The sequence below is a fragment of the Leptodactylus fuscus genome, chromosome 5 (assembly GCF_031893055.1).
Source record: "Leptodactylus fuscus isolate aLepFus1 chromosome 5, aLepFus1.hap2, whole genome shotgun sequence".
Lineage (NCBI taxonomy): Eukaryota > Metazoa > Chordata > Amphibia > Anura > Leptodactylidae > Leptodactylus > Leptodactylus fuscus.
The window spans coordinates 131,407,092-131,479,180 of NC_134269.1; the positions used below are offsets into that span (position 1 = coordinate 131,407,092).

Sequence of the window (72,089 nt, forward strand, 5' to 3'; positions counted from 1 at the left end):
GGTACTGTGTGCTCACACACGTATCTAATCCTCCCCTGTGTGGTATTGTGTGAAGAGGCGCGTATCTAATCCTTCGGCGTGTGGAACTATGTGTAGACGCTCATATCTAATCCTACTGCATGTGGCACTGTGTGCAGACGCGTGTATCTAATCCTATGGCGTGTACAACTGTGTGCAGACGCGCGTATCTAATCCTCTGGAGTGTGGAACTGTGTGTAGACGCATGTATCTAATCCTACGGCATGTGGTACTCTGTGCAGACGCGTGTATCTAATCCTATGGCTTGTACAAATGTGTGCAGACGCGCGTATCTAATCCTCTGGAGTGTGGAACTGTGTGCAGAAGTGCGTATTTAATCCTCTGGTGTGTGGGACTGTGTGCAGACCCGTGTATCTAATCCTCTGGCGTGTGATACTGTGTGCTGATCTGTGTATCTAATCCTCTGATACATGTATCTCAGTTTGGATATGTGTCGTATTGTGCATGTGGAGTGACCGTGTGTATTGCAGTTGGAATATGAGTGAAAGTCTTGCAGGTTTGTATTGGCTAAGGGGGGGGGGGGGGCGCTGTGTTTGGAATGCTGTATCTCAGCAACGGTATGACCGAGCGAGTTAGAGTCTCGTCTTAAACCTTCCCGGATATCTGAACTATCTCTGTACCAAATTTGGTGAAGATCGGTCCAGTCGTTTGGTTCGCATTAGAGAACAGACAGACAGACGGACAGACAGACAGACAAGAATTCATTTTTATAATATAAAGAGATAGGTAACAGAGTTACATTATGGGAAACTGGTATTTGTCAAGTGAAATATAATCCACCAGAGGAAAAAAAAAGTTTCCCCATGGCAAACTAAAAAGAGCACTACTGAGGAATTATATGTGATAGGTAGCCGTATAATAGCTTTGATGAAGTGTCCATAACGGGGTCCAGGATGTACATTGGTGCTTAAAAGTTTGTGAACCATTCAAAATTGTATATATATTTCTGCGTAAAAATTATGTAAAATTACATCAGATTTTCCCATGAGTCTTAATAGTAAACAAAAATAAAATCAAACAAATGAGTCAAATATTATTTATAGGATAAAGTGATCCAATATCACATATCACAGATAAGCAGATAACGTGAAGGTGAAGTTAGAATGAGGAGACACTGGGAGAGTTAATGTGTGATGGGTCATTATATGCGATTATACTTTTAGCAGCTACGTTTAAAGACCTGATGACATCTGCCCAAATAATATGAAATATCATATCCACCGGCTAATATGGTAATACATTGAAAGCATAGGGAAAAAAAGCCTCCCATTGATTTCAATAGGGAGCGCACGTATACCGGCTCCCATTCAAGTCAATGGGAGCTGCTTTTTACGCGCTCATTCTGAACGTGTTTTTACGATCAGAATGAGCGCAGCGTTACATTGTGTGAAGGCTCCCTTAATGATATTAAAGGGGCTCTATCATTTGGAAATCGTTGTTTTAAATATTGACATGCCTGAATAGCCTTTAACCCTTTGCCTGCCAAGTACGTAGTTTTACGTCCTCCCAGGTTGTCACTTGCCTAGCTTCTCATCTTTAAAATGAATCTAAAATTATCTTTATAGACCAAATGGGTCCTGAGATACAGGACTTTAAAGTGCCCCCCTTCTGTCTCGGGAAGCATTAGTGAAACAGGAAGGGGGGAGGAGGAGCAGCCTGCAGCTTACACAGACACAGACAGAGAAGCATTTTCTCTGTCCCTGTGCACGACCTGTATGTGACCCCAGGAAGGGGGGGTGGGGTGTAAAATGGATTCAGTCCCGATTTCCCCCCTCCTGTCAATCAGAGGCATACTGTACTTTTGCAGTCTGATTGTTGCATACAGGTATAATATAATTCCCCCCTGAGCTTTACTAGTGGGGTATTCTTATGTTATACCCCTGAACATGACCAGGAAGTTTATTGACGTTGTGACCCAGACATTTACCATTGTCCAGGTCGCAGCGCAAAAAAAAAAAAAAAAAAAGTCGCACCAAACACAACATATACACAAAATCATGAATAACGTTTACATTTCACCCAATCCCTGTCCTGTCCATACCTGAGTTTTCTAAAATAAAATGTCTCTATCGATATCCGTTACACGTTAAAACAATAGTAATAACGATTATCACTAGAGATGAACGTATAGATTGCTAAAATTTTTATAGGGGGATGGAAAATAATATTTTTATGTAAAGTCCTATTTAATTTGCATGCACAAAATGGGTTGGCTCATTTCTGTGATTTTGGCGTTTAACACCCGCCCCTGTAAATATATACATGTGTGGTATGTATAAACTCCTCATATCTTGCAGGTTTTTTTAGAAAGTACATTTTGTTTTCAGAAAGGGAATGCTTGAGCTGCACTTTAGTGGCAAATTTGAATTTTTGTGCAATTTTTGCTGGCAATCTCTGCTGCAACGTTGCATGAAGGTGATTGTATATATGAAACATTAAGTTGTGTTTTTATATACGGTATGCTGTGCAATCTCAAACAAGTTAGATTTTGGTATCACAGTCACAGTTTACTAGGTGCAGTATAGCTTTTTAAAATATTAGTGAATAACAGCCAAATCCTACTTGTCTTCTGTATTAGTGTTTTTGAGAGTCCGAGCTCTTGTTGTAGTTGATGTTTGCAGTACATATAGTATATATACACATTGTATACACCATAAGCTATTACGGTATTTTAAATGTATTTTGTATATGAATGTGAAATTGAACATGAGTTTTAGGTGCAAATATGTGTTTTAGTGCATTTTTTCAAAAAATGTTTTGAGTTTGTCACAAAGTTGCATGAAGGTGGATGTGGCTATTGAAGACCCATTGAGACATATGTAATCTTCAGGTTGTCTACTTTAAAAAAAAAAAAAAATAATAATAATATAGGGTTTAGGGGTTCACTTGCTTTTTACGGTGTGTAATCCCTACATGTTATAGGATGATACTTTTGTAACATTTCCAGCTTCAAAGCAGATTTTTGTTCCTTCCAGTTCTAGCGATTTTCTGGACACGTGCATGCGGGTATAGACCATAGTGATATGAATGAACTCTGCACATGTTGAACTCTTATTTTTAGGAGGTTTTGTGCATATCATTTATTGTTTGGTTTCCACTTTTAACAACATTTATTTGTGTTATTTCATATTTCATAAAACATTCACTTTGAATCAAAATTGCATGAAGGTTCCTGTTTGTATACAGTACCAAGTGGCATTGAGACAATGCTGCAGGTGTCTACTGTAAGAAAATATATAGGTATGGGGGGGTTAGATGCTTTTTTAATGTTGCAATTTAGCTTTGATTTATCCACCTCAAAATTGTGAAAATTGCTCTGGCTACTGGAGGTGCAACATTTCTAGAGACCCTTGGCAGTGAAAGGGTTAAAAGGGCTATTCACGTGCTGCTATTAGATTTTGAAAAGACCCCCCCCCAGTTTTTACATAGCATGCAAATGAACCTCTCTGTACACCCTGGGCATTCCCGAAGCCATCGTGCACCCCCTGCGTCATACCTTTATAACGCCCCCTCCTTTCCTTGTGCTCCAGTGATGCCCTCCTCCTCCGTAGGTGTAACCGCCTCCATTCTCTGTAGTCTTGATCCTGCGCTTTGAAATCTCGGGTATGTGCAGTAACACTCCATTCTGAGCGCTACCGCACATGTCTGAGCGCCATTTTCTTGTGCGCTTTCTTTCATTGTCCACAAGAAAATGGTGCCAGTAAGACTGTCCTAATTTTTACATTTGTTTGATATTTATGGAGATAGCTTAGGACTTATTTCTTGTCATTAATAGGCCTGATTTTTAACATTTAAAATTAAAAGTTAGGTTTCAACTTGTCTATATGGGTGCATTTTTTTTGAATGAATGTCAAATGAATGTACACGATGCTAAACTCACATTGGAAGCAGGATTATTACGATGTCTGATGCACACACCTTTGACAAAGTACCAGCACAGAATGAAGATGACCTATTTTAACCCCTTCCCGACATGCGCCGTAATAGTACGGCGCGTGTCGGGTCTGTAACTATGGCGACCGCCCGGGAGCCAGGCGGCCGTCATAGCCGCCGGGTGTCTACTGCTTCAAGCAGTAGACAACCGGCTCTAATGCCTCCGATCGGTCCCCGGACCGATCGGAGGCATTAACCCCTCCGGCGCTGCTGTCAAAGGCGCCGGAGGCGCTATCTTCCCGGCGGCGCATGGGCGCCGCCATTTTGGCAAGGATCGCCGGCTCCTGGAGCATGCTCCAGGGCCGACCCCCCGTTGCCATGACAGCCGGGAGCCTTGTTAAGGGCTCCCAGCCAGTCTGCAAATTCTCTCTTTTGCAGGCTGGTGTATACAGCCTGCAAAAGAGATGATGCTTTTTTGCAATGCATTGCAATGCATTAGCATTGTAATGCATTGCATTAGTGATCAGACCCCCTGGGGTTCAACACCCCTAGGGGGTCTAATAAATGCAAAAAAAAAATTAAAAAAAGTAAAAAAAAAAAATATAAAAAAAATATAAAAAGTATTAAAAGTTCAAATCACCCCCCTTTCCCTAGAACAGATATAAAAGTAGTTAAAAACTGTGAAACATATACATGTTGGGTATCCCCGCGTCCAAAATCGCCCGCTCTACAAATCTATACAAATATTTTTCCTGTTCGGTAAACGCCGTAGCAGGAAAAATAGTCAAAAGTGCCAGACCGCCGTTTTTTCACTGTTTTAATTCTGCTAAAAATTTGAATAAAAAGTGATCAAAGCAATAACATTTCCCGAAAATGGTAGAACTAAAAAGTACACCCGGCCCCGCAAAAAAAGACGCCCTATGCATCCCCGTACACCTATGTATAAAAAAGTTACGGCCGTCGGAATATGGCGACTTTTAGAAAAAAAATTTTTTAACACCGTTTTGGAATTTTTTTTAGGGGTCAAAATGTAAATAAAACCATATAAATTTGGTATCCCTGGAACCGTACCGAAACACAGAATACAGGGGACATGTCATTTTGGCTGCACAGTGAACGCCGTAAAACCAAAGCCCGTAAGAAAGTCGCAGAAATGCATTTTTTCTTCAAATCCACCCCATTCTGAATTTTTTTTCCTGCTTCCCAGTACATTATATAGAATAATTACTGGTGGCATCATGAAGAAAAAATTGTCCCGCAAAAATTAAGACCTCATATGACTCTGGGAGCGGAGAAATAAAAAAGTTATGGGGTTTAGAAGGAGGGGAGTCAAAAACGAAAAACGAAAATCAAAAAATGCCATCGGCGGGAAGGGGTTAAAGGGTATTCATTTTAATTTACAAAGCAATGGTAGAAGCGTGGCTTTGATTTGAAGACGCTCAATACTCATGTATCTTTACATATGTTTCGATGCTAGAATATCTTTGCATATAATACATACTATTCAGAAGAATACAAAGAATTCTTTGATGTGATCTCCCTCTGCAGGATCTTTGGAAAAATCAAGTCAGAAAAATGTATTATGACATCTAACGGAGATACACAAATCTAGGTTATCAAAAGTATCTTTTTATTATTTGTCAAAAGAAGTGCATTAACATTACAGTTTTAAGGCTACAGATAAGTTTGCATAGTTACAACTGGTAAACAGCATGCAAATAAAGACAGTGAGGCTGTATGACTTACATAGCCATACAATGGTTTAGACACCAGCAGGAAACATGCTGTTTCCTTTAAACTACAAAAGAAACCTGGAGGACTTATAGAGCTTATTAACTCCTTGCTTTTCAAGTTGCATTGCTTCTTACCATTTCCCATTTTGATTCTTGATTAGGTATTGTAGAATCTGAAACTTTACATTTTTTTATGTAATTTATGAAAAAAGAGAAATCAATTTATGTCCAATGAATAATATCGTATTAAAGGGTTTTTCAGAGACTTATTCATTTAGGACCTCTCCTGAGGATAGATCTCCAATTATAAGACTAATAGGGGTAAGTCACTTGGTCCCCCAGCCAAGCAGCCGCAGCCTCTTTACTGCTCCATTGCAGCTGACATCAAATGGCCTGTGAAGCAAAAGCAGCTCTTCTGCTGCTTTAACCAGCTGATCAGTGGGAGTCCTGGGTTTTGGATCTCACGGATCTTCAGCTTATGACCCACCCACTATAATGACGATAAAATCTCCTTTTTCAGTTTTCCATATTCAACTGTTTACCAGAAATCTGAAGGGGGGGGGGGGGTTACTTCAGTTGCACCAGTATCAGGTTTGTATACATTACTGGAACTCCCATTCTCAACTTTCTAACAGCTCTGTGTCCGCAGCCTAATGGCGTTTTAGAGCAACTTCAAAACACCACAACTAGGTTTCTAGGTACTGCAGGTCCCAATCTAATAACAGCAAGACCTATTTCCCCAGAAAACAGGCCAGTGTGACTCTTCACCTCAGAAGTCTGTGTGCAAATTAGCTGAGATTTTTACAGGTAAACGGAAAGGCGAAAAAAGATACTTTATACTCTACCCGACAGCTCTGTTTAGTGGGGAATATCCTGCTTATGGGCTCCCTTTAAAGGGGTTATCCAGGTTCAGACAAATATTGAAATAAAAGGGTTTGTATAATGACAAATTATACAATTTTCCAATAGGATTTTTGTATCAATTTCTCACAGTTTTCTTAATCTCTGCTTGTGCTCATTCATCTTGCAGATGATAATCAGTCTATGGTCATGTGATGGACACACAGGTGCACAGCTCGTTACAGTCACAGCCAGTAATCAGACATCTGCCTGGTGACGAGCTGTGCACCTGTGTGTCCATCACATGACCATGGACTGATTTTTATCCACTGGAAGTAAACAGAAGGGATGACAGCAAGCAGAGCTCTAGATACCCATGAGTAATTGATACAGAAAGTATATGGGAAGATTATATACAGTATATACTCGAGTATAAGCTGACTCGAATATAAGCCAAGGCCCCTAATTTTACCACAAAAAACTGGGAAAGCTTATTGACTCGAGTAGAAGCCTAGTCACAAGTTTCAGCTCTTCAATTTGGCCCAGACACACGGCCGCAAAAGCAACGACTTCAATGTGTATGGGCCCTTTGAAATATAATATAATAGTCCATAATTTTATCCACCAATGCAGATAAAAAGTCTGGTCATGTGCATTACAGCTCAGTAACTCCATGGGGATCATAGTAATAGCAGTTAACCCCATCATGTCCCTCACATTAACCCACTGTGTGCATCACATAACAGTGACTGATATGTGGGACATATGGAGGTAATAATTAGGTATCTTCATAATTAAGGTCCTTTATTAGTACCCCCATGTGTCTCACATATTAGTAACCCTTATATGGAGCACATAAGGGTTCATATGAGGAACATGATGGGGTTAACTGCTATTAATGTGAGGCATATGGAGTTACTGAAACTAAATGAATAACCCCAAATATGTGACATTACTAGGCATAGTAACTCCAGCAGGTACCTGTGTGTTTTACTTACACTTTATTCTATCTTCCTCTCCTCGATGCAGGGCAGCAGCAGGGGCCTCCCGGGCTTTCATCTCTCTTGCTAGAGAAGGGGGAGTGTCCTATATCATTACTGTAGCACTAAAGGACCTCCCCCTTCATTTAATTTATGCAGATCCTGCGCTCCGTGACTCATTTTGCCAATGCAAATGCATTGGTTAAGGAACCTATCAGGGCCCCTGACCAATGCATTTGTATGAACAAAATGAGGATTAATAGTTGGGGCCCGGGGCTCATCGGGGGATTCACCGGTTCCCCGGTGGGCCAGTCTGACCCGGAGTTGGATCCTGACTTCAGTATAAACCGAGGGGGTATTTTTTCAGCATAAAAACTGTGCTGAAAAAGTCAGCTTATACTCGAGTATATACGGTAATTCTTCTTTATACAAACAACATTTGTCTCAATATTTGTCTGAAACTGGACAATTCCTTTAATCATTAGGAGTGGAGGAATATTATTATCTTAGGAGCAGGTGTCTCTTTTGTAATAATTGTAGTTGTTTAAAAGTGTATTCACTATAAAATGATATTCTGCATTTTCCTAATTTTTATGTATTAGCTGAATATACAATACCCCTTCTTCAAATTGTCAAAATTCTTCTTTACAGTTTCCAAGTAGCTGGGTTAATAATGGTTGCATTGAAATTTGAATGGTAAGTTGTTAACAGGTTTTTAAGGACTAAAAAACAGTAGGCAGTTATCAATACTTGTATGCTTAAAAAAGGCTCCAATTTTGGTGCACATCTCTTGCTCAGCAAAAATTGTCTGAAAGATTTAAGCACAGCTTGGAATCGTCACCAGATCTAGGTGGTGAGAAAATGGACTTTACATCAGTTAAGATGTTCCAACTTAATTAAAAGGCATACACCACTTCAAGTTGACCTAAATTACTGCATGTCAGTCTTTAAGGGGCTGTCCTGCCCCCCACAGTTAGTAAACCAATAGAGATCTTACATATATTACACAAAGACCTTGTTGAGTACATAGCTCTATAAATCCTAAATAAAATGAAAATTAACCTTAAAAGCAAAACAATGTAATTTCAACTATCCTTGGAATGATGTTTTCTCTTGACAATAACAAATTCACCATAAAGTGCTGCGAACAGATGCCAGGGTAATCTATAAGATGATGCGGTTGATATGAGGACATGGACTTTAGACAGTGAAGTTGTGTTGATTTTTAAAGCAAGCAAAGTAGCATGTTCACTTTTGAGAAGTTTTCCCTTGACAGGACTAGAGCAGTAGCCATATACGATCATTGCTTCTTAACAGTATTCTCATTTCTATAACACAATTGAGACCTCATGGAGATTTATTCTATATCTACTGGGATAATCCTGTTCAGAAAGTCCCACCTGATTTTGAAATGTAAAATATTGCATTATTGTCTTCTCTAGGAAGTCATTTTCTTCTTGCAATCCACAGAACAGAAGACCATCCCCTCAATTGGCATGAACTTCTGGCCAATCAGACACTTGCTGCAGCACGAGCATACAAAGCACTCGGGGGAGGCATGCCAGTGGAACCCACTGTAGCTCACACGTTGCATCTCTGGATCAATGGCATTGTGACAGCCTTGGCATGTCTAAAAGGATGCAAAATGAACACAACCTGTTAAATTACAATGTAAATCAATTCTTTAGAGCACAACATTGCAGTTTTCTCCATACTGAGACTGACCACAGACTACATTGATGTGGGCAGTCCATTGTCTTTTCAAGCCATTGCAGACGGAAGATGGCTTGGGCCAATGTATAGTAAGTTTATGAACAAAACAGGGTTTTTTGGCCCGGATTTGGATGTGGAATCTGCCTCAAAATATGCCTACCATTGAATTCCATGGGCTCCTTTTTCCGCGAGCGGCTTGTTCCTGCTTGCGGAAAAAAGAAGCGACCTTCCCTTTCTTGACGCGGATTCAGCCGTGGAATCCGCAGCGTGAGACTCCCTCCTGACTAGGCCCATTCATTTGGGCCTAATCCAGAGCGGTATGCTGCAAGTGGATGCCGGAAAACTCTATGTGCACTGCACCAGCATCCAGTCGCGGCTAGCCGGGGAAGAGGTCTTTTGGAATGGATTTTGTGCGTCAAAATCCGATCCAAAAAACCCCGTGTGAACCCAGCCTTAGACATCAGGAGGGAAACAAAGTACAGATGTGTCCACTATTAAGTTGGCTAATGTAGCTAGATTGTGCTTTAGGACTACAGATTCTAGTGATGCTAATTGGCACATCATAACATGCTAGCAAAACCTTTGACAAGCGGTCATACACAACCACTAGGTGGGTTTTGTGGAATAAGTTTATCTTATAAAGCGGGTCATCTCTATACAGACATATCTGCAACTAAGAAAAGACACATTAGCACTGAATGTAGTAAGAGATAGAAAGATATCAGACATTAGTAAGCTATAAAACACTGAATAAAACATCAGTTGCAGGGACATGAATCGAACATAAAGATATTAAGTGGATGGTGATAGAATATGGCTTCCATAGTAAGTAAAAGGACTAGTGGAACAGATACAAGTAACTGCATAAGATTAGCAGTGAGGTAGTGTATAGGGTTAGAGGATAAACATTCAGTCAGAGACTATCATCTCCATGGCAAGTAAATCACAATGCTAGGCTTGCACCACGATGCATTAGTAGTATATTATATATGATGCAGTACAGTAAAATCAGAGACTGATATCACATTTATCCAGTTGAGTGTCTTTATTGTCTGTCTATATTTTTAATGCAAATAACAGAATAAAAAATAAAAAAAAAGTATTCCATAAAAGTACAATTTTTAGAGTGCAACAAATTTAAAGATATTTCTAAGGACACAAATGGACAACATAAAACTACAGTAGACTTTAGCAGATGCTAGAAAAAGTCGTCAATGTAACTTAGAAATGTAATAAAAGAATGACTTGATCTTACCACAGCATGATTTTTCACATAGCATGGCTTGCATACTGGCTTGTCGTTCACCATCACATAAATTTCCCCAGCCAGGACACAGTCACAGTCAAAGCAACAGAAGTGTTTCAGATGCCAGTTTAGACCTTCAGCTTGTGTATATTCATTGCTGAAAATCAACTACAAAAAGAGAGATGGCTATAATATAGTTTACGATGCTTTATTACATAGTTCTGTATTCTGTACTATTAATTGAAAGTCAGACCACTAGATGTCACCAGATCCTTACTTTTTAATTGTCAATTTGTGCCACCTAGTGTACATTTAGGAAATATACACCCATAAATGCTCAGCTGCTCTCCACTGAAGATTCAACATCCTTTCTTTACAAAGTATGTTAGCCGAACACTGCAAATCATTTATATTACTGTAGTGCAGTGCACGCTCTTAAACTTGTGGCTTCTTACACCTATATATCTGAAAGAAAACTCCCTCTTCTACCCGCATGGTGTTTGCAACTACCTGCCAAGAGAATATGGCAGTAAACATTCTGTATACACACGCGCACGCACACACATAAACCCACACGATGTGACACTAATTAATTCCATCCCTGTAGAGAACAACATGGCTGATGACTCAAGGGAGATTGTTTTTCATTAACAGGAATACAACGGCAGAAATTCTTCTCATCTTACAGAAGTTCTATTTGTATCTCTATGCTACGGTTGGTTCTGCTTCCTACCTGATATACAGTATATACACATTGACTTCCCAATTAAAATTCTACCAATATTCTTTTCCTTGCCTAGATGGATAGTAAACTACACTGTGGCAATAAGTACATGAGTAAAGCTGCCAATGCACACAGAATGCTGTTTTATTCAGTCTGGACGCCTCCAAGCTCTTTCCTGACAGCAGATATGTAGAAAAAGGAGGTAGTCATGATAGACTACAACATACCTGAACTGAGAGCTTATTCTTCGCTCCACATTGGTAACACATGCATGCTTGGGAAATGAACAGCCCAACAGAAATTGGAGGTGTTTTATTATTAATTAAGGTGTTAAATTATTATTGCCTCCTTAAAATTTGTTAAATTTTCTAAATATCTTCATAATTGCATTTTTTTTAAAATAAATAATAATAATAATAATAATAATAATAATTCCACACTACATGAAATCATGAAATAGACCTGCAAGTGCCATAATAATGCCATTACAGCTACATTAATATATAGTAGAATAAATATGCAGTATAGGAATCAAGGTATTCATGTCTGTACAATGTTTTGTAGGCGAGATTATTATAGAGGTAGGCCTATATAGGTAGAAGAGTTACCTGCCATAATCATTCTTGTAAATTTGTAGAGAACTAACAGGTTTTTATCAGAAACTCAAAGCAGCTTGGATCACTTCAAATTCCTCCAGCAAGCTACTACAGTGCGACTTGCATGGGAAGGTGATAGATAGTTGTTAGAGATGAGCGAACACTGTTCGGATCAGCCGATCCGAACAGCACGCTCCCATAGAAATGAATGGAAGCACCTGTGATGCTGACTCTGCCGGTGGCCGGCCAGTGTCACAGGTGCTTCCATTCATTTCTATGGGAGGGTGCGGTTTGGATCGGCTGATCTGAACAGTGTTTGCTCATCTCTAATAGCTGTATGATGACAGAAGAAGCTTCCAAGAGCATTGCCATTAATATTGCAATATTTAAAGGGTTATTCCCATCTTCTGATACTTATGGCATAAAATTACTTGTTTACTTTCGGAACACCCATAGAGAAGAATGGAGAGAACACTGGCCCTTTCACAATGGGGTCATGGACTACCATTCTTATTATAGGTGCAAGTCCCAGAGGATGGAACTGTACATATTAGATATATCTTGAGAATATGCTATACATCTCCAAAATGGGAAGATCTCTTTAAGGAACTGCAGTTTAAGTAGTTTTTCGCTGTGTAATATAGTATGTTGGATTAACTCAAGATAATGTTACCTCATCACAACCTGCGCAACGTGGCTTCTCACTGTCACAGTAATGCCTGCCACAGTACAGCTTTCCTTTCTTCCAGAAGTAGATCATGTCAACTAGAAGTTCATTGCAGGTGTTGCAGACAAAGCAAGAAGGATGCCACAACTTGTCATAGCCGGCCCGTTCTGCATATACTGCAGGGTCACCCTCCTTCATGTTCTCCTTGCACCGGAAGCAGTACTGTGGATAAAATGAAAAGTTTATGTAATGTCTCATACAACAAACCACAGGTAGATATTGTTTAATAAAAAAAACAGAACAATGGGGAGGAAGCTGCAAGCAAAATAAAAGGACCGTCAGTGCTGCAAATGAGAGAGCATGTCTAAAACGGTGCCAACAGAAACACATGTTGTCCTGAAACCTACATGCATCCCAGCTCCATAATGCCATGTATACAGTGACATGGACCATCTATTAGCGATGCAAGGAGGCTTTCTAATCCCGCTGTGACAGTGAAAAATTGGGCTGAGAAGTGGAATTGAGCAGGCATGCCACAGCTACTTCCACAGTGATTCTTAATGTCTCAACACTCCCTCTCTACGCAACGATAAATGCTAATTAACAATCCAATTGTGAGCCGGGTCACAGTGCATTCTTCGCCCTCTCAATCTTTTAACCCTTCCCTGCAGTCACAAACATCCCATTGTCTGCAGAAAGGAACGCCTCGGATGGAAAAATTGCCTCAGTCGTGGCAGTTGCTCACAACACAAGATATTCCCATAACTGGAGATCTGCTTCTGATGGAGTTTTGTGAGTAATGAGAATGTTTTATGACACATAGGATTCACATCCAACCACGGCGGAGATCTGGAGCAGTCAGAGTAAATAAATAACAGCAACGTGGGCTGTTCTGGACAGATAACAGCCTATAAACACAGGACAAGAGGAACCAGCTCAGCTTTTCCATTTACATAAACCTTTGCTTTTTAAAACTTTTTACAGATCTGATAGGAGACAACTAAGAATTCCTGCGTATGCAGCATAAATTAGGTGACAAGGATTTGGAGTCCGTGCTGAGAGCTAAGCTTCAGAATAGCAGACTTTCTGGCACACAGACTCAAACAGAGAGCGGAGATGTCTGTATCTAAGGACAACTAACAATACCACCTTTCTACTCATATACTATATGGCACAGAATTTGCAGTAGGTCACATTTTACATTTTCAGTGCACAAAAGTAGCCAAGAGCAAATGTGTATTCTGACATTAAACTTTTTTTTTTTTTTTTTTTAAATATAAACAGATTTTAAAACTGCACATGTAAATTATCCCGAAAACTCACTGAACCCCCCTGAACAGGCAGCCTGGCTGGATGCTGTCTGATATAACTGACATCTCTCTGGCTGGGATTCATGAAGCTGGAGCCAGTACACCTCTCTTCACAGTGCATGTGCTGAAGCTGGCATGGAATGAAAAATCCTGGCCACAGGGATATAAAGCCAGAAGAGAAGTGGCATCACCTTCATGACTCTTCAGGGTACTGTGCGCCATGTTTATGCTTACTTTGTTGGATCACACAGGTATACAAATATATATTGGAGACACAATTAAACATTGTCCCATGCAATGGTGGCAGTTTAGGAGTGTGAGGGGGATCTGCTTATACATAGAAGTACCTAAAAATCTGACTTGAGGAGTTGTACGGGATAACTATAGATTAGTGTAGCGTTTTAAACACCCTCTGCCTTGTCTACTATCTATCTATCTATCTATAACTCAAAATCTGTAGTAGTCCGCTCTATGCAAATCCACAGTTCTTGCCCGATTTGGGTGAAATTTGGCAAGCCCCCTCTCCACCCACAGGAGCAGAATACTGCGCACGTTCCATCTCGCCAGTGCATGAGATTGGGGCCCCAAAAGTTAGGCCCTATACATTTAATGGGGAAAAGTGAAAGTGGTGAGGGCTAAACAGTTGTGACTGACAGGGACAGATTATAGCGACAGCGCCAAACAGTCACACTTAAAGGGGCCGCACCACCACACAAATATTTCACAAACACCATATAAACATCACACAGACAGCACACATATACCAACCAACAAGCACAACACCACACAAACACCAGAGCACTCTATATACACACACACACACACACACACACACACACACACACACAACACAAACACCACTCCACAAATACTACAACACCACCACATAAATACCACATGTACACTGCACACACACAAAAGGATTACACACTCACACAAACACACTCAGATGAATCCACAGTACACAAACGGATGAACAGAGCACATGCGTACCCACACACAACTACCACACGTATGGACACTTACAATGGGCATGCACAAACACATGGATGACATACATATATAAGGACCACACATGCGCATGCACACATGCACATGGATCACATGTGTGCACACATATCGATACACGTGCGCATACATATACATGGACCACACATGTGCATGCACACACGCATACATACACGCACAAAACACGTCTGGTATGCTTAGTGGTTGCTTGCACACCACAGAATTTTTCACGGACCTCCGGGCCATGGATTTGGTGGCTCCATACACTTCTTTGTGCACAAAGCTATGAATTTTGCATGCTCCATAGAAGTCTATGGAGATGTAGAAAACATAGCCCGGTGACTGTAGTGTTACTGTAGTGTGCAAGCAGCCATATTGAGCAATATTGGTCAGTCAAAAACTGCCTGATAGTAAGATTGTCATTATTACTTACTATACAGTGAGCTTTCATCATTGAAGCACTACAATAGATACAGTAGTTGTGTAACTGTAAACCAATTTTACTCTTTTGTCTGTGAACTACTTATAAATTACACTGGAGGGAGGGGGAAGGGTTGCATTATGTTGTTAACTGGGTGTAAATGTTTTATGTTTGTGTAAGGGGCGTAAATTTGAATTTTTGCTAAAAAAAAAAAAAAAGTTCAAAAAAAGAGTTGTAATAGATAATACTACATAAGATGTAAAATCAATAAAAATGTTGAAATAAAAAAAAAAAAAAGTTGTTTACATCAATGTTAGACAAATTAGTAAAATGTCAAAATAAAAATTGTAAGTGGAAAAAGATTTACTGTAGCACTCTGAAAATGTCAATTTCAGTGTGACACTGAAAATTTTACTTTAGCTAGCATAACCAATAATTTAACATATTTTACACGAGCGAAGCCGCAGGTATTCTACTAGTATTACATAATTAATCAAAAATTCAGTCAGGAACGCCCTTCATCACAGCAGCGCCTATAGCGCTGTACTGTGAGAGCGGGGAGAAACGCGCCCCCCCCCAGTACTCATCTATGGACGAGTACTATCGAGGGGGGGGGGGGGCGCGTTCCTCCCCGCTCTGCTCTCACAATACAGCGATATAGGCGCTGCTGTGATGAAGGGCGTTCCTGACTGACTGTCAGCGACGCCCTTCTGACGGTGAAGAGCTACAGTACTGTCACCGATAGCTCTTCACCTGGGGCACAGATTGTGAAAGCCAACAGTACGATGAATTCAGTGCACTGTCGGCTTTCTAGCGGTATATAAAGCAGTATGCGCCCCAACTCATGAAAGGTCCTCTTTAAGTCTGTCACGATGTGAGTGGCCAATGAAAATTTGGTTCTTAACTAAGTCATAAAATGATAGAAAAGGATGACCTGGAGAGGCGTCTGGAATGTGTTTTCTGCACTGTGGTAAAATCACATATCCAGAATGGAGAATTTTGTATCTCCAACTCTGTGTTAGGAATGCTTCAGCATCAAAATGTGTCCCCATTAATTATTTACTTCTCTTGTTTACATAGCAAGTCAGATAGGTGTAACTACTAAAAGGCGTTGTCCAGGATAAACATTTTATTTATTTGATTGTTTTTTTATTCATTTATTTTTTTTTTAATTAAGCCGAGAGAGGTGGGGAATAAAGGGATTTTTGTAACCCCGGAAAGTGGGAATGCTCTGAAGTGGGAATGGGGATGATTACTCCCTACTGCTGGAGAGTGGAGACAGTCTGAAGAAACATGGCCACTGAAATGGGGGAAGAAGGCAAAGTGGAGTAGTAGGACGACACCACCTTTCGGACCAAGACATTGTTTATGTTGGCAACCCAGATCTCCTAGAACAGCGGTTCTCAACCTGGGGGTCGAACAACCAAAACACAGGGGTCGCCTAAAGTCATTGGAAAATACATATTTCTGATGGCTTTAGCCACTGAGAAGCCACGCTACAGTGTCAGTAGCGCTTTTCAGCTGGAACGCACACCATTATGGACGTGCGTTCCCAACTGAATGCCTGCGCAGACGTGATGGCATCATCCGTCTGGTGACTGCGGAGAGAGTGGCGAGGGAGCGTTGGAAGGTGAGTATAAGTGATGTTTTTTTTGTTTTAAACATTAAGTCGGAACATAATGAATGGGGCCCATGAAACTGGGGGGAGAACGGCATGACACTGGGGTAGATTAAGGAGGGGAGAACTGCATGACACTGGGGTAGATTAAGGAGGGGAGAACGGCATGACACTGGGGCAGATGAAGGGGTGGGAGAACGGCAAGACACTGGGGCAGATGAAGGTGGGGGAGAACGGCATGAAACTGTGGGCAGAGACGGGGGGGGGGGGGACCTGAAACTGGGGGCAGAAGAGGTAATATGAAACTGGGGGAGAGATGGAGGAGGGACATATAATTTACAGGTGACTGTAGGAGGATTATACAGTGTGGGAGCACATGAAAAATTAATGAGAATGGGCGGAGTCTACATAAAAGTGGACGGAGCTAAATTTGCCGCGGTGCGATGTGCGCGCCACACATTCTGTTCCTCTTTCTGGTCTTCAGAAGTTGGGAGGTATGCCTATATTTAAATTATGTTTGATTTGTAGCAATGAGAATACATAATGCATATCAGGTATTTACATTCTGAATCAGAACTGTAGCTAAATTACAGTTATGAAGTAGCCACCAAAATTATTTTTTGGTTTGGGGGTCACCGCAACATGAGGAACTGTATTGCGGGGTCATGGCATTAGAAAGGTTGAGAACCACTGCCCTAGAAGGAAAGCAATTGCCCTTCCCCCCTTTAGGGGAGACCTTCATGCCAAGGAAGGCCTGGAGGACTTGGTGCAGGACTCGAAAAGGGCTTCTTGGAACGGGAGTTCCAGAGAGACCATCCTCCGGAGCGAGAGGTGGAGCCACGAAAACACTGAGAACAGCTGGAAGAGGATGGCTGGAACTTAAGATGCCTCTTGGGGAGGAGAGGACTTTTCCTTCTCTGTGGCCTCAGAGATAACCTTTTCTAGGCCTTTGTGAAGAAGTCAACCCTGTCTATCCTGAAAAAAGGGAAGGGCCACATTGTTACACGAACAAATCCAAACAGTATGGCAGATAACCACTGCATTGGCAGCCACCTTATCAGATCTGTGGGCTGCTTCTAAGAAGGCGTCGAATAGGTAACTGGAAGCTTTCAGGATTTGAGTGATGAGCAGCTGATTGTCCTAGAGGGAAGCTTCATCAGAGAGGTTTGTCTGGAACTATTTGGCCCAGGTGGCAGAAAAGGAAGGTCGCAGGGTGGAGCCAGCTGCTGTGAAGGCTGCCTGTCAAGGAAATCCACCTTCTTGTTCAATGGATAATTGAGGAAGGTGGAGTCTGCTAAAGGCAGGATAAGTAGCTTTGGAGAGGACTAGTTCTCGCGGTGTCAACCGTGAGAGGCTCTGACCACTTGGAGAGACACTGGTTTGGGAAAGGAAACAAAACACCCGACTTCCAGTAGAAGATAGGACAGTCCAGGTGAAGTAACAGTTCCTTCAAGATGTCAAACACCCAGTGGTTGAGAGAGACCAGAGAAGGGCAACGACTGTGGCAGAAGGAGATGTCCTCTTGAGAGGTCAAATCCAGGTCCTTAGAGATCTGTAGGGTATCTCTGTCCGTACAGATGAGCTCCTGCGTAGCAGCAGATATAAATTAAATGTGCCTAACTGATGCTCCGAGTCAGAGGCATCCCCAGGAGAAGCAGACCGAGCTGGGGTACACAGGGATCCGCCTGTTGGAGTGGAGCTGTGGTGGTGGTGATCTGAGAAGGCAGCCTTTCCAAAATTTCCACCACCAACTGGTTGTCTGGCAAGGTCACCCATGGCCCGGGTTAGGAAGGCTGTCCATATAGCAATTCTATATAAAATGTGGCGGAACCGGATGGAGAGTTGGTTCTTCACAGGAGAACATGGCAGAGGGGGCCCAGGAATATTGGTGGTAACCCAGGGGGGGGGGTTTACCTACCAGACCGCTGGAAGACTGCCACTAGCCGACTGCTGCATAGAGAGGGTTCCGCAGGTGCTGTAAGTAGTTGTCCCAGCAAGCAAAAAAGCATGAAATAAAAATATTTCTGGAGGAGAGCAAAAATCCCTCCTCCTGGAATTCCCACACTCAGGGGCTACTGGGAGGGTTGGATGGCTTGCCAAGAGCGCCCCCTGACCAATGGAAGGTCCCAGGTGGGGTCTGAGGCTAGGAAAACCTGGGAAAAGGGCAGGCCTAGACCAGTAAATCGCATAGAAAGGCAGCTGGCAGCCAGATGGAGGAGACCCAGCAGGCCAGATGGAGGCCTGGAAAAGGTACCAGAGGCCAGGAATGGGGGTCACGCCACCCCACTCAAAGGCCCAAAAGCTCCCCAGAAAAAAAATGTTTTTTATTACCTAAAAATTATAGCCCAGCTCTGGGGGGCCCCATAAACAAGGACCCATGAGAAAGGCACTAAGGACTCAGTGGAGCCTGTGGTTGAGGTGGAGAAGGGTTGAGGGATCTCTCATACTCACATATTTTTTAATATTCACCTGTCTGGTGTTAAATAAAGCAAGAAACAAACATTCTCACCAATTCTCAGTGCTCTGGTGTCTCCCAGTGCAGTCCAGTCATGCAGCTCCATGACTTCTGAGGCCAGTTAGCGGCCTCAGCGAAAGACACGGGATGTCACAGATGACGAGGACTTTCACAAAAGACGACAGCCAAGCAGCAGGACTGGACCACGCTGGGAGGATACCAGAGCACCGGGGTCAGGTATGTTTTTATATTTTTTTTGACCTTCTCAGCCCAATTAAAATAAAAATTTAGCCTGGACAATATTACTGCACTTTTTATGCCACTCATTGACTGGAGTGACTTTGCTACAATTTGTGTGACTTTTTAAAGAGTCATAGTTAATAAAGACATCTAACCTAACCATGCCCACTCTTGAAATATAAAGTGAGGTGAAGAAATCAAGAACTTACAGCATTTTTGAGTTAACAAAAAACTTTGCGAATCTCTAAAAGGTCTCAATATAAATGACCTTTTACTAGGACTTTAGGAAACTAAAGTATTCAGAGGACACACATGCAAACACAGGAAGAACATACAAAGTCCATGCAGATGTTGAACCACCCAAGACACTGGCTCTGGATTGCTACTAACCACTAGAGCCACCATGCTATCACATATAAAGAAAAAGGAAAACACAGAAATGTTTTGTTTGCCAAGTGAAGATAACGAAAAGCATCAACCAAGAATTTGGCAACAATGAAATATTAGGAAAATATATAATCTGTAGGACATAAGTGATATCAACAAATCTGTGTATAGCGATATAAAATATGTGAACGCTATATAAGCACTAGTAGTACAAGAGAGAAATTAAGCCTTTCCAAGAGCAATGTAGTCAGCATGCTGTAAGTAAAACAGTCCCTGGCTCAATAGTAAAGGCAGGGTGCTTCTACAGGGAATTTATTTCCCTCTAATTTCAGCCATATAATGGACTGCAATCCTACCCGCCTAAAGCACGGGCAAAAAATATCAGAGAATGGTGAATAGGCAAAGGATCACCAAAACGAGACCCCCTTAAATCTTTGTCTTAAAGTATGGCTGTCAACACTATGAAAGGCTGGAATGAATTAACCTTTCAGTGAACTGCATGGCATTATTGTAAAGGAGTAATAATATCTCCTTCTCCATAGTTACACTTACTGCTTAGTTTCGTACACAGTGTAGAAGCCGAAGTTAACAGCTAGGGGAAAAAAAAGTGATTTACTGGTGTATCTCCTTCTTATGCAAGATAGTATAGATAAAAGGAAACTAAAGAAGATCAGTGACAAATCACACAGAAGAATGAAAATCAGACTTCATGGAACTAGTAGTGTAAAGACTGATATGTGAAACAAGCAGCCTTTGCATTATTCCATTATGCAATATGTAAAGCAAAGATGCAAACAGTCACCAGCTTTAATGCAATGTGGTCACTTACATAGGCAGATCCCGATGGTGGTGCTGCTGCCGCCTTGTCTTGCACACTCTTAACGGTAGTAAGTGCGCTTCGGTTTCCATTATCCGGCTTAGAAGTTTCACCCGCCGATGCCCCCACCTCTTTAGGCAGCTTAATATCTCCTACACCAAGGACATCATTTTTGTATTTCTTCACAAACTGCTCCATCTGCTTCACTTCATTAGGAGACAGCTCATGACACTTGGACGGATCCTGGTCATGAGCTGGCAGCTGCTTAGCCAACTGTTTCTTCCTGTATTGGGCGCCCTCTGAACCAGCCACGGGCTGTTTTTCTTTTGGAATAAGTTCCATGTAACGCCTTGCCTATGACAACAGATTAGTACAATCAGAATGCCAGTTTCACATTAATAACAGACGAGAAAAAAATAAAATAAAAATGTTGATACACTTTCCTATCAATTTGTATAAACTATCTATTGGAATCTCAAATATATGAATATCCATGCATGCCACAGGCCCTTCTTTCCCACAAGCTTATTATACTTATATAATATACCAATTTTCCACTAAACTGCAGCACACATACACACAATTCAAAACACCATTATATCTGAGCAACAATATGTTAATAACGGATGATATCATTTGCTCAGAATACCTCTAAGCACAAAGATATACCCCCTTCCCTGCAGGTTTACAAAATTGCTCTATTGTAATGAATAGGGCAAGTGAAGGTACTTACTAAAATTTGGTTCTGTACTGGAGGTGCCCACTCATAGGTCACAGTGTTGATGGACACATCTTTCTTTGCAGAGACTGGACTAGTCAGAATCATCACATTCCTCTTGTAAGTGGGAATGCCATCTGTTTTCAGCTTTGCAATCAGAGCTGTGTATTTTGTGTCTTCGAATAGCTTGCCAACTTTACGATCATCTTCGTTGCTTGATGGAACATCATGTTCTTCTTGCCCACATTTGCAATTTCTACATATCTTCCTAAATTTCAGAAAAGTGTTATTAAAAGGTGAACCTTGCACATCATTGTGATCATAGTAAGAAACGCTTATTACTTTAAAGCCTAACTGCACATACACATATATACAGTCCTATGAAAAAGTTTGGGCACCCCTATTAATCTTAATCATTTTTAGTTCTAAATATTTTGGTGTTTGCAGCAGCCATTTCAGTTTGATATATCTAATAACTGATGGACACAGTAATATTTCAGGATTGAAATGAGGTTTATTGTACTAACAGAAAATGTGCAATATGCATTAAACCAAAATTTGACCGATGCAAAAGTATGGGCACCTCAACAGAAAAGTGACATTACTATTTAGTAGATCCTCCTTTTGTAAAGATAACAGCCTCTAGTCGCTTCCTGTAGCTTTTAATCAGTTCCTGGATAAAGGTATTTTGGACCATTCCTCTTTACAAAACAATTCAAGTTCAGTTAAGTTTGATGGCCGCCGAACATGGATAGCCCGCCCTCAAATGATCTGAAAACAAAGATTGTTCAACATAGTTGTTCAGGGGAAGGATACAAAAAGTTGTCTCAGAGATTTAACCTGTCAGTTTCCACTGTGAGGAACATAGTAAGGAAATGGAAGACCACAGGGACAGTTCTTGTTAAGCCCAGAAGTGGCAGGCCAAGAAAAATATCAGAAAGGCAGAGAAGAAGAATGGTGAGAACAGTCAAGGACAATCCACAGACCACCTCCAAAGAGCTGCAGCATCATCTTGCTGCAGATGGTGTCACTGTGCATTGGTCAATAATACAGCACACTTTGCACAAGGAGAAGCTGTATGGGAGAGTGATGAGAAAGAAGCCGTTTCTGCAAGCATGCCACAAACAGAGTCGCCTGAGGTACGCAAAAGCACATTTGGACAAGCCAGCTTCATTTTGGAAGGTGGTCCTGTGGACTGATGAAACAAGGATTGAGTTGTTTGGTCATACAAAAAAGTGTCAGGCATGGCGTCCAAAAAAAAACAACATTCCAAGAAAAACACTTGCTATCCACTGTAATATTTGGTGGAGGTTCCATCATGCTTTGGGGCTGCGTGGCCAATGCCAGCACTGGGAATCTTGTTAAAGTTGAGGGTCGCATGGATTCCACTCAGTATCAGCAGATTCTTGAGAATAATGTTCAAGAATCAGTGACGAAGTTGAAGTTACGCCGGAGATGGATATTTCAGCAAGACAATGATCCAAAACACTGCTCCAAATCAACTCAAGCATTTATGCAGAGGAACAATTACAATGTTCTGGAATGGCCATCCCAGTCCCCAGACCTGAATATCATTGAACATCTTTGGGATGATTTGAAGCGGGCTGTCCATGCTCGGCGACCATCAAACTTAACTGAACTTGAATTGTTTTGTAAAGAGGAATGGTCCAAAATACCTTCATCCAGGAACTGATTAAAAGCTACAGGAAGCGACTAGAGGCTGTTATCTTTGCAAAAGGAGGATCTACTAAATATTAATGTCACTTTTCTGTTGAGGTGCCCATACTTTTGCACCGGTCAAATTTTGGTTTAATGCATATTGCACATTTTCTGTTAGTACAATAAACCTCATTTCAATCCTGAAATATTACTGTGTCCATCAGTTATTAGATATATCAAATTGAAATGGCTGTTGCAAACACCAAAATATTTAGAACTAAATATGATGAAGATTAATAGGGGTGCCCAAACTTTTTCATAGGACTGTGTGTGTGTGTGTATATATATATAATATATATATATATATATATACACACACACACACACATATACACAGTCCTATGAAAAAGTTTATATATATATATATATACACACACACACACACACACACACACACACACACACACACACACACACATATACACAGTCCTATAAAAAAGTTTGGGCACCCCTATTAATCTTCATCATTTTTAGTTCTAAATATTTTGGTGTTTGCAACAGCCATTTCAGTTTGATATATCTAATAACTGATGGACACAGTAATATTTCAGGATTGAAATGAGGTTTATTGTACTAACAGAAAATGTGCAATATGCATTAAACCAAAATTTGACCGGTGCGAAAGTATGGGCACCCTTATCATTTTATTGATTTGAATACTCCTAACTACTTTTTACTGACTTACTGAAGCACAAAATTGGTTTTGTAAGCTCACTGAGCTTTGAACTTCATAGCCAGGAGTATCCAATCTTGAGAAAAGGTATTTAAGGTGGCCAATTGCAAGTTGTTCTACTATTTGAATCTCCTCTGAAGAGTGGCATCATGGGCTACTCAAAACAACTCTCAAATGATCTGAAAACAAAGATTGTTCAACACAGTTGTTCAGGAGAAGGATACAAAAAGTTGTCTCAGAGATTTAACCTGTCAGTTTCCACTGTGAGGAACATAGTAAGGAAATGGAAGACCACAGGGACAGCTCTTGTTAAGCCCAGAAGTGGCAGGCCAAGAAAAATATCAGAAAAGCAGGGAAGAAGAATGGTGAGAAGAGTTAAGGACAATCCACAGACCACTTCCAAAGAGCTGCAACATCATCTTGCTGCAGATGGTGTCACTGTGCATCAGTCAACAATACAGCGCACTTTGCACAAGGAGAAGCTGTATGGGAGAGTGATGAGAAAGAAGCCGTTTCTGCACGTACGCCACAAATAGAGTTGCCTGAGGGATGCAAAAGCACATTTGGAGAAGCCAACTTCATTTTGGAAACAAAGATTGAGTTGTTTGGTTATAAAAAAAGGAGTTATGCATGGCGTCCAAAAAGAAACAGCATTCCAAGAAAAACACATGCTACCCACTGTAAAATTTGGTGGAGGTTCCATCATGCTTTGGGGCTGTGTGGCCAATGCCGGCACCGGGAATCTTGTTAAAGTTGAGGGTCGGATGGATTCCACTCAGTATCAGCAGATTCTTGAGAATAATGTTCAAGAATCAGTGACGAAGTTGAAGTTACGCCAGGGATGGAGATTTCAGCAATACAATGTCCAAACACCGCTCCAAATCGACTCAGGCATTCATGCAGAGGAACAATTACAATGTTCTGGAATGGCCATCCCAGTCCCCAGACCTGAATATCATTGAACATCTGTGGGATGATTTGAAGCGGGCTGTCCATGCTCGGCGACCATCTAACTTAACTGAACTTGAATTGTTTGTCCAAAATATCTTCATCCAGGATCCAGGAACTGATTAAAAGCTACAGGAAGCGACTAGAGGCTGTTATCTTTGCAAAAGGAGGATCTACTAAATATTAATTTCACTTTTCTGTTGAGGTGCCCATACTTTTTCACTGGTCAAATTTTGGTTTAATGCATATTGCACATTCTCTGTTAGTACAATAAACCTCATTTCAATCCTGAAATATTACTGTGTCCATCAGTTATTAGATATATCAAAATGAAATGGCTGCTGCAAACACCAAAATATTTAGAACTAAAAATGATTAAGAGGGGTGCCCAAACTTTTTCATAGGACTAATATATATATATATATATATATATATATATATATATATATATATACATACCGTGTTTCCCTGAAAATAAGACAGTGTCTTATATTAAATTGTCACTCTAAATATAGGACCTGTCTTATTTTCGGGGGGTGCCTTATTACAAGCGGCAGTCATGCCGGCACTTCCTTAGTGGAGCGTCAGCATGACTGCCGGTTGTAGGTAGTGTAGTGTAGGAGAGGGGGGAAGTTATCATACTTACCTTTCCCTTCTTCCTAGCAGGGCTGGTGCTGCTGTTCGTCCTGGAAGTGGTGAGCGAGGCTTAGCTAGGCTTCGGGGGGCGGGGCTTAGCGATGCTTCAGGGGCGGGGCTTAGCAGAGCTTTGCAAGCTCCACTTCACTGACACAGCAGCCGTGCCCTGTGTGCACAGGAAAGCCGGCTGCTGCCTCTTCTGTATGGCAGCTGCTGTCTCTGCCTCTGGGATGAGCTGGGAGAGCTCATCCTACAACAGCTGAGGCAGCAGCCGGCTTTGCTGTGCACACGGAGCACAGAGCATGGCTGCTGTGTCAGTGAAGTGGAGCTCGCTAAGCCCCGCCCCCGAAACTTCCACTAAGCCCCGCCCCCCGAAACCCCGCACACCACTGCCGGGCATGCCTTTTTTTCGGGGGATGCCTTATATTAGGCAATTCAACAGAAACCCCCGCATGCCTTACTTTCAGGGGGTGTCATACTTTCAGGGAAACACGGTACATACACACACAGTATTACAGTTCTAATATTACAATGTCATTTTACAACTTTTTAATTCAAATATAGCAATGTGCTTAACAATGCCATGTACCAATGCTTTTAATCTTCCAGAACGAAAAAATAAATAAAAGTAAAAAATGCATTGCAATAGTCTATAGGAAGATATTTTTATTCTATCTGTTGAAAAGAGCATTACTGAGGAAGGGGATGCAATGCGCTAGCAGAGCTTTGTACTGCAGAGTTCCAGCTCCGTTCTATGCAAGTAAAAAGGGACCAAGCTGTAGTACCAGACATAGCCTCACGAACGTGTGCTTTGTCAGTGTGCTAGTCGCATTTTCCGCAGAAAGCACACCGATCCATTATTTTCTATCACCCCACACATACACACCTATGTATCATCACAGGCCCAAATATGGGGAAAGCACGGTCACTCAGTGGTTAGCAATGTTACTTTTGTCTTTCTGCTTGCATAGTTTTTCTCTGGGTATTGCAGTTTCCTCACACATTGCAGATACATATTGATGGGGACTTTAGTTTATGAACCCTATATAAGACAGTGATTAAATATCTGTGAAGTGCTATGGAATATGATGGTGCCATATACGTAAATAAAGTAAATAAGGCAGGTCCTATGCCTGTCCATTTTGTAGCTCAGGCTAACGGAAGAAAACCAGTGGGTCCATGGAGGGTAATGGATATTTTCCAAGTGCCGTCCATGCCGTTTCACCACAGATCGTGGAACGTTTGTGTGCATGTAGCCTTAATTGTAGTGGCACTGTGCTTGTCAGAGTACACTCATCTGATCAGTAGGGGGGTATCAACATCAAATCCCCTGAACACATCTTTAAAAATCAGTACAGAGTTACATAAAATAAGAAATATCAGAAAGTATCTGCATTTCTTAGTCTCACTACATACTCTTTCATGGTCTATATGAGGGCCATATTTCCTGGACTGACCACGGCCATGTGATAGAGCACTACTGTACTACACTGAGCTTTAAGTCTAGTACAGTATAGATTGGATTTAAAGAGTGGTTGCAGCACTGGTGTTCCTGAGTATGCTGACTGTTTTACTATATAAAGTATGTGTAATGCTCAGTTTGTAGCCCAGGTGTGAGATGGTAGTCTGACAGTCCAGCAATCACCTCTTCCCAAAAACAGATTACTGAAGTTTTATAGTTCATAAAAATAACGGAGAATTTATATCTAGGAAGCAGGAGATGTACAAAATAAACCCCTTGTTACATAAAGCCTTGATGTGAAGTATTATAGATTGCGCCAAATATCTCTACTTAGCTATATAAATGTTATATAAATGTGGAAAAATCTGTTCTCTGTTAAGTTGCTTTGTGTCTACCAGAGACTATTCAAACACATGGCATATTTTTGCCTTCTTTGGATAAAATTTGCTATTTGACTGAACGCTAGCCATACTCTGAATTATGGACAACATTAAGAAAGATTAAGAGGCAGTCTGTATTTTAAGCTTTCCGTTACAATAGAGACAAGCATTTTTAGTTTTACAATAAGGCATTGACCTAAGTATGAAGAGTTTGTCCCGCTGCTTAGCATCAAGATAATTATCCGGGAGTGGAGAAGTAGTTATGAAAGTAGTAAAGGAGATCAGTCATATTCAGTTAAATATGTGAATCGGAGAAGAACTGTTTTTACTCTCATTTTATATTCTTTATTAGGAGAGAAACTACCAAGCCAGGGACTGGTCATACTCCAGACAACAGTTCAATAACTCCTTGACATTAGAAGTTCTGTTTTATTTGTCTAGTCCAGTTGCACATTCCTAAACCTACGTTTAACAAATTGTTCTTACCAGTATTGCAAGGAATTGAGGGTTGGAAAGAAACACAGATGAAGGAACTGCTGAGAAACATTCAATCTAAGCTCAGCAGTTCCTTCTAGATGAACACTATAGACTCAGGTTTTTGCACGCAGAGGGTCACAGTTGGTAGAACTTAATGTAACTCACTGATGGGTTTAGATCAATGAAAAATTCTAAAATGGTCTTCTCTAGTTTATACCATTATGATGGACCCTAGCCACCATCATTACTCGCCACAGCACACAAGATCCAGACCAGGTATAGCTGCCCATGGTGTTGATGTATATAGTGAACATCAGACTAACCCATATGTCAGCCTCCCCATGCTGGCATTGTGAAAATTCAGCACATACACAGAAACTGAAGATTATGCCGCCTGGTTTTCCACATAAGCTAAATACTTTGGACACCAGCGCAGAAAAAAAGATGCAGATAGTGAGGTGTTCATATAGTTAAACAAAATAACGGCCGCCATTCTGGTAGCCAAAGTTCTTATACCAACATCATGGACAGAAGGACCTCGCCTGGATGCTGCAATTAAAGGAATCATTAAGGATACTTAAGCCCTATCCACAGAATTCAGGAGAAGGATGGACTGAAAGTCCCCATAAGGAGAAGTGAGTTACAGTCCCTGCAGTCCTATAGAAGTGAATGGAGAGCTGGTTATGCAAGCGCATTGGAAAACCATTCATAATGTGGCTTTAAGGGTGTGTTTGGTCCCCCCCTTCTCCTGATTGATGGTGGATCGGACACTGTCCCGTGGATTTGGAATACCGTATATACTCGAGTATAAGCCGAGTTTTTCAGCACAGTTTTTGTGCTGAAAAAGTGCTCCTCGGCTTATATTCGGGTCATTACGGTAATTTTCTGCTAGCAGGCCAGGATAGCAGACCCCGCCCCCCCCCCCCACCACTCCATCACACGCCGGGTGACGTGGCCACGTAAGCTCAGGCCCGCACCCGGCGTGTGGCTGCTTCCTGGCCTGCTAGCAGAAGTACCGTAAGTACTTCTGCAGCTCTTAATGTACAGCATCGCCGTGCTCCTAGCAGGAGCGCGGCGATGCTTTGGGCCCCGGCACCCGCCCCGTCTGGATGCCGGGTCCGGATGCCGGGTATGTAAGTGTAATGGCGCTGCTCTGCAGAGCGGTCGCCATAGAAACCGGCACCTCCGCTGTAATGCTTACAACAGAGATGCTGAAGCTTATGCCTGCGATCTCTGATTGTAGGCATAAGCTATGGCATCTCTGCTGTAAGCGTTACAGCGGAGGTGCCCTCCGGAGATGTCCTCCCCCCTCCGGAGATGTCCTCCCCCCTCCGGCCTGCTCCATACCTTTAAAGATGCAGGCCGGCTCCTGCGCAGCGAGCTCACAGGAGCCGACCTGTTCCGACGACAACCGGGGGCCTAATGAAGGCTCCCAGGCCTGTCATTGCTTTATTACTATTACGGCTGGTCTATGATCAGCCGTAATAGTAATGTAGAGAATCTCCCATAGACGGCAATACACTTGTATTGCCGTCTATGGGACTTGCAATCAAATGACTGCAGGTTCAAATCCCCCAGGGGGGGCTAAAAAATTGTTAAAAAAAAAAAAAAAAGTTTAAAAAAAATTATATATAATAAAAAATTAAATAAATAAAAGTTCTAAATCACTCCTTTCCCTATAATTCATATAAAGGCGGGTTCACACCAGCACCTGATCTCAGTTATGCAGGTTTCCGTTTTCTGTCGGGAGAGGACAGAAACCGACATTCAGTGTCTGTTGGTGAGCGTCTTCTGCTGCCCATGGCAAAACCGTTATGCATAACGGAGATTGGGCGCTAGTGTGAACCTGCCCTCAAAGTAGAAAATGACTGTGACACACATACACATTAGATATCCCTGTGTCTGAAAGTGCCCGGTCTACTGAATATAGGATATCTGCAGTGCTCCTATTCCGTCGGGAAGGGGTTAATAGGAGCACTGCAGATATGCTATATTCAGCCAGGCTAAATTCCAACTGGGGGTAAAGAACCCAGTCCTCAAGCTCAGGGAAGGGGCAGACAGACAACCAAAACACCCCCTCCCCTTCCCCAGTATCTACTGCACCCAAGAACTCGGCCATTTTAATTTTTTAAATTTTCCAGCAGCTGCTGCATTTCCTCCCTAGGCTTATACTCGAGTCAATAAGTTTTCCCAATTTTTTGTGGTAAAATTAGGGGGGTCGGCTTATATTCGGGTCGGCTTATACTCGAGTATATACGGTAAGTGTCCTTAATGACACAGCCTCTTTAACAACAAAGAGTTATGATTTTCATCACAGTATAGACCAGTTTGAAGCCATTTTATAGTTGTGGTCTGTTCAAATCATGTTCTTGCATCCGGTTGAAAGGTTTGTCAAGATTATGCTGTAATATGACAAAAATTTGTGCAGATTTATTAAACAGTCTGAAAGAAAAAAAATAAATTAAATATATGTGTCTTGGTAACCAATCACAATGCAATTTTCATTTTTCAGGAGCAAAATACAAAATGAAAGCTATGCTGTAATTGGTTACAGGCAACAAAGACAAATATACTTTTACAGAGTTTTAATAAATTTGCCCCAAAGAATATAAAGGCTGCCTTTTCTGTCCAGCAAAAACAGGGTCAGTCTGGATCCTGTTCTTCAACAACAGAAGTCACTATCAGTATGATAGCCATAATACCACTGCCTCTTGCTTTAAAATGTCCCTCTTCTGGAAAAAAAAAATATAAAACAAGGTCCTTTCAATATGATGCAATAACAGACCTTGCAATATTCTAAAGTTACCAATGACATCAGTTTTGGCATGCCTCATTCAACAGTCACCCCACAATCACACAACAGAAATGAATACAATAACTAGTTTCTTGCTATATGGCAATTCTGACAAGTTGTTCCCTCTAAATGACTGCTGATATTGGATTGGTGTGTACCTCTTCGGGTCTGCTTATTTAAAAATAGCGCTCACTTTATTCACTCATGGAATCAAGTAAAGCACCATCCCAAATTACACATACGCATTCTTGTCAGCTAGCAGACTACCCAGTGTGGGAAAAGATTTGTGAGATAAAACACATTTAGTTCTGATTTGTGTGGTGATGAAACAATGGGGTTAGTTGTAGAGAATGTATAGAACACATAATGCTTACCTCCAAAAATGAAGTTCAAAGCCCTCACATTTGTCTTTACATTTCAAACAAGAGGCTCCAGACCCTTCCTCATGGCCTAATGTCATCTATAAAAACAAAAAAGAAAGGAGAGAAAAAAAAAGAAAAAAAAAATTGAGTATAAGAGTACACAGGGTTACGTAAATAGGTCATCAGTAAGTGATCTGTCGGGTCCATTACTTAAACCCCGCACAGATCATTTGGTGCAGCCTCCGGGTGCCAGAAGCTACTCACAGATGCTTGTGTTATCTATTTGGGGTTTTTAAAGAGTCTCTCATCAGGAAAGCTGATATGAAACCAGCCATGAAGCATTATAGCAGATATTATGTTGAGCACCATCATTCTTTCACAGTGTCCACTTCTTTGAAAAATATTTTATTATTATAATTAGGCAAATGAGGCTCAAGTGCAGTGAGGGCATGATGTGGCATTTCAGTTGTAAGATTTCAGGTTCAGGTGAAGGAATTCAGCAACCACCTTCATAGGTGTAGGATAGGAAGAACTTTTGTACTGGGGTGGAAATTCAAACCTGGAGGCGGCTCTGGCACGCCCCATTGCAATTGATGCTCATTTGCATACATCAGGGAGTCACGCCAGAGCCCAGGAAAAGTGAGGGACACTTTTTTTTTTTTTTTTTTTTTTTTTTTTAATGTTTGATCACCTTCCCTGGGTCTGGGATCACTAGCAGTTTTGATTTGGAAGTGTTCGGTCTGAACAAAACTGCAGGTAGAATCCCGCAAATATTTTAATAACCAAGCCAAAATAACCAACATGAACAAAATTACAGTTCTTCTGAATGAGGCTCAGTTTGGTTATTTTTCAATTAATCGCCCAGCCCTACCTACAATGCATTGTGATGGATCTGATATTAAACTAGTCTACAATACTTCGTTAATCCACAGTCTATTTCAAACAAGTGAAAATCTTTCTGTACAAGATTAAAATCGCAGATGCCTGGCATGCTCCAGAGGAAGCCAAACAGTCAATAACCCCAGATCGGTTTTAAAGAGGACCTTTCATCCCCTCTGACAAATCCAGCTCTTTGTTACAATTAATAGACACTGTTACACTGATTGTGGCACAGTTAGAATTTTTCTCTAAAAGTCACCATGCCCAATCAATCAATGCTTCTAGTTTTGGTGCCTGGTGCTATTTAGGCTCTGTACTGTCAGGTGGACGGTGTCAGGCAGGAGCAGACAAGGAGTGCGATTTTGATCTCTGACACTGGCTACTTCTGATTGAGTCACGCCCCCCGTGCCCAACACTGCCCTTCTGACATTAAAGAGCTGAAATAGCACATCAGCCTTCAAAACTAGGGTTCTTGTTGCTCAGGAATGGTGGGGGCTGGAGAAAAAAAACCCAACTGTGCTGAAATCACAGTAGAGAGGTGTCTATTAACAGAAGTCAAGAACTTGTAATGGTAGACGTGGTGAAAGGTCCTTTGTAACTGTTCTGTGACTATAATGAATGGATATATTCTTTCCATGTGGTATGAAGAGGACACTACACACCAGCAATTCAACAAAACCTATTGAAACACACAGCAAATAAGCGTTTACTTCTTATTCATACAGTTTGGATCTCTGGTCTGTGTGTGGATCCAGTGCTGAAGTATTGTAGAGCAGAGATAGAAGATTTGTTTATTGTTCTATTTTAGGAGTATGAGAGACTGCTCCTTTTTAACTAGCTCTTATCCATGGGCACTCATCCATAACTTGCTATTATATAGTGCATTAGATTTTCTTTTATACGTGCCTGTTAGAACTAAGGGCATATGCAGTGTGTGAAGTACACAATTAGGGCTCGTTCACATCTGCGCCCCGGCACTCCGTACTTAGGTTTCCGTTTCCTGCCTAAAACACAGGCAGGATACGGAAACCTGCAGGAGTCTCTCTCACCCATTCATTTGAATGGGTGAGAGAGATGTCCGGCTGTGAGCGGTGGTGAGCGTTTTGCGCTCTCCGCCGCGAAACCGGGTTTTATAATCCGGACACAGAGTCGGACATGCAGTACTCTGTGTCCGGATAAAAAAAATCCGGTTTCGCGGCGGAGAGCATAAAACGCTCACCGCCGCTCACGGCCGGACCCGGTCTATGGTTTCCGTCTTCTGCCATGCAGAAGACGGAAACCATAGAACGGAGACCCCAAACGCAGGTGTGAACCCAGCGTAAACTGTCTTCACTATAGCTGCTAATTCCTAGATCACATATGTATGAAATGAATTAGCTTTAGTGGTTTCTCTTCCTCTATACAGAACAGTCTTCTTTTTCCCACAAATATAAGCTGAACTAGAGGAAGATCACGCAGACTCAAAGTGCATGGAAAACTGGCTCAATCTCACACTCAATGGGGCAGATTTAATAAAACTAAATGGTAAAGAGGTCTGGCTTAACCCCCCCCCCCCCTCCTTCAAATCTGATATACAGGTCTTAGGCTGGGTTTAGTGTGAGGGCTGCACCAAAGCCTCCTATAAAACGGCAAAGTCCTTCGCTGAGGATTTTTCTCTCTGTCACCTTCAGTTTCAAAATGGCGGACCCCATTATAGTCAATGCGTTTAACCATTGTTCAGGTTCCCCAGCATAGAGCACAACACCAATGTGAACATTCATCTAATAAAGAAGTTGTGCAGTCTCTGACAAATATCGAGTAACTAAAGTTATTGTTTGTATAATGAAAAGTTATCAATGTTTTCTAGGTCTCTTCTTGCTTTTATTTCTTCTCCTTATTTACAGTGGATTAAAAAAAAATAAATAAATCAAAATATTATATATATCTATATCTATCATGGTCACGTGATATACAGTTCATAGTCACGTGATGAAAAGATAACAGCTCGAAGATGACAGCTGCATAAGCTAAGTAATCAGATATCTGCCTGCATTTACAGATAGCTCTTCACTGTCAGAAGGGCATTCCTGACAGTCTAATTGGGAACACCCCTCCTGACAGTATTGTGTGTAGCGCTATACTGTGAGGGGGCATTCCTTACAATTCCCCAGCGATGACTCAGCGTCATCACTGTCAGGAACGCCCTTCTGACAGTGAAGAGCTGTCGGTAAATGCGCCAATAGCTCTTCCACCGGGACACATAATGGGAAAGCCGACAGTGTGCTGAATTCAACGCACTGTTGACTTTCAATCAGTATATAAAACTGCATGTACCCAAGGACATGAAAGGTCCTCTTTAAGACAAACTGCAGCAAAAATCTTGTGACAAAATGAGCCACAGGTGGAGTAAAAGTGCATCAAATGTTTCATCTGAAATTAGCCACTGTGATAAATATAGTGCATGCCTAAAGAGGACCTTTCATGGTTTGGGGCATATGTGGTGTTATTTACCGCTGGAAAGCAGACAGTACGCTGAATTCAGTGTGCTGAATTCAGCGCACTGTCAGCTTTCCTGATCTGTGTCCCGGGTAAATAGCTATCGGTACCGTAGCTCTTTATCGTCAGAAGGACGTTTCTGACACTGTCAGGAACGTCCTTCTGCACAGCAGCACCTATAGTGCTGTGCTGTGTGAGCGGTGAGGAATGCCCACTCCCTCTTCTCACAGTACTCGTCCATAGACAAGCACTATCAGGAGGGGAGGGGGCGTTTCTCCCCGCTCACACAGCACAGCACTATGCAGATCAGATAATATGCACAAGCTTGTACAGAACAGGCTCAGTGTTATCTGTGTGTTTACATAGATAGCTGATAAAGCCTGGTCTGTTATCTAACAGCAATTAGCGGAACGATTGTCCTGCCAGCAAGAGCAGTGAGTAAGTGATGTCACTTGTCCTATAGGTCCGTGGTTATAGCAACACTGTGTAAACAATGGGAGGAATAAGTTCACATAGCAGACAAACAAAGCAGAATTTCTAAAGCATTATATATAGTGTAAGCTGATGGCTGGTCAGGTAATGGAGGGGGTGTACATCTCACCCAGACTACTCAGGTGGGTGAGATGAGAAAACTCCAGGAATGTTTGTTCTCAGCAGACAACTTTCATCTGCTGAGCATTTTGGTAAATGGTCAGTACTGGGCTGGATTTTTAGGAATGACAGGTAGGATTGGTAGTGGGACCTGTCATTCCACCCCCCTCCAGTCCACACTTTGGGGATGTTCCAGCAGCGACTCCGCTACAGAGAATCTCCTCGTCAAGGAGGCTTAAGCCAGCAACAGCAGCAACACTTTGGCAGAGCTTAGCTGGAGTTTGAAAGAGAGGTCATATTTTTGGAGTTGTGTCCTGAATGATTCTACTGGCTTTTGATTTCTGTTATCCTAGGTGAGGTAACCTATTCTATGTATAGTTAGAGCCTAGAAAAGAAGGTATTTATTTTTGTATTGTTTCCTTTTGTTGCTGCACTACCTTTTTGATTGAAAATAAAACTCTACTTTTGTTTTTGGACTAAAGAATCTGGACTTTTGTGTCTATGCCACCCCACCTAGCTACCCCAGACCCTGACAATAGGAAAAGGCTTCAATTTACATAAGCGACCAGTATAGATAGGATCCTTGAGATGGGACAACCCCTTTAAGGCATGTTCACATGGCGGTCTTCTGCCTCAATATGCTCTATAAAAACATGCCTATTTTGCCTCCCATTGATTTTCTTGGAAGGCAGAATAGTTAATCTTTTTCCAGCATGTGCACCTTGCCATGGCTTCTGTGGCGGAATCACTGCTGAAACTGCGGCCCATGGACTCAGGTTGGTTAACCCCACTGTACAAGGCTAAACTAATCTTGCTTGCGAACCCGCACCAAAAACCTGCTTTCTGTTAATCATTCCACAGTGATGCCTCAAAGTCCTCAGCACAGAGTGAACATACATTTTTGACAGGTTGTTCTGAATTTACACAGTATATAAAGGATTAATAAATCTGCCACAATGTTTCTTAGAACAGAAGGGCATATTTAATCAGTGCATTAGGAATATTTTCTGGCTAAAGTACATTGGAAACATGCAGTTTTGGATTAAATATGCATGAAGTCTAAAATACAGACACAAAATTTGCTTCTTTGTACCACAACAGCTTTATTGCTTTATACAACTTGTCAAATACACCTAGCGGATTACATTTTAGGTTATCACTGATAATAACTTCCCTTACCCAAGCCAACTGGTCCAAGAGGTTTTTAGAGCTATTTTCAGACTATACAATCTAGAATTTTATCAAAGCAGCTAGCTCAGTTGAAGCCAAGAACAGTTTACTAGCCATATGGGATTTACTGGTGCTATTTAATCTGGAATCATTTGAGATGGACTTTGTTTTTTCTGGCTAAAAGTTAGGGCCAGTAGGACTTTTATATGATTGTTCCAGTGATAAAATTAGGACATCAAATTCACTGTCAGAGCTTATTTCCTTGTATAGGATATCGTGTGTAAGGCAAAGGAATGAACACAAGTGTCATAAATCCATAAATGTGATAACTGAAAATACCATTTAAAGACGACTGACAATAAGGCCAAGTCCACACGGAGGCGGATACGGCCTCAAAATCCTGACCAAAAAGACGGCACCCATTGAAATCAATGGGAGCTGCTCAGGAGTTTTTTTCCGGGAGTTGTTTCTTCCGGCCTCACGATTCGGCCTGAAGACACTCCCTCCTCTGGACTAGGCCCATTCATCAATGCATGGCACGGCTGGATGCTGGTGCACTCTGTATGAACTTACTGTAAGGGTATGCACAGAGTTTTTTGGCGAGGACTTTGGAGAGGAAAAAATCCACTTCAGGAATTAGGAAATGTTTTTAGGAGTGTTTTTTTGAGGCGTTTTTAGCTTTTTTCCCCTTCAGCACAGTGTATAGACCTTGAGAAAATCACTAGCGGTTTTTGAAATGGTTTTTCTGTCTCCCATTGGTTTTTTAGGTGGAATTGCCTGAAGAAGGGTCAGCTCGCTTCTTTTTTTCTGCTAGCGGGAAAAAAAAAAAAAAAAAAGCTAGTGGAATACATAGAACTCTATTGTAAGGCATTTTTGGACGCGGATTCAGCATCAAAATCCTCACCAAAAAAACTCAGTGTGCATTGGCTTGGCAATTAATTGAAAAATAACCCAAACCGAACGTTAATTCGGAAAACGGATGCGATTTTTTGCACGTTGGTTATTTTGATCGGTTATTACATTTGGGAGCTGTTGCTTGTAGTTTTGTTCTTGCACAGGAAACGACAGCACAAACAAGAGATTAACTGCACACACAAATGTAGTTTATGTGCCAAGCAGAGCTAGGTATGCAGATAGAAAATTGTCTACCAATTACACTTTAGGGAAAAATAATGATTTCCAGATCACATTGGCCACATCTCCATCCTGTCCGATTTGTCACTCCATACATAGATCTGACTTGAAAAAAAAGTACTGTACACCTTTACGAAATGTTTCTTCTACATGTACAGTGGGTTGAAGAACCCTGCCATGCAACACCACTAACGAACAAGTGTGCGGCACCATTGCCTTTATACTGCTGTTTCGTTCAGACCTGAACTGCTATTATACTCTGGGGTATCTTCATGTGCCAAAAGTATAATTAAGTATGGCCCATGGGAGGGGAGGAAAAAAAAATAAAAAAAATAAAAGTGGAACTCAACTCACCTGGGCTCCGGCGCTTCATCTTCTTCCATGCTCCTGAATAACCTGAAGAACCAACTGAGGCTGGTAATTGGGTCTGTGTGATCACATGGCTTTGTGACTCAGACTAAAGTGTGACAACGTCAGTCATGCTTGTGGCTTTACACACTGATGATGCGTACCACTGAGGCCTGTTATTTAGCAGGCTTGAAGAGATCCAGGAGCAGAGCTAGAGCGCAGGGAAGGTGAATAATATGTTCTCTCACCTCCTATGGGCCTCAGCTAATTATACTCTGGGGTCCCAGTATAATAATGGCAGTTCTGGTTTGGACATGTTTGGTCCAAACAAAGCCAGCGGGTGAATCTCACTATGTCTGGCCTAAATCAGGGGTGCTCACACTTTTTCAGCATGCAAGCTACTTATAAAATGACCAAATCAAAAGATCTACTACCACTCCTTGTGGGCGGGGCTTATGGGCAGGGCCTGGGCCACAGCATTGTCAGATTCACATCGGATCCCGTAGAGGTAAGTAACATTGTTTATTATGTTCTCTCACCTCCCCTGGGGCTCTGAAAAGACCCCCGAATATAATAATAACGGTAGTGGGATCGCGGCCTGGCCCGGGCCTATTCACTACCACCTGCCGCGGCCTATAGTACATTGGGAAGTGGGGGCGGCAGTGAACAGGTCCAGAGAGGTTGGTAAATAGTAAAAATACTCCAGCAGGTAGCGGCCTATTATAAAACAAACAAAATAAAGTTCTCATACTTACCGACCTCGCTGCTGCTCCCGCCGCATCCTTTTCTCCTGGCAGACGTCTGCGTATCAGCGTAGGTGGCGTGATATCGCCGCCTACGCTGAAACGTAGACATATGAACCAGTGAAAGTTCTGCGCTGGTTCAATATATATATATATATATATATATTTTTTTTTTTTTTTTTTTTTTACTTTGAACCAGCGCAGAACTGGTTCATATGTCTACGCTGATACGCAGACGTCTGCCAGGAGAAAAGGATGCAGCGGGAGCAGCAGCGAGGTCGGTAAGTATGAGAACTAATATAAAATGTCACGCGATCGACCCATTCTTCCTTTGCGATAGACCAGTAGATTGTGATCGACGTATTGGGCACCACTGGCCTAAATAATCATAATCAAAGTAAAATGACCGATTAATTGCAATCTTGATTTTGGTCATCGTTACCCAGCCCAGGAATAGGGTTGCCCTAAGTAAACAACCTTTAACCCCTTCCTGCCGATGGCATTTTTTGATTTTCGTTTTTGACTCCCCTCCTTCTAAACCCCATAACTTTTTTATTTCTCCACTCCCAGAGCCATATGAGGTCTTAATTTTTGCGGGACAAATTTTTCTTCATGATGCTGCCATTAATTATTCTATATAATGTACTGGGAAGCAGGAAAAAAATTCAGAATGGGGTGGATTTGAAGAAAAAATGCATTTCTGCGACTTTCTTACAGGCTTTGGTTTTACGGCATTCACTGTGCAGCCAAAATGACATGTCCCCTGTATTCTGTGTTTCGGTACGGTTCCAGGGATACCAAATTTATATGGTTTTATTTACATTTTGACCCCTAAAAAAAATTCCAAAACTGCGTTAAAATTTTTTTTTTCTAAAAGTTGCCATATTCCGACGGCCGTAACTTTTTTTATACGTAAGTGTACGGGGATGCATAGGGCGTCTTTTTTTGCGGGGTCGGGTGTACTTTTTAGTTCTACCATTTTCGGGAAATGTTATTGCTTTGATCACTTTTTATTCAAATTTTTATCAATCAAAACAGTGAAAAAACGGCGGTTTGGCACTTTCGACTATTTTTCCCGCTACGGCGTTTACGAACAGGAAAAATATTTTTATAGATTTGTAGAGCGGGCGATTTCGGACGCGGGGATACCTAACATGTATATGTTTCACAGTTTTTAACTACTTTTATATGTGTTCTAGGGAAAGGGGGGTGATTTGAACTTTTAATTCTTTTTATATTTTTTTTAACTTTTTTTTTTATTTATTTTTTTGCATTTATTAGACCCCCTAGGTGTTGAACCCCAGGGGGTCTGATCACTAATGCAATGCATTACAATGCTAATGCATTGCAAAAAAAGCATCCTTTCTTTTGCAGGCTGCATAGACCAGCCTGCAAAAGAGAGGATTTGCAGACAAGCTTGGGAGCCTGTACAAGGCTCCCGGCTGTCATGGCAACGGGACGTCAGCCCTGGAGCATGCTCCAGGAGCCGGCGATCCCAGCCAAAATGGTGGCGCCCATGCGCTGCCGGGAAAATGGCGCCTCCGGCGCCTTTGACCGTGGCGCCGGAGGGGTTAATGCCTCCGATCGGTCCGGGGACCGATCGGAGGCATTAGAGCCGGTTGTCTACGGCTTAAAGCAGTAGACACCCGGCGGCTATGGCGGCCGCCCGGCTCCCGGGCGGTCGCCATAGTTACAGACCCGACATGTCGGAAGGGGTTAAAACAGTAACCATTATTACAAAATTGTCTGACCACTGTATAAGCAATGCTACCTCCGATGCCGCCCCTGCTACCTATTGTGTCACAGCCTCTACCTCAGATTGTAAACTCTTGCGAGCAGGGCCCTCAGTCGCATTGTGTGAAGTGACTATTTCTTTGTAATGCATCTTTTTGTCTGTACTTGAACCCTACAAATTGTGCAGTGCTGCGCAATATGTTTGCGCTCTATAAATAAAATGTATAAATATTCAAAATCTCCAACCCAGTAGCTCTGATCTTCAGGAGATCTCTGCAGGTGGGCAAAACATGGTTTCATAAATTTTGCCACAGTAAGAACCTACAGGAATCCAGACAACTAAGGTGCTTAAAAATGCAGCCAAATATTTTTCAATTTTCACTTGAATTTTAGCTGTTATCTAGTGCTTAGGGACACAAGTGTGGGACCACAGTGTTCATATGATCTGTTAGATACTGTATACTAAAGCAGCTCCATGACCCATCCAAACAGCAAGGGACAAGCCTAATGAATCATGAGGGGGAAGGGGGGGGGGTGTAGGGCAGCAACATAGGCACTGATTTACCAGTGAAAAACACTATTGAATTCATGTAACCCTAACCAATATATCTATGGGGCTTGGTTGATATGCTGGGTTCTGTTTACAGTCTCTTTAAGGTCGAGGTCACATATAGAAGAAAAACAGGTTTTGTGTTGTTGCTGAGTTTGCTGTGCTCTGTTTTCTGGGCCAAAGCCAAGAATGAATTTAGAAGAAGGAAAGAGCTGCATTAAAAATTTCTCCATTTCCTTAGAAGCCACTCTTGAGTTTGGCTAAACAAAAATAAATAAATAAAAAACACAAAAAAAGCCCAGCAATTAAAAAATGCATGCAAAGCACCATTTAACCCAAACTTAATTCCACCTTTAAGGGTAAGTTCACACAGAGTTTTTTGGTCAAGATTTTGAGGCCATATCCACCTCAAAATCATGACCAAAAACACGACTCCCATTGAAATCAATCAATGTAGCATTTAATCTCATTACTTTGGAATAAATACCATTTTATTGTGCAACCATTATGTGAATACTGTCATTTTGCTATAAAACATGCAAGGAAAAGCCCAAGTCTTAGATTTGAAAGTGGAATTTTCCTTGCAGTTCTTAAAAAAAATAAGTATATAAAGATAAGCTGGCACTGTATAAACACCGCCATGAATAAATAACTACATATCATAACTGAGTCATTAGTCATTTAGGCAATGGGTGTGCCAACTCTACTATTATAAGAGACTGATTTTGGTTTATGGTTTTAGATTTACAATTATTTAACTTCTAGAACATTTTAGGGCTGGCATGTAATGATTTGCACAAGAAAGGTCATCAATTAGGCCAACCCTAAATCCAGCAGGAGTCAGACAAGACTGGTACAGAAAAATATTTTGCAGTCAAGACAACATTGATACTTCTATTTATGAAAACCAAAACGGATCTCCCAACATAGGCTGGGTTCACACTACCACTGCTGTACGCCCCAGTTTTTCCTGTCTAAACACAACCTCTCTGCCTGGAAACCATTTTTGGTTTTTTTTTTTTGCGCGGACACAAAGTCCTACATGCAGGACTTTGTGTCCGTGCATAGAAAAAAAACAAAAACGGTTTCCAGGAAGAGGGGCTGCAGCCACCAGCAATCACCTTTAAAAACCAAGATGAATTGGTTTAAGGCTGGAAACGCCACACTAAAGCGATGTGGGAACAACCACGGCGTGAACGCATTGTGGTTCTTCCCGCAGCGCTTTGAACAGAAAGTTCACAGAGTTTAGCTCTGCGGACTGTTACAATTATATCTATAGGAAAGCCGCCGGCGATTCCGTAGATATAATTGACATGCTGCAATTTTCAAAAAAATTGTCCACGCTGCGATTTTTTTCCGCAAAGTGGGAATGGGATTCACATGAATCCCATCCATTTTGCAAGTACTGTAAAACGTTGCGATTCCGCCGCAGCCAAATTGCAGCGTTTGTGGCCCGTGGGGCCCCGGTCTTAAAGCTGACCGCTGGCAAGCCATCCCCTGTCCAGTTTCCCTGGGGTTTAGGACAGAAACCTCGGGGTGAACAGCGGCAGTAGTGTGAACGACCCCATAAAGACATTTAGATGAGCTGAAAAGCTCATAATTTACATTTATTACAATGGTGGCAGTAGAGGTAGATACACCTTCCCTCCACAGCTACTTTTTTATTTTTGTTTTGTACCCCCTTGCCTTCCAAATGCTGTAACGTAAAAAAAAAAACAAAAAACACTGCGGTCCAGAGAGCTATATGAGGCAGAAATCATTTGATATTCAGTACAAAGTCAACTAATATGTCAACTAATATGCACGGTCCCTTTAGCATTTACAGTGGTCGTACATCAAAAGTCTGCTAAGTCCCATTAAGGCTGAAACTCCTACACAATATTTTACAGTGTGTGTAAATACCTAAATAGGAAAAAGCTGATATTTATGTAATGAGCAGTCAGTTAAAAAAAAAAAATACATATTTAAACTTTCTTTTTCTTTTTTAGTTCACTGGGCAAGAGTCATGGGTTTTGGGATACACGCACATGAATTTTCTAAAATGAAATCCAGAGCCACTTAGAGCTGTCACATTTTTCATTGGAGAGCTGAACTTAACTTGATTTATTTTCTAAGTTCAGAAAAGAAAAAAAAAAAAAAAATGCTGTACATAAATAAGAGCAGTACAATGCATACCCAAACACAGTTGTCTAATACTCAAAAATGTAGAAAGAAAAAAAAAAAAAAAAAAAAAAAAAAAAAGGTCCTCCGGCAACTCTTCCATTATATCTCAAATTTAACATAACCGGAGAGTTGCCGGAGGACCCTTTTTTCTACATTTTTGAGTATTGACTACACTTAAGGAGTTAAGTGAGTGCCCGTGCACCCGAAGAATCGAACCGACAATCATACAGAGGTGAGCTGAACTACATATTTTTTCTACAGTTGTCTAATATATTAATTGAAACTAGATTAATAATTGCAACCAAAGGGGGCATTCACATTACGTATACTGAAGCTTATTCTGAACGTAAAACACGTTCAGAATAAGCGGCGTATAAAGCAGCTCCATTCATCTCTATGGGAGCCGGCATACGAGCGCTCCCCATAGAAATGAATGGGCTGCTTCTTTCACTACGAGCAGTCCCATTGAAGTGAATGGGAAGCGCTGCGTGTACTGCTCGGCATGAGCAGAGCTTGCCGTATATGCCAGCACTTCCCATTCACGTCAATGGGACTGCTCGCAGTGAAAGAAGCAGCCCATTCATTTCTATGGGGAGCGCTCGCATGCCGGCTCCTATAGAAATGAATGGGAAGTGTGCGGCAGCCCTGCTGTAACGCCGGCATGTACGGCTGTGATACACGCTGGCGTTACGTAGTGTGAATGCACCCAAAAATTGATTTTTCAATTGCAGTTAACACAAAAATACATATACTCAATAGAGAGATAGGAAGTAGTCTAAATAACAGAGAAATTACTACAGACCACTTCTGGATACCTTTAACCATTGACATGCCATGCTGATAAAGCAGGTCTATGTCCCAGCAGCTTACAGGGCTGCTGCTACCTGCAGCTTTAGGGCGCATTCACACTATGGATAAGGTGACTGATTCTGAACGTGAAAACACGTTCAGAATCAGCACGTATACAGCAGATCCCATTCATTTCAATGGGAGCCGGCATACAAGCGCTCCCCATTGAAATGAATGGGCTGCTTTTTTCTCTGCGAGCGCTCCCATTGAAGTGAATGGGAAGCACTCGCGTGTACGGCTCGCCGTGTGAAGGGGCCCGGCGCTCGGCTCATTCAGAGCTGTACACGCGATCGCTTCCCATTCACTTCAATGGGAGCGCTCGTAGAGAAAAAAGCAGCCCATTCATTTCAATGGGGAGCGCTCGTATGCCGGCTCCCATTGAAATGAATGGGATCTGCTTTATACGCGCTGATTCTGAACGTGTTTTCACGTTCAGAATCAGTCACCTTATTCGTAGTGTGAATGCACCCTTAGGCGGTGTCCCCACAGTGCGTTTTTTTTTAAGGAAAGCCTTCCCCCCTCCTGGCAGTTCTCGTCCATAGACTAGCACTGGGGGGGTCCTCACTGCTCAGTGTCATGGAAAGGAACGCCCCCTCAGACAGTATAGAACTACGGACAGGACTATCAGGAGGGGTGTTCCCAGCTAGACTGTTAGTAACACCCTTCTGACGGTGAACAGTTATAGGTAATTGCACAGATATCTCTTGCCCTGGGGGCACATAACAGGAAAGCCAACAGTGCACTGAATTGGGCACACTGTCAGCATTCTAGCAGTATATAAAACCGCAAGTGCCCAAGGACATGAAAGGTCTTCTTTAAATACATTCATGACTCTTTTCTGCAGTGTGTGACTTCCATCCACTACACCGTTACTGTATTGTACACTGCAGGTTCACCAGCAATTCAAATACAAGATTTCACCATGTGTCCATGGGGAACAAAAAAAAAAATAAAAAATAAAAAAAAAAAAAGCACACACATGCTTTTAGCAAAAGCATTAATTTTCTCAAATGCATGTTTTAGCTGTGTTGCAAAGTTGCACTGTGTGAATGCAGTCCTATAGGATTGAAGTTGTCCAGCGATGATATTTCTTCTGATAGTTATCAGACAAACATAAGAGGCAGTTAGTCATTTCCTGTTCGCATGTGTCATGGGTGTGGAGCCAACTATTACAGTATGTCTGAATAATGCTCAGTAGATTTCTATTCGCTTTTACAGTTCATCATAGAGAACTGCCACAAAACGCGTCTTGTATATCTCAGACTATGGAGCTTTTTAGCAAGTATCTACTGCAAAATATGGACCTATATGTGGGACTTTTTGGATATTTTATGTACAATGTGGTTTGGCTAGTATCTTATATACTTACCTTTTAGAGGGGAAATACTATCCCACTGCTAAGTTGGAGGTAATTGCTAAGTACCCGACCATCCTGAGTACTTAAATACTACTGGTCAATAAGTGTATGTTTTAATTGGTTTAAACATGCACAAATAAAGAACTGCTGCAAAAAGCCTTTTACCTTGTACAGTGCATGAAGTAGATGTCCGCTGCCAATATCTTCAGTGATAACAATTCATTAACATAATCAGGAAACTGCTCTGCAATATGCAGAAGTTCAGTGTTACAAGTGTTTTTGCCCAAGTGACCCGTCCACCAGATATTTTGGAAGCAAGTCATAAAGAACACTCCTTTTCATCTTGATACGCCTTACATTTATTCTCAGTAAGACTAAATGGCTCTCTTTCATGAAATCGATGACATCGGTGTTATTCTTACTAACTATAATAGGCTGAAGAAATGTCCATATGTTTTAATTGGCAATTTACAAGCACTGGAACTTTATCAGTGGCAACAATACTTGTAAGAATGCCATGCATTAGTGCCAGATATTGTCACATATACCACCTGTTAGTTATATACCTACCTTAGTTCAGTACAAATGAACAATCCTTTCCAATGCTACTTTCAGGCACAGTGCCACATATTAGTGGTCAGTCTAATGTAGTATTGTCACAATGATTTGCAAACCAGAACAGAGGAGTTGGATAAAGATTGAATGTGCCAGCAGTCAGAAAGCACAATAGTATCTTCAGGATACTTATGGGGAATCCGCATTACCTTACAGCACAGTGACAAGGAGGTTGACACACATTCTTTATTTGAATCAAAGCCCCAGTATATGTTATCGTGGGTATAACCCATTTTGGACAATTATGGAGTATCCACAGAATTGTGGGCAATGCATCTGAATTGAGAACTGGATCTTTCAACCCCAATCATGTGGATGCTGTGAATGGAGGGTTACTTCTATCGGTAAGAGTGCTAAAGGTGTTCATATCTACTGATATGACTAATATACCAGCAAAGGCGTTACCAAATCCTATACAAAGTCATTCTTAGACTATACTGCAAAGAATCATCCAAGAATTTTCCACTGAACATCTATTAGGCTATGCTCCCACAGCGATTTTAGCACGTGGATTTCATATGTCATATGTATGAATCTGCATTCTATTACACATTACAGAAAAAAAAAAAAATCTTCAGTAAACACGCTGTGATTTTCAAAGCCTGTCAATTACACCTACGGAAATGCTGGCGGTTTCCATATAAGTATAATGAAAGCAGAAAGTCCGAAGGCGAAAACTTCACAACATGTTTCCCCTGCGGTTTTTCCTACAGCCCGCTATGTGGAGCCTTGGCCTTAAAAGACATTTATCATCAGTCCCAAGTCTTTTAAAGGTACCGCCAGACAGGACACACATGTTGCACCAAAAATCTTCAAAATCATGCCGGTTATTTTGCATAGGCAAGAAATCCACTGTTAAAACTGGCGGCATAAATGGCTCTGCGGGTTTATAATCTGCCTTTTCTGCACAGAGTGAATGAGATGTGTTCTAATCCCTTGTATATCACTTTGCTAGTACTTTGAACACTGTATCTTCCGCTAGTGCACGTCCCACAGACACTCTCTTATGTGCTAAGTTTACAAGTAATAGAATTGCACGGTTGGGCTGCAGAGACAGCCTCATTCTCACCTATGGGATGGGGCTGAGTCTGCACATATAGGGCAGGTTCCCAGCACATAGGTGGTAATAAGGCAGCACACCTAGGGCCACGCACAGCACCTTATGGTAAGCCTGCGCACAGCATCTGCCTGTACCTGAGCCACCCCCACACCTCAGGCGCTCCGAGCCCACAGGCTGCTCAGTCATTTCCTGACTACACAAGTAACAGGCATTCCTTCCTGTCCGGAGCAGGAGCTGCTCTCACCTTCTTTACTTTGTTTTCCAGGTCCATCCCTCTGGTGCTCTTCCTGTCAGCTCTATGAATGAGTGTAGAAGTTGCCGGCTCTCCTCAGCCCTGTCTGCTCACATTCACTGCCGCCTCATTGGCCCCAGCCTGCTGCTGCTCCGGGATAAAGGACCTTTGATGACGTCACCGGCATGTGACCAGTAACATGTGTAGGAGGGTCGTGCTCTGGGCTGCGCCGCTCTGATACTTGTAGTTTCCTTTTGTTTGTGTCTAGTGGCTTTTTGCCTTACAGGACAAGTATTTGGTGTTGTCGCCCTGAGTCCTAAGCCAGTTTCCCTCTCTCTCCCCTCCTGCTCCTCCCCCACGCTGGCTTAGGTGCTCTGGCAGAGCTACTGTATAGTTAGACAAGGAATTGTTTGCCTCTCGTGTGTGTGTTCCTCAATAAAGCTGTGTACTCTCCCTCCCCCCTCCTCCACATGTCAGATAGCTAAATTGAGGATTGCATATACACTCACCGGCCACTTTATTAGGTACACCATGCTAGTAACGGGTTGGACCCCCTTTTGCCTTCAGAACTGCCTCAATTCTTCGTGGCATAGATTCAACAAGGTGCTGGAAGCATTCCTCAGAGATTTTGGTCCATATTGACATGATGGCATCACACAGTTGCCGCAGATTTGTCGGCTGCACATCCATGATGCGAATCTCCCGTTCCACCACATCCCAAAGATGCTCTATTGGATTGAGATCTGGTGACTGTGGAGGCCATTGGAGTACAGTGAACTCATTGTCATGTTCAAGAAACCAGTCTGAGATGATTCCAGCTTTATGACATGGCGCATTATCCTGCTGAAAGTAGCTATCAGATGTTGGGTACATTGTGGTCATAAAGGGATGGACATGGTCAGCAACAATACTCAGGTAGGCTTTGGCGTTGCAACGATGCTCAATTGGTACCAAGGGGCCCAAAGAGTGCCAAGAAAATATTCCCCACACCATGACACCACCACCACCAGCCTGAACCGTTGATACAAGGCAGGATGGATCCATGCTTTCATGTTGTTGACGCCAAATTCTGACCCTACCATCCGAATGTCGCAGCAGAAATCGAGACTCATCAGACCAGGCAACATTTTTCCAATCTTCAATTGTCCAATTTCGATGAGCTTGTGCAAATTGTAGCCTCAGTTTCCTGTTCTTAGCTGAAAGGAGTGGCACCTGGTGTGGTCTTCTGCTGCTGTAGCCCATCTGCCTCAAAGTTCGACGTACTGTGCGTTCAGAGATGCTCTTCTGGCTACCTTGGTTGTAACGGGTGGCTATTTGAGTCACTGTTGCCTTTCTATCAGCTCGAACCAGTCTGGCCATTCTCCTCTGACTTCTGGCATCAACAACACATTTCCGCCCACAGAACTGCCACTCACTGGATGTTTTTTCTTTTTCGGACCATTCTCTGTAAACCGTAGAGATGGTTGTGCGTGAAAATCCCAGTAGATCAGCAGTTTCTGAAATACTCAGACCAGCCCTTCTGGCACCAACAACCATGCCACGTTCAAAGGCACTGAAATCACCTTTCTTCCCCATACTGATGCTTGGTTTGAACTGCAGGAGATTGTCTTGACCATGTCTACATGCCTAAATGCACTGAGTTGCCGCCATGTGATTGGCTGATTAGAAATTAAGTGTTAACGAGCAGTTGGACAGGTGTACCTAATAAAGTGGCCGGTGAGTGTATCCTGTGGGGCTAGGAACTACTGTTATGGGGTGGGGTGAGGTGGTGAGCTAGGAGAGATTTCTTTCCTGTGTGATCTACCTTGCCCTGCACCATGAGGTATGGGAATGTATTTATTTATTCTGTGAGTATTGTGGTGTATTGTATACGCTGCGTCGCAGTACTCTGTAAATACTTTTATTTGACAACTGCTTGTGAATAAAAGCTATTTTCAATCAAAAACCGGATGTACAGTGCAGTCCTTGTACAGACTTGTATGTGTCATGCACCAGGTGCAGACCTGCAGGAGGGTGTTGGGTGACGCCCTGTGCAGATATAGGTGCTTTATATAGTGACTCCTTGCAGCTTTATTGACATTTCTCTGACTTTCCCAATTACCTGAATAGGGTTTGCAGCAATCTTGAAACAACTGCATTTATGGGAGAGATTTGTGTTATGTCTGGGATGTCCAAACATTTTTCTAAGAGGGCCAGATTTGTGAGGTGAGGGGACCGACTATTCCGCCTGCCGCTAGGTTCACACTTGCCTTAGGGTTTCCATTCTTTGGGTCCACTTGGGGACCCGAAGAACAGAAGCGCTATCTGCTTAAAATGTGGCTACCTGCATACTATACCATAGACCAGGGGTAGGGAACTACGGCTCTCCAGCTGTTGCAAAACTACAACTCCCAGCATGCATACTGGCTCTGCTGTTCTGGGAACTCCCATGGAAGTGAATGGAGCATGCTGGGAGTTGAAGTGTCACAGCAGCTGGAGAGCCAAAGGTTCCCTACCCCTGCCATAGACTATAATGGAGTTCAACCTGTTTCTGCCGATTGAGGCTGGGGTCTCACTCAACGTTTTACAGTCACAGCAAAGTGAATGGGATTCTAGCGAATCCCATCCCCACTTTGTGAAAAAATACGCACAGCAGACATGCTGCGATTTCCAAAACTGTTGCAATTTTGGAAATCACAGCATGCCAATTATACATATGGAAATGCCAGTGGTTTCCCTATAGGTATAATTGAAGCAGAAAGACACAAACTTTCTATAAAAGGCTCTGAGGGACAAATCACAATACGTTGTGCAGCGATTTTTTCCACAGCACCTTTTTGCTGTGGGACACTATGTGGGGCCTTAGCCTTAAATCTGAAACTGGTGCAGAGAAAAGTCCTGCTTGCAGGATGGAGAGATATAGGCCGCTAATGTGAACGAACCCTGACATTCTTTTAACCAATAACATTAAATGCAAAAGAACTATTTTATGAAATTTTTATTGCAAGTGGTATATTTGTTATTTCTTTACAAAGAATACAAATAAATCTTTCGTATTTGCAGATGAAAATCAGTTCATTGAGATTTTAGAATTTATTCACCTCAAAAGACTAAACAACTAATGTGAAATGGGATACTGAGATCTGGACTGCAGTAAAGAGGCCTGTTCTTGCTAAAAAATTAGCCACCATCACTGCCCCTGCAAAATATAATGGTCCCATCACTGGTCCCCATACAGGTGGGGGACCAGTGAAGGGGTCACTGTATGGGCCATCCCCCCTTCTCTGGTCCTCCCTTTAGCAGGATTAGGTCATTACTTACCATCTGATCCCTAATCCTGCTCTGTCAATCTCTCCTGGGTGAATATAATGTCAAAACAGTGTGTCCGGAGCATGAAGAAACAGGTGGCCCTGGCGAGAATTCCTCTTTGAGTCAGTCCATGCCTGCATATTATTAATTTTATGAGAGAGGCTGCGGGCCAGTGGAAACTTAAATACAGGCCGCAATTGACCCCTAGGACAAAATTTGGACCTGCCTGCTATATGCCAAGGAATGGGTAGGCAATCTTTGCCAATTCAGCTGTGGAGCTACTGGCCCTAGCACCATAGAAGTGAGTGGAGCATGCTGAAGTTGTAGTTCCATAAATAAGTGTATCTCATGGGCACTGATGCAGAATCTGTTAAGGGAACCATCTTTACCACATTTAGAATAGTGGTATATTTTATGTGTTACTAGCATCTGCCCGCGACGTCGTCTGCAGGCTGGTATTGGCGCTGAGCCTCTTATATTTAGCCAATTGCTGTTGTGGTTGATCCGCCTGCTCCCGTGTCTGCTACATCACAGCATATGCGCAGCATACTCAGTTGTATGTACATCTCTGCATATGGAAAGCATACTCAGCTGTGCTACAGCACTGCCTAAGCTCTGTTACATCTAGCCATTTGGATTACAGGGGTGTTCTTTTGTCAGTGTCTGAGCAGCTTCTGTGTTGGAAACGGCTGAATGGATGTTGCAGGAATTTGCCACAGTTCGATCAGCCTGCTCCCGCGTCTCGGCTCTACTACATAGCTGCGTATGCATAGGATACCCAGCTGTATGTACATGTTTACATATGGAGAGCCTATAGAGGTTTTCTACAGCACTGCCTAAACTCTGCTACATCGGGCAATTGTGATTACAGGGGTTTGTTTATGTGACTGTCTGAGCAGCTTCTGTGTTACAAAGGGCTAAACGGATGTTGCTGAAATGTGCCAAACTTCTCCCCCCTCTCCCATCAGAGGCAGAAACTGAAACTGTACACCTGATATACTTCTCTTCCCCACACACAGCCTGCATGTTCTATAGTCTCCTGATCTTCTATGAGACTCCATTTTCTTCAACTTTCACATTGTGGAACTTCATACTATATAGCTCCACCCAAAAAATAGTGTGTGGCTCCGCCCCCTGCCTAGCATGAGCCTATCCAAGAATGGCTCAAGGACCTGTGATGACGTCATCACAGGTCCTTTAGTGTTGTGTGAACCTAAATTCCTTCACTACAGTCGTGCAGTGACGTCATTTACCGGTATAAAAAGTAGCCTATGTTTTAATGGGGGGTTCCTATCTATGTATGTGGCAAATTTCATGCAAATCCGTTAAGATATTTTTGAGTGATTGAGGAACAAACATCCAAACACACAAACATCCAAACCCACAAACTTTCACATTTATAATATTAGTAGGATGATTTTATACGTTATTACTGCTGCACCCCCTATGGCTACACCCCTGATAGCTGGAGTGCTAAAGGTTGCTGATCTCTGCTCTAAGGCCATATGCACACAACAGTGTTCTCCAGGTTCATGTGCAGGCCATTTCCTGGACTGAACTTGGCTGTGTGAACTGAACTCACTGTTTCTGAGCTGACAGGCTGTGAAGATCACTGTTATAGCTATCTGGCCATTCAGGAGTTCAGACCATGTTGCATTTAGTCCATGAAGTACGGCCAGTGCTACTATTGTGTTTCTTGGATGTAACAAGGAGTAGAAGGGCGGTAGCAGGTGGAGTGCAAAGCTATGTGTGGGTTGAGATACCTTCCAAATTTTAAAGGATAGAAAGAGGGACACAATTGTGCCAAATTTATATATGATAAGCCACATCTTTAATCCTGCCCATGCCCATTTTGATCCAGTCCTATTGTGTCTCTATATAGTAAAAAATGTCCTTCTTGGTGTATCTTATCTTGACATCACTACATAACACTTATCTGCCTTCAAGCAGTCAGGAGTAACAGAGTGAATGGTGGAGCAGGGAACTGGCAGCCCCCTTCTTCACCGTTCTATTTAACTCTATGTGTGTTCTGAATAGACAAAGTTGAAGTTGGGAAATGCTGCTTGGAACAGCGGAACATCATCCATAATCCAGGAAGGTAGGGAGGTGTCATATGGTACAGAGTTCTGTGTGTATATGACTCCTGTTTTGTTTATGATCTCTTCACATGTATGCAAATATGTATTTTAACCTAATAGACCACATGTTGTCTTTTGATGGTGTTCTGTGCAGGTGTTGAATCTGCAGCGACGTCCTTTGGCATTAATGTTGTTTACTCTCCTGTTAGGGGGCGTTCACACACCCGACATGTAGGGTTCTTCTGTCCGCTTGAGAAGTCGGACATCTTTACATGCAGACAGGGAAGGAAGGGCACGGAGTGCAAAACAACGCACCCGATGCCCATTTAAATAAATGACAGGTGTCACGGACACAGCTAGTGTCCGCTCCTAATGTCCGTGACAGATTTTGAGCGGACACTACCTGTCGGACACCGACGGTAGTGTGAACGCCCCCTTACATGCAATGTTCTTGGGAGAAGGCATCAGTGATTTAATACCACGTCTATCTTCTCCTGTATGCAATACAGGGTGCTGTTTGTCAGTATGCCTCTTGGAGTGTTCTTTCCACTTTCCAGCTCTGGTCTATGATTTACTATAAGTGAGCACTGGATACCCGATAATTTGCTATCCATAAGGTACGCCATCAGTATATGATCTGTTGGAGTTCAACAACTGGACATAGAACATACCAGCTGTTCCAGCAGCCTTCAGGCACTGGAACTCACAGCAGTGGATGGGGAGTGCATGCAGGCTGTTCCTATTAAAGTAATAGGAACTACTACTATTCAGTGGACAGAACTACAGGTGGTCCAGGGCATATGTATGTTGTCCAAGTGTCTGATATGTAGCCACTATCCATTATGATCAATGAATTGTGTATATGGCATACTAAAAGGGTTCACTGGGGCTTTTCATTGATGGCATATCATTAGGTCCCGCCATTACTTCATTGCGCTGATTGGCCAGGTAAATTCAGAATAAGGATTCATTTGAAAGAGTTGTGAAACTGTCTATATTTAAGACTGCCTTTGTTGTCAATAGCAAAAAAATCTCCACATGTTTATTTTTAATAGTGCTTTTGAAAAAAAGAAAAAAAGCTATGATGTCATTGGTTTCTAGACTAAGGTAACCAGTGGCTGCTTACACATCAACTCCTCTTTTTGTCAAAAAAAGCTGTACCTTTGAATAGAACTGTGGTAGTTCAAGTAAGATTCATTCAGTAGAGCTGTCTGAGCCTTGTAGTTTTATTTTTCATTCAAAACTATAATCTAATGATTTGGGCAGACGTTCAGATTTCAGCATCAGGAAGCCATCATTACTTCCTGTTCTGTTTACAGTTTGTATGTAAGTAAAGGCATATTAGTGACATAAATTTGCAGTCGTCCAAACATGTCTTTGTGAAGAGAACTGTCTTTATGATCCATGAACTATATAATGTTACATTATATTTAGCAGACACATATTTCAGAGATTAAAGCATACCTACAACTGTGAAGCTTCTTTATTAATGAATAGTACTGGTGAATATAAGAAACTGTATAATATATCTTATTAAGGAAATCTGCTCACACAGGACTCTATGGAGAGAGTGGGTATGGAGTTAAAGGCGTTGTCCCATCACAAGGATCCTATCTATACTGTTTGTTAATATGGATGCAGGGGTGAACCTGCCTTTTTTGCCGCCTGAGGCGGACGACAGAAAGCCGCCTCCCCCCCCGGGAGGAGGGGGGCGGAGCGGAGGGGGCGGGGCGGAGCGGTGTTAGCAGGCACGGAGAGGACCTGCTCTCTGCCGCTTGTTGACGCTAAGTAAGTCCAAGACAGCTTGTCCTGGAGTGGCTTAGGTAAGCAAAAATGCCGCCCTCCCCGGGGCCCAGGCATAGCGCTGCCTGTAGCGGTCGTTTCAGGTCGCCTCATGGGAGGTGCGGCGCTGGGCGGGGCGGAGCGGCATTAGCAGGCAGAGAGCAGGCACGGAGAGGACCTGCTCTCTGCCTGAGCGTGAGGGGAGGCCGCTGGAGCAGCGCTGCTCCAGCGGTTCCCCAATCCACTGCTTGGTGACGCTAAGCCAGTCCAAGACAGCTTGTCCTGGACTGGCTTAGGTAAGCAAAAATGCCGCCCTCCCCGAGGCCCAGGCATAGCGCCGCCTGAAGCGGTTGCTTCAGGTCGCCTCATGGGAGGTGCGGCGCTGTATGGATGTAAGACTTTTCCTAAATACATTGCTTCAGCAAAACTGCTTTGTTTGTCCACTATCTTACTTTATTCAATTCTTTGTGGCCACAGCCCTGACTTAGCTGGTCATGAGTCAAGTGATGTATTTGCTGCTCTCAGTGGGAGGGAGGAGGGGCTAAGTGCAGGGAGAGAGCCTGTGTTTCTAGCTATTCCTGTGTCTACACCACGTGACCTAGCTTCCTGTTAGCAGATAGGGGAGAGGAGCTGCTTTCATTACTTCTGTTCTCCCAGTTATCAGGCTAGCTAATTCAATTGTGTTCATTATGGCAGAGACAGGCAGTCTCTGTATGTAACACAGAATGGAGTTGCTGCTGCCTGTACTTCATAGTCCACTATGGGTGGGCGGAGCTACACATGAATTTGGGGGCGGGACTAAACAGCAGGTTGCATGTGAAACCCCGCCCACCAATTGATGCAAGAAACCAGGAAGAAAGAAGATTTTACAGCAGTAAAGACTGATGAGTATGTGAGGTGGGAATACCCCTTTAAGGAGGCTGATAATTGATTTATTGCTTCATTGTGTGCACTGGTAGCTTGTTATCTCTAGCTGATCTGTAAATGTTATCTCAGAGTCTAGCAACAGTTACCTTCCCTCTTCATACACTAATATCTTAAAAGTAACTCAGCTTGATAAATGCAGAAGGAAACATATTTCTTTGATAATATATATTACAAAATTTCTTAGGGCCCGTTCAAACGGGCACAGAGGGGGCGGATTATGGCGTGGAATCCACGTCATAATCCGCCCCATCACAATGGTGGTCTATGGAGACCGCTAGCGTTCTTTTTTCCGCTAGCGGCATGTTGACACTAGCAGAAAAAAGAAGCGACATGACCTTTCTTGAGGCGGATTCCACTTCAGGAAGTCAAAAGAAGTGAATGGGAGGCGGAAACCGCATAGTTTTTTTTTTTGCCAAAAACGCGGTTTTCATGGTCCATTCACTGTTTGGGAGGGGAAAACCGTCTGGCGTTTTCTGAAGTGGTTTTTACCAGGAAACTCTCCAAACAACACCTCAAGGTCCTAATTAGGAAGCGTTTTTTTTACGGACCAAATTACGCCACACGTAATTCACATGTGAACTTAGCCTTACAGTCATCTGTACCATTCATTTTTTTTAAAGAGGACCTTTCATCAGATTGGGCACAGGCAGTTCTATATACTGCTGGAAAGCCGACAGTGTGCTGAATTCAGCGCATTGTCGGCTTTCCCGATCTGTGCCCCGGGTAAAGCGCAGTCAGCCAGGGACGCCCTTCTGCCCAGCAGCGCCTATCGCGCTGTGCTGTGGAGAGGGGAGGAACGCCCCCTCCCTCTCCTGATAATACTCGTCTATGGCCAAACAACCTCTTTAATGGGAACCTGTCAGGTGAGCCCTGTGGTATTTAGGTTGATATAATTTGGAACATAATTTAAATAATTTTAAACAGCAGTAATAAGGCTAATGAAATTTGGTCCTTTTATTGGCAATATTTGCTGGCCTAACTGCAGTCCTCTGAACTGAGCTCACAACTGTATACTGATTTTTGATGCTGTAAGTTTCCTAACTACCATAGGTTTACTCTCCTGCATTCACAGGACCATGTTGCTGAAAGTTCAGTTCACAAGAGCCACAGTTGTGACAGCAATACAGCTGCCACAAACTGTATTTCTCTGCCCAAATCTGCTGGTGTGAAAGGACACCTAATACTGCCTAAACTTGTAATAAATAGAGATGAGCGAGTAGTACTCAATCGAGTAGGTATTCAATTGAATACTACAGTATTTGAAATACTCGTACTCGATCGAGTACCACTCGCTGTTCGAATGTAAAAGTTCGATGCAGAACCAGCATTGATTGGCCGAATGCTATACAGTTGGACAATCAACGCTGGTTCTTCTCCTACCTTTAGAAGTCTTCTCCGTGCAGCTTCCCCGCGGCGTCTTCCGGCTCATCGTTCACTCTGCCAGGCATTGGGCCTGGGCAGAGCTGACTGCGCATGTCCGCTTGTAGTGCGGGCATGCGCAGTGGGCTCTGCCCAGGCCCGATGCCTGGCAGAGTGAATGAAGAGCCGGAAGACGCCGTGGGGACACTGCAAGGAGAAGACTGCTCGGAGGATCCAGCCCGACCCTCACTCGTGGACTTGGTAAGTATAATTTGATCGAACGTTGCCTACCTCTAAAACGAGCATTTTCCCCCCATAGACTATAATAGGGTTCGATATTCGATTCGAGTAGTTGAATATTGAGGGGCTACTCGAAACGAATATCGAACCTCGAACATTTTACTGTTCACTCATCTCTAGTAATAAATATATAGAGGAATTGCCTATCACTATATGTGGGAGGGGTAAGCAGCACTTTCCATCTTTTCTAGTAGTTTACCGCCTTTATATAGGGGACCAGAAATCACCTGAAATAATTCACCATATCATTTAAGTTGTGAGGCAGAGTCTCTATAGGTCAGACTTGTTTTTTCCACCATGAGATTCCTATTGAGATCTGGATAATTTGGAGGTCAAATAAAAATCTTAAACTGCTTTCCATTTTGCTCATTTTATTCCTGAAATTTTTTTGCTTTGAGGAGGATATATGTTAAAAAAAGGCGACAGGAATACAGTTGCAATGAAAGGGTTGTCTGCAACCAGGAGTAACTATAGGGATTGCAGAAGTAGTTATTGCTACCACCCCCTGGACCCTGTATGGAGCCCACAAAGGTTCCTCAGATAGCCATAGTGCTTCCTGGTGGCTTCTCCATGTCTGCTATGCATATACCACTGGGTAGTCACATGATATACAATTATAGGTGAATTATCACACCAGGTTCACTTCTTCCACTGCCTCATGATCCTGTACTGATGCTCATATTAACAGGAGTCAGCATGTACACTTTGACCCTTAAGTGACTAAGCAGCAATCTGCAGCTTCTGATAACTTAGCCAACATAAACCTTTTCAGCAATTTGGGCTATAGTAGCTCTTCTGTAGAAGAGACCAAACCTTCACTTTGGCCTTTGTTCAACAACTTTTGTTAGGTTCCAACCATTCTTCAATAGAAACACCCCAAAAGACCTGACATTTTAATCCATTCAGCTTTCTCCACTTGCTCAAATTCTTACTTCTTCTAATTTTATATGCTTCAGACACATCCATGTCAAGACCTGACGTTACACTTAAATCCTAAAATATCCTATACCTTGACAGATGTAAATGTAACTGGAAAATGCATGTTAATTATTACAACTATTAGTAGTTCTAATGTAAGGGCTGTTTGCCGAATAGATTAGTTAATTAATTTACAGTGTATTTAATTATACTTCATGGAAATGCTTCAGTGTAAGATAGCAGTCCCGGATGTATCAGTGTAATATAGCATGTCACGGATGTATCAGTTGTTGCCCTTAGGACAGAAAGTGCATGGTGATGAGACTCCAACACTTCTGTGTCTTCTAAGCCAGTGGCATAATAGGAAGTGTAACCTGCATTAGATAAATCATACCAGAGGGGACAAGGGAGCTAAGATCGGAAACTATATATAAATAACATGTAAAAAAAAACAGGTATACGCAAGGCCAGTACTATATCTTTTATTTAATACCTGCTGCAATATAATACAGTCAAAAATTTGTTGGAAAGTGCTTATTAAATTTTTTAAAGTTATTCAATAACAACCCTAAATGATGTATTGAAGTTACAGTACTGTAATGTTTTTGCATGATAACAGCAGCACTATGAGCACTGAGATGTACATAGTGCTACACTATTAATTCAAGAAATGTTGGTTTAAAGGGATTCTATCATTTTTTCAGGCCATAACTTTAGAAGTCTTTTCTGCACCGCTGTTCTGGTGATATTCCTGGTTTTAACCGTAGGCAAATGAGTCTCCAAACAGCACTGGGGGCAGTCCCCCTGCGCTCAAATAGCACTGGGAGCATCCCCTGTGCTGCCTGCAGACTCTCCAGCGACATCCTCCATCTTCTTCTTGAGACCGTCTCTTCTCTGCATCTTCAACTGAAAGCGACGATTGCGCACGTGCGGTGGCCATTTTCCTGTGACCAAGGCCACAGGAAAATGGCCGCCGCACATGCAGAGTCAGCACATTTGGTTGAAGACGTGGAGAAGAGGCGGTCTCGAGAATAAGATGGAGAGATTCGCTGGAAAGTCTGCATGCAGCACAGGGGACGTTCCCAGTGCTGTTTGAGCACAGAGGGACCACCCCCCAGTGTTGTCTGGAGACTCATTTGCATACATTGAAAACTGGGAATATCATCGGAACGACGGCGATGAGAAGACTTCTAAAGGTAGGGGAAGAATAGCCTTTCTTAAGGCTATTCCAATGTGGTAGGCCTGAAATATGGATTCTAATGATAGACTCCCTTTAAAGAGGACCTTTCACCATTTTGCCCACAGGCAGTTCTATATACTGCCGGAAAGCTGACAGTGTGCTGAGTTCAGCGCACTGTCGGCTTTCCCGATCTGTGCCCGGTGTGAAGAGCTTACGGTCCGGTACCGTAGCTCTTCTATGGTCAGAAGGGCGTTTCTGACTGTTAGCCAGAGACGTCCTTCTTCACAGCACAGCCAATCGCGCTGTGCTGTGAGAGCCGGGAGGAACGCCCCCTCCATCTGCTCTCACAGCTCGTCCATAGATGAGCATTATCAGGGAGGGAGGGGGCGTTCCTCCCGACTCTCACAGCACAGCGCGATTGGCTGTGCTGTGAAGAAGGACGTCTCTGGCTAACTGTCAGAAACGCCCTTCTGACCATAGAAGAGCTTCGGTACCGGACCGTAAGCTCTTCACACCGGGCACAGATCGGGAAAGCCGACAGTGTGCTGAACTCAGCGCACTGTCAGCTTTCCGGCAGTATATAGAACTGCCTATGGACAAAATGGTGAAAGGTCCTCTTTAAAGGGATTCTATCACCAGAACAGTCCCTATTTAACAATTAATTACTCATAGGGAGCCTTGGTTCTTGTGTATGAAATGTCCTTTTGTGCTCGCCATCCAGTTTCTCCATTGTTGAGATATTAGCTTTTCTCATGATATGCTAATGATAAGCTTTGATTGTTGCATTATACAGTAGACAGTTTGCTTTGGATTAGAGCTGCCATTGCAATCTACAGGGGAAATGTGCTGTAACATGGTAGACATTCAGATACATTGTAATACCTTTATAGTATGAATCTAAAAGAGCAGAAACTTTGGCTCACAGGAGGGATTTGAATAGAGGGACCCATCATTATGATGTCTATATGTCTACTAGGTCATATGTTTAAGGGTTGTCATGATGAGACATTCCCTTTTAAATATTTATCATATGTTGCTTTCAGCATTTTATCAAATGTAGAAAAATTGTCTGTCCTAATTTCTGTCATTCCATAGGATATATACAATAATATTTTACCTTTGGCAGGCTGTAATGCTTTGTTATTCTTTCATTGGCACTAAAGATGGATGGTCTCTTTACGCAAGTGTATATCTTGTGTATTGATGTATAGCTTTCCATATAAAATTTATAATCGATTAATGTGGCAGCTCTCACAGTTTCCTATCCACGTAATAACATAAAACGATATCTAAATCAGTTTGGCAGAGTGAAAAAAAACCTTAAACAAAATCTCTTGTCTGGAATCTGAATGTTTAGTTTTATAGTTTGTGCACCACACTCTTTACTCAAGTCTAAATGTTTAAGCAACTGCCAAAAAAATAGGTCTGCGTTTACAACTTCTTTTTTTTAGATTATATTTGTAGACAGTTAGATAATAACACAAGTGGACACGATACATGTCCTCCTGACTAAATGATACTGTTTTAAAATAAAAATTACAAATATGCCATTGGATAAAACATAATGTTTTTTTAATGTGTCTAACCCAGACGAGAAAATGAAAATCTGTTGTGGAAATTTTAAGTATGTTGTACTGTACATTACAAAGTATGCTTGCTTCATCTACTGCAATAACAGCAAACAAATAGTGTGACCTAAAATGGAAGGCAATCCGTTTTTAGGATTTTGCTTACATTTTTACCAATGAGATCATTGTTGCGTTCTTTGTTGACTTTAGAAAATGACTTCATATTATATGCAAAGACATCCTGACAGTTCTTGAGTAGAGCTCTATACAAAGGGCATAGGGAGTCAGACAGATTGAACAGATGTTGACAATACACATTAGTATTTTAACCCTTTTCATACAAGACCATTTTTTATTTTAGTCATTTTTGTTCTTTAATCCCCCACCTTTCAAAAGCCATACATTTTTTTTTTGGTTTACAGAATGCTTTGAGGACTTCCATTTTGTAGGACAAATTGTACTTCATATTGCCACTATATAAAATTCTGTGCAGGGTACTGGGAAGCTTCAAAAAATTGTCAGTGCAGTAAATTTCTATTCCTCTTTTTTTCATGTTGTAATACATTTAAGAGACTCTAGTTATACAGGGAAACCATTACTAGAACTGTCTTTCATTTAAAAATAGCTAATTAATTTCAGTAATTCTAAAAATAGCAATTTTGATTTTTTTTCCCCCCCTGCTATAAGGGCACAGATCACGGATGATAGCGCCAGGTAAGTTCCAGAGCAATAACCCCCATATTTAACCACCCAACAATCACAGTACTATTACTGTGAATGTCGAGAACGAATTAAAGGAAAATTAAATACAAAATGGAAAAGAGAAAAAAAAATGGAGATATAAATAAATACATTGAATATAAAACATAATATACAGAAAGTAGCTCAAATTTGGATGTACAATCAAAGTACCATAAACCCATGGCTTAGTCCTTAAATGGGAGAAAACTGGAAGTTGATACCAGGTCATGGACTTTATTTAAATTTTAAAACTGCACCAAAACAAAAATGAAAGCGTTCAAAATTTTAGTTTTATTAAAATAGATGTTGTAACTAGAGATGAGAGAACACTAAAATGTCAGGTTCGAAATCCGATTTGAACAGCCGCACACTGTTTGGCTGTTCGAACGGATTTCGAATCCCATTATAGTCTATGGGGGGAAATGCTCGTTTCAGGGGTAGGCAAAATTCGATACAATTATACTTACCAAGTCCACGAGTGACGGTCGGGCTGGATTCCCCTTGAAGTCTTCTCCCGGCACAGCGCCCCCGCGGCGAATTCCGGCTGGAATTTACTCTGTCTAGGCATCGGGGCCTAGGCAGAGCCGACTGCGCATGCGAGGGCATGCCCGCGCATGTGCAGTCGGCTCTGCCTAGGCCGGATGCCTAGGCAGAGTGAATTCCAGCCGGAAGACGCCACGGGGACGCTGCACGGAGAAGACTTCTAAAGGTAAGAGAAGAACCAGCGTTGATTGGCAGAATGTATAGCATTCTGCCAATCAACACTGGTTCTGCATCGAACATTAAACTTCGAACAGCTAGTAGTGTTCGATTGAGTACGAGTATTTCGAATACCGTAGTATTCGATTGAACACCTACTCGATCGAACACTACTTGCTCATCTCTAGTTGTAACATTAAAGAGTGTCTACCACCTTCCTCAAGGATATTCAACTGAATTTAGAGATGGGCAAAACTCTCAAGATTCATTTTGGGTTAAAATTATAAAAAGGACTGGCGCCTGTATGTTGAAAAAAAGATAATGATCTATCAGTTGCAGCTCCTCCCGGGCACCATCCAAAATCTGGTGAGCAAACATAGAATACAAATGGGGTAAAAACCAGGAACAGAGGGAGCGCTACTGAGTGAAGAGTGAGTCCAAGGGTTAGCAGCGCTCCCTCTATTCCCGGTTTTTACCCCATTAAGATTAATTTTGGTTTCGGATGGCTGGGGTCCCAAATTTGGGTCGAACAAGTTCTGTATGAACCACAACTTAAATTGGCTGAGAACATAGTGTATAACTCTGTCATGGCTCCTAGGAACCCTTCTATCCATTTTGTAACTCACTAAGGCAAACACTGATAGTGAATGATAAGCAGTGGATACTCCTAGTTTAACCATACATTACACTGCCACTTGCTTTTACTAATTTTAAAATTTAAAATGCTCCAAAAGTTACCCATTTCTGGGGAATGGTGATTGTGGTTTTTTTTTAGACACATGGTGGTTATACTGCAAAAAACAATGGTTTTTATAGAAACATTAGGTCATTTTAATGACTTCTTAGCGCTACAGGCTTGTTATGTGGGAGACAAATTTGTGGCTGTGAGCCTAGCTGAAAAGTGATAAAGAATTGGCTTAATGGAAAAAAAAAAAAAGCCACCAAAAATTATGGTAGCTGAATTCCACTCAAACAATGGTATTGGAAGAAACAATGGTGGAGTTGTTTTATTTTTTATTATGCCAACAGAGTGGAAGTGGCACTACCAACTATATAATTGAACAAACATTTGTGGCACACTGTCAGTGTGTCTTTCACTTAAAAAGTGAAGGGAAAGAATTGACTTCATAAAAAGTCACCACAAATTGTCATTTTATGGGAGCAGAGGCAGCACCAATCAGTCGCAATTACAAGATTTGAAGAAAAATGTGACACTCTATCAGCATGCTTGTCCTGCCAGCTTAAAAAGCAAGAATATACTCTAAAATGGACCGGATTCTATGAACGCAAGTACAGCACATGACAGACAGAAAAGAACCTGGATTATCATGATGGTTATCCCTGTATAGGAGCATATGCTACCTCAGCATCATGTTGGAAGAGTGGCAATTTACAGAATTTTAAGACAAATGTTGGGCAAGTTATCAGTGTATTTATTGCCTAACTTGCCAGCTGACAAAAGTTGGACTATCTCATAGTTATCTACTTCATTGTGTCTGTGGTTTGCTGCATGCATTAATCATAAACTGCTGCTGAAACTGACACTCCAGCATGTGCAACAGAGCCTCTCAATGTGTTCTTCACCATACAACCATGAAATGCGGGAGGGGGAGTGTAAGAAATGGCTTGCCCTGGTGAAGTTGGGGGTGCGAGAGGTGGATGGGTCACTCCTTGTGTTAAAACTGTGCCTGCCCTGCACCCAGGAGGTGAAATCAGTACCAAAGAGCACTGGGCTTTGCTGAGTTTCTAGACTGTGGCCACTCATACTCAAAATATTGGCCCAGTGGGTCACAACAACTTTGTATTATCCCTGCTCATAATTGCTACTCTATATACTGATGGTGGCGTGGCCCCTTTCCCTATATGGATCTTTACAAGGAGAGGCTGACATGGCAATATCAAACGGAGAACTTTCCTTGAGAAATAATAGTGGCTAGGTATTCTTCATCAAGATTGTGCAATGCCATCAGTTGGTAAAATGCAGTGGTTTCTACTAAGTGGAAAAGCAGTGAATGCTCCACCAGCCTAGTGGAAGCTAAAATTGCAGACCATTAGGCATGGAGGAGGAAGAGAAGCAGATGGAGATGATAATGACAATGACTATGTGCTAGGTGTGGATGTGGTCTCCTCATGGAGAGAAGGAATAGAATGGTGTTGCTAATTTGGTACCACTGCCAATTCCATTTTGTCAAAGGAGCTGGTGATGCCATTTCATGTGAGTACAGTGAGATTTATTTCCTACATGTGTACCTGCAATAGTTTTCAGGCATTATGCCTCATTTGCAGAACACCTAAAGTAGCAGTACAGTGGAAACCTGTGATCTCATTTTGAAAACTGTGCTCCTCAAGGAATGTGTAAATGAAAAATTACTAAAATATCACTGTAAGTTTTCATTTTCAAAAGAGGTTATCCCTATCCCTGCCACCCACATATTTAAAAAGTCCTCCTAGGGTGCCACTTTTCTAGTTGAGTGTTAGGGAATTGCTAGGACAGCAATTCCCCAGTAACTGTTTGAACCCTGGGACGGGACACAAGAGACAGTGAGCCCTAAGCTGAAGCCCCCAACTGACCCTTCCTATTGCCAGGCCCTATCCTACGTAATAGGCGGCAACCATGAAGACAGTCCCTTCCTGGATATGTGAGGCACAAAATGCAGACAAAACGGACAACAGCAAAGGGAGGTCGGCTAGCCAAGGGTCAGTAAACAGTCGAGCGATGCAGTGCCAAATCGGAGTCCAAAGAATAGTCAGTGAGGAAAACCAAAGGTCAAGGATAAGAATGCAAGCAGAAATAGTGACAGTCAGGAGCAAGTATGCACAAGGCAGGCTGTCAATCACACAAATTAACACTTCAAGAACAGAGGCAGAAGACGGGTGTGGTGCAAATACAATCACAGAACTAGAGCTGTGTTCACACAGTGCGACCAAAAACTTTAAGCCAAGAACCAAACTGCACACGCCTCCTGCGCCGCAGCACGCGAGCAGAGGGTGGCGCAGAGACCTGAACAGGCAGAGATGTTACACTGAGGATGTATCTAATACGTCCTTACTACTAATGCCGATATCTCAGGATTGGTTAGGACTATGATGATGATTCTGGATTCACATTAAAGATGAATCAGTTACAGATCGATAAGGCATAAGGGGGGGGGGCAGAGAAACAATTAGGAATTGTGATAGGCCTACCTGAAGAGATGTGTATTTAGGATGAATTTGAAGCTGTAGAATTTGGGAGTTAATCCGATTGTTTGGGGTAGAGCATTGCTTCGTGGATGAGGATGATAAGTTTGAATTGTATTTTATAATAAATAGACAACCAGTGTAGTGACTGACACAGACCGGAAACATTGGGTGTAGTGTTTAGACTGATAGATGAGCCTGTCTGCAGCATTCAGAAGAGATTGTAGAAGAGAGAGTTTAAAGGGGCTCTATCAGCAAAATCATGCTGCTAGAGCTCCACATATGCGTGAATAGCCTTTAAAAAGGCTATTCAGGCACCGCTAAAGTTATATTAAACTACCCCCCCGTTTTAAAATAATAACCTAAAAAAGAATGTGCTCTACTTACCGAACGTGCACCCTGGGCGGGCATTCAGGGTGTGTCTTCATCTTCATCCCCGCCTCTTCTTCCTCCGATGTCCTCCGGTCCCGTCTTCCTCCAGCGCTCGCGAACGGACAGTGATAGCCTGGGCGCATGCGCAGTAGCCGTAGTAGAAGCCGCGTGCTACTGCGCATGCACCCAGGCCGTTTTTTAATATCAGTGTCCGCGAGCGCTGGAAGAAGACGGGACCGGAGGACATCGGAGGAAGAAGAGGCGGGGATGAAGATGAAGACACACCCTGAATGCCCGCCCAGGGTGCACGATCCGTAAGTAGAGCACATTATTTTTTAGGTTATTTTTTTAAAACGGGGTGGTGGGGGGTTGGTGTAGTTTAATATAACATTTACGGTGCCTGAATAGCCTTTTTAAAGGCTCTATCAGCATGATTTTGCTGATAGAGCCCCTTTAATAAGGGGAAGACGAATTAGTAGGGAATTACATTAGCCAAGTCAAGGGTGAATCAGGGCAACAATAAGTGTTTAATGTTTCCTTGATAAGGACATTGTGAATTCTGGAGATGTTTTTTAAGGTACAGATGACACAATTGTGCAAGTGATTGTATATGGAGGAGTAAAGTAAAGGTCTGTGTCAAACATAACCCCATTGTAATGGGCATGCTGCTTCAGAATTATGGTAAGACCACAGGCTGAAATGGAAATATCAGGGTTAGACCATTTAGGAGAGAGCCTTTTGAGAGATTTAGTTTCAGATAGAAGGAAAACATGATATTAGAGACAGCAGAGAGACCATCACTGGTGTTCTGTAGTAGTGCAAGGGTGATGATACAAGAAGAGGTATATCATTAGGTGTCATCAGCATAAAGACGGTACCGAATGTCAAACATGCTGATGGTTTGTCCAAAAGGGGTTGTGTAGACAGAAAATAAAAGCAGACTTAGACCTGAGCCATGAGGAACCCCAACAGCAAGGGCAAGAGGGGATGAGACAGAGCCTGTAAAAGATACACTGAAAGTAAGTCCTACAGTGCACAACATACTCAGGAGTAGAGATGAGCGAACAGTGTTCTATCGAACACATGTTCGATCGGATATCAGGGTGTTCGCCATGTTCGAATCGAATCGAACACCACGTGGTAAAGTGCGCCAAAATTCGATTCCCCTCCCACCTTCCCTGGCGCCTTTTTTGCACCAATAACAGCGCAGGGGAGGTGGGACAGGAACTACGACACCGGGGGCATTGAAAAAAATTGGAAAAAGTCATTGGCTGCCGAAATCAGGTGACCTCCATTTTAGACGAATAGTGGATTTCAAATCCGGGTCATATGAGAATGTGAACTTTGTGACTATGAGACAGGGATAGCTGTACAGGCAGGGATAGCTAGGGATAACCTTTATTTAGGGGGGAATGTTATTAAAAATAACTTTTTGGGGCTCTATCGGGTGTGTAATTGTGATTTTTGTGAGATAAACTTTTTCCCATAGGGATGCATTGGCCAGCGCTGATTGGCCGAATTCCGTACTCTGGCCAATCAGTGCTGGCCAATGCATTCTATTAGCTTGATGAAGCAGAGTGTGCACAAGGGTTCAAGCGCACCCTCGGCTCTGATGTAGCAGAGCCGAGGCTGCACAAGGGTTCAAGCGCACCCTCGGCTCTGATGTAGGAGAGCCGAGGGTGCACTTGAACCCTTGTGCACCCTCAGCTCTGCTACATCAGAGCCGAGGGTGCGCTTGAACCCTTGTGCACACTCTGCTTCATCAAGCTAATAGAATGCATTGGCCAGCGCTGATTGGCCAATGTATTCTATTAGCCTGATGAAGTAGAGCTGAATGTGTGTGCTAAGCACACACATTCAGCTCTACTTCATCGGGCTAATAGAATGCATTGGCCAGCGCTGATTGGCCAGAGTACGGAACTCGACCAATCAGCGCTGGCTCTGCTGGAGGAGGCGGAGTCTAAGATCGCTCCACACCAGTCTCCATTCAGGTCCGACCTTAGACTCCGCCTCCTCCGGCAGAGCCAGCGCTGATTGGCCGAAGGCTGGCCAATGCATTCCTATGCGAATGCAGACTTAGCAGTGCTGAGTCAGTTTTGCTCAACTACACATCTGATGCACACTCGGCACTGCTACATCAGATGTAGCAATCTGATGTAGCAGAGCCGAGGGTGCACTAGAACCCCTGTGCAAACTCAGTTCACGCTAATAGAATGCATTGGCCAGCGCTGATTGGCCAATGCATTCTATTAGCCCGATGAAGTAGAGCTGAATGTGTGTGCTAAGCACACACATTCAGCACTGCTTCATCACGCCAATACAATGCATTAGCCAGTGCTGATTGGCCAGAGTACGGAATTCGGCCAATCAGCGCTGGCTCTGCTGGAGGAGGCGGAGTCTAAGGTCGGACCTGAATGGAGACTGGTGTGGAGCGATCTTAGACTCCGCCTCCTCCAGCAGAGCCAGCGCTGATTGGTCGAGTTCCGTACTCTGGCCAATCAGCGCTGGCCAATGCATTCTATTAGCCCGATGAAGTAGAGCTGAATGTGTGTGCTTAGCACACACATTCAGCTCTACTTCATCAGGCTAATAGAATACATTGGCCAATCAGCGCTGGCCAATGCATTCTATTAGCTTGATGAAGCAGAGTGTGCACAAGGGTTCAAGCGCACCCTCGGCTCTGATGTAGCAGAGCCGAGGCTGCACAAGGGTTCAAGCGCACCCTCGGCTCTGATGTAGGAGAGCCGAGGGTGCACTTGAATCCTTGTGCACCCTCAGCTCTGCTACATCAGAGCCGAGTGTGCGCTTGAACCCTTGTGCACACTCTGCTTCATCAAGCTAATAGAATGCATTGGCCAGCGCTGATTGGCCAATGTATTCTATTAGCCTGATGAAGTAGAGCTGAATGTGTGTGCTAAGCACACACATTCAGCTCTACTTCATCGGGCTAATAGAATGCATTGGCCAGCGCTGATTGGCCAGAGTACGGAACTCGACCAATCAGCGCTGGCTCTGCTGGAGGAGGCGGAGTCTAAGATCGCTCCACACCAGTCTCCATTCAGGTCCGACCTTAGACTCCGCCTCCTCCGGCAGAGCCAGCGCTGATTGGCCGAAGGCTGGCCAATGCATTCCTATGCGAATGCAGACTTAGCAGTGCTGAGTCAGTTTTGCTCAACTACACATCTGATGCACACTCGGCACTGCTACATCAGATGTAGCAATCTGATGTAGCAGAGCCGAGGGTGCACTAGAACCCCTGTGCAAACTCAGTTCACGCTAATAGAATGCATTGGCCAGCGCTGATTGGCCAATGCATTCTATTAGCCCGATGAAGTAGAGCTGAATGTGTGTGCTAAGCACACACATTCAGCACTGCTTCATCACGCCAATACAATGCATTAGCCAGTGCTGATTGGCCAGAGTACGGAATTCGGCCAATCAGCGCTGGCTCTGCTGGAGGAGGCGGAGTCTAAGGTCGGACCTGAATGGAGACTGGTGTGGAGCGATCTTAGACTCCGCCTCCTCCAGCAGAGCCAGCGCTGATTGGTCGAGTTCCGTACTCTGGCCAATCAGCGCTGGCCAATGCATTCTATTAGCCCGATGAAGTAGAGCTGAATGTGTGTGCTTAGCACACACATTCAGCTCTACTTCATCAGGCTAATAGAATACATTGGCCAATCAGCGCTGGCCAATGCATTCTATTAGCTTGATGAAGCAGAGTGTGCACAAGGGTTCAAGCGCACCCTCGGCTCTGATGTAGCAGAGCTGAGGGTGCACAAGGGTTCAAGTGCACCCTTGGCTCTCCTACATCAGAGCCGAGGGTGCGCTTGAACCCTTGTGCAGCCTCAGCTCTGCTACATCAGAGCCGAGGGTGCGCTTGAACCCTTGTGCACACTCTGCTTCATCAAGCTAATAGAATGCATTGGCCAGCGCTGATTGGCCAGAGTACGGAATTCGGCCAATCAGCGCTGGCTCTGCTGGAGGAGGCGGAGTCTAAGATCGCTCCACACCAGTCTCCATTCAGGTCCGACCTTAGACTCCGCCTCCTCCAGCAGAGCCAGCGCTGATTGGCCGAATTCCGTACTCTGGCCAATCAGCACTGGCTAATGCATTGTATTGGCGTGATGAAGCAGTGCTGAATGTGTGTGCTTAGCACACACATTCAGCTCTACTTCATCGGGCTAATAGAATGCATTGGCCAATCAGCGCTGGCCAATGCATTCTATTAGCGTGAACTGAGTTTGCACAGGGGTTCTAGTGCACCCTCGGCTCTGCTACATCAGATTGCTACATCTGATGTAGCAGTGCCGAGTGTGCATCAGATGTGTAGTTGAGCAAAACTGACTCAGCACTGCTAAGTCTGCATTCGCATAGGAATGCATTGGCCAGCCTTCGGCCAATCAGCGCTGGCTCTGCCGGAGGAGGCGGAGTCTAAGGTCGGACCTGAATGGAGACTGGTGTGGAGCTATCTTAGACTCCGCCTCCTCCAGCAGAGCCAGCGCTGATTGGTCGAGTTCCGTACTCTGGCCAATCAGCACTGGCCAATGCATTTCTATGGGGAAAAGTTAGCTTGCGAAAATCGCAAACTGACAGGGATTTCCATGAAATAAAGTGACTTTTATGCCCCCAGACATGCTTCCCCTGCTGTCCCAGTGTCATTCCAGAGGTGTTGGCATCATTTCCTGGGGTGTCATAGTGGACTTGGTGACCCTCCAGACACGAATTTGGGTTTCCCCCTTAACGAGTTTATGTTCCCCATAGACTATAATGGGGTTCGAAACCCATTCGAACACTCGAACAGTGAGCGGCTGTTCGAATCGAATTTCGAACCTCGAACATTTTAGTGTTCGCTCATCTCTACTCAGGAGGAATTGGTGTTAGAGTGGTAAATGCTGCTGAAAGATCCAGAAGAATAAGAAGAGAACAGTCTGAAGATCATTGGAGACTTTTGTAAGGTCCATTTGAGTAGACTGCAGAGTGTGAAAGCCAAGTTGTAAGGGGGTCAACAAGAGAGTTAGTGAAAAGATAGCAGGCGAAACAAGGCTAAACCAAGTATGACAAGATTTTGGAGATGATGGGGAGAAATGGGTCAATAGTTAGCAGCACAAATTGGGTCAAGGTTAGGTTTCTTCAGTAGTAAGGTTGTGACAGCATGTTTGAAAGAGGAGGAGAAGATTCCAGAAGAAAGATGGTGGTTAAATTTTTTGGCAAGATAAGTAGTGTCTGCAGAGGATATGAGGAGAAATTGTCATTAATGCAGGTAGTAGGACGAGAAAAAAGAGGAGCTAGGAGACCTCACCCTTAATATTCTCATGTTTTGATCCAGTTACAGAAGAAGCATGGTAGGTGAGGGGTTCAATGTTGCCTAGGGATTGGGCAGTTACTTCCTGATGGATGTTATCAATTTTGTCATGGAAATAAGTGGCCAGGTTGGTAATGTAGTATCTGAGAAATGCTGGGTGTTAATGGCATGCAGATTCCTATATATATGATGGATTGGTGTGTTCTGTGAAGGAGAGAAATTACTGATGGTGAAAAAAGAAGGATATTGTCAGAAAGTGGAAGAGAAGAGTTAGTAAATATAGAAACTACAAAGAGTTGGAGGAAGACCATCTAATAAAGGCCCTAAGACCAATGTATAAGATAAGGTAATCCTTTAATAGTCCCAGCATGGATAAATTCAGTGTGTTACAGCAGTATGGATAATACAGTAATATATTACAAGAAAAGAACACATACAAACTCAGAATAGCAGATAGAAAAAAAATACTAGAAGTCATAGCAACTAAAAGAAAATGAATGACTTCAGGATCATTTAGTTCTCTGTGTGGAGTGATCTTCACTTAGCCAGATGCTGATTATACAGCCTGACCACGGTTGGGAGGAATGATCTTCGATAGCACTGCTTCTCACACTTGAGGTTAAGCAGTTGGTCACTGCCAATATTGCCAAGCACTGTCATGGTCTCATACATGTAAAGAGAGTTGTTCTCCAGCATAGAGATCACCATGGACAGTATCCTTCTGTCACCAACTACCTGTACTGGGTCCAGGGGGCTCCTGAGGAGAGTGCTGGCCCTTTTAACCAGCCTGTCAAGTCTATTTATGTCCCTGGCTGGTATGCTACTCCCCCAGTATGCCACTCCAAAGAAGATGGCTAATTCTACCACAGAGTTGAAAAAGACCGTAAGAAGTGCCCACTGGACTCCAAAGGCCCTCAGCCTCCTGAGCAGGTAGATCCTGCTGTGATCCTTTCTGTGCAGTGCATCCAGGTGATCAGCCCAGTCCAACTTATTATTGAGAAGCACACCTAGGTACTTATAGGTCTTGACCATCTCAATACCTGTCCCCTGGATGTCCACCGGATTCGGGGCACTCCTCCACTTACTAAAGTCCACCACCATCTTCTTGGTCTTTCCAGCATTAATCCTGTGGTGGTTCCTCTGGCACCATTCCACAAAGTCCCAGTTTAAGTCTCTCTGTAGTCACTGGTTCAAAAAAGTTGCAGTGAAACCTGCAACAAGAAAAGCTGCGTTTCTGCAATGTGGGGCCTCAGCCTTAACATATTTTGAATGGGATTATTATCCTTGCATTGATTAGAAATGTCCAGGCAAATACACAGATTTTTTTTTAAAGAACTTTGTCCTTACCTTGCCTTTTGCCTCCAACTTTGGGAGAGTTTCATTTGTTTATAATATTGTTGCTGTAATCCCCTTTTAAAGCTAAGGCCAACGTTATATTATTATATATTTTTATCTGTAGTCTTAGCTAGTGTTGTAAAATGCAGTCCTGCAACACACTCAATTACCAAAGTTTAATGATTCATTTGGCTTTCATCTTCACACTTACCAGCTTTTATTGATATCTGAAACAAATATCTAGAGACTAGTGAAGTATTTTCAAGGGCTTAGTTCATTTTAGAAAACATGTTTGCATACTAATCCATTCTGAGGCAAGCCAGA

At 42.7% G+C, this 72,089-nt stretch overlaps 1 protein-coding gene across 1 annotated transcript; it reads right to left on the minus strand.

The window, feature by feature from the left end:
* Positions 1 to 5,529: 5,529 nt before the first annotated feature.
* Positions 5,530 to 46,945, minus strand: TES (testin LIM domain protein). Its single transcript, XM_075274274.1, has 7 exons — positions 46,749 to 46,945; positions 30,849 to 30,934; positions 21,401 to 21,653; positions 20,680 to 21,021; positions 12,418 to 12,633; positions 10,434 to 10,592; positions 5,530 to 9,095 (listed from the first exon to the last, which is right to left on the minus strand). Exons 1-7 carry the CDS (start codon positions 46,773 to 46,775, stop codon positions 8,904 to 8,906), a joined length of 1,275 nt encoding a protein of 424 aa, XP_075130375.1. The 5' UTR covers positions 46,776 to 46,945; the 3' UTR covers positions 5,530 to 8,903.
* Between the last annotated feature and the right edge of the window lie 25,144 nt (positions 46,946 to 72,089).

Excerpts from the sequence above, each read along its gene's own strand:
- TES (XM_075274274.1), bottom strand. The coding sequence starts at position 46,775 with ATGGACCTGGAAAACAAAGTAAAGAAG. Across the intron at positions 21,022-21,400 it reads CAGTACAGAACCAAATTTTA|GCAAGGCGTTACATGGAACT; the intron begins GTAAGTACCTTC and ends CTGTTGTCATAG. Across the intron at positions 10,593-12,417 it reads GTTGCGCAGGTTGTGATGAG|TTGATTTTCAGCAATGAATA; the intron begins GTAACATTATCT and ends CTCTTTTTGTAG.